The 71,701-nt window shown below is 38.4% G+C and overlaps 4 protein-coding genes across 12 annotated transcripts in view; 3 read left to right on the top strand and 1 right to left on the bottom strand.

Annotated features, from left to right (window-relative positions):
• The window catches only part of LOC148854998 (uncharacterized), a 6,855-nt gene extending 523 nt beyond the window's left edge, over positions 1-6,332 (top strand). Inside the window, exons 2-9 of the mRNA XM_088941495.1 lie at positions 269-453; positions 1,663-1,841; positions 2,969-3,253; positions 3,346-3,404; positions 3,537-3,573; positions 3,668-3,739; positions 4,584-4,908; positions 5,649-6,332. Coding sequence (XP_088797621.1) covers positions 269-453; positions 1,663-1,841; positions 2,969-3,253; positions 3,346-3,404; positions 3,537-3,573; positions 3,668-3,739; positions 4,584-4,908; positions 5,649-6,014 — 1,508 coding nt within the window. The 3' untranslated portion in view covers positions 6,015-6,332. The remainder of the gene's footprint in view (positions 1-268; positions 454-1,662; positions 1,842-2,968; positions 3,254-3,345; positions 3,405-3,536; positions 3,574-3,667; positions 3,740-4,583; positions 4,909-5,648) is intronic.
• Positions 6,333-15,405: 9,073 nt separating this feature from the next.
• LOC148854997 (uncharacterized) lies at positions 15,406-20,694 on the top strand. 4 transcript variants are annotated; one of them, XM_088986589.1, is made up of 9 exons: positions 15,721-16,090; positions 16,751-16,868; positions 16,974-17,173; positions 18,078-18,149; positions 18,386-18,453; positions 18,565-18,715; positions 19,507-19,587; positions 19,694-19,783; positions 20,187-20,694. In XM_088986589.1, the coding sequence occupies exons 3-9, from the start codon at positions 17,033-17,035 to the stop codon at positions 20,271-20,273; spliced, it is 690 nt and encodes a 229-aa protein (XP_088842715.1). In that variant the 5' UTR covers positions 15,721-16,090; positions 16,751-16,868; positions 16,974-17,032; the 3' UTR covers positions 20,274-20,694. The 4 variants fall into 4 exon arrangements, with proteins under 4 accessions (XP_088842712.1, XP_088842715.1, XP_088842714.1 ...); XM_088986590.1 differs by lacking the exon at positions 15,721-16,090 and adding an exon at positions 16,531-16,658; XM_088986586.1 differs by having other exon boundaries at positions 15,406-16,090; positions 16,751-17,173.
• A 3,813-nt stretch (positions 20,695-24,507) lies between these two features.
• LOC148854996 (sulfhydryl oxidase 2-like) lies at positions 24,508-63,809 on the bottom strand. 2 transcript variants are annotated; one of them, XM_088985271.1, is made up of 12 exons: positions 63,277-63,809; positions 50,810-50,834; positions 50,634-50,726; positions 50,274-50,452; positions 35,889-35,958; positions 35,708-35,776; positions 35,553-35,626; positions 35,316-35,472; positions 32,146-32,186; positions 25,667-25,813; positions 25,131-25,577; positions 24,508-24,956 (listed from the first exon to the last, which is right to left on the bottom strand). In XM_088985271.1, the coding sequence occupies exons 1-12, from the start codon at positions 63,477-63,479 to the stop codon at positions 24,941-24,943; spliced, it is 1,521 nt and encodes a 506-aa protein (XP_088841397.1). In that variant the 5' UTR covers positions 63,480-63,809; the 3' UTR covers positions 24,508-24,940. The 2 variants fall into 2 exon arrangements, with proteins under 2 accessions (XP_088841397.1, XP_088841396.1); XM_088985270.1 differs by lacking the exon at positions 24,508-24,956 and having other exon boundaries at positions 25,079-25,577.
• Positions 63,810-68,861: 5,052 nt separating this feature from the next.
• LOC148854995 (uncharacterized) overlaps positions 68,862-71,701 on the top strand; it is a 7,656-nt gene continuing 4,816 nt past the window's right edge. For 2 of the 5 annotated variants that reach the window (XM_088982490.1, XM_088982488.1), the window contains exons 1-2: positions 68,993-69,300; positions 71,421-71,529. In XM_088982490.1, the coding sequence (XP_088838616.1) occupies positions 71,461-71,529 (69 nt within the window). In that variant the 5' untranslated portion in view covers positions 68,993-69,300; positions 71,421-71,460. Of the gene's footprint in view, positions 69,301-71,420; positions 71,530-71,701 lie in introns of all 5 variants that reach the window. The other 3 variants (XM_088982487.1, XM_088982486.1, XM_088982489.1) reach the window with 3 other exon arrangements.

The following is a 71,701-nucleotide window of genomic DNA, read 5'->3' as shown; positions in this document are numbered from 1 at the left end:
GTTTGGGTTCCGGGGGCCAGAAAAAGTATTTCCATTTTTGGAGTAATCGTGGCTGCATTTGTTTCGGATGTTTTCAGGATCTTTTGTGTTCTTTCGTCTTTGTTTAATTTTAGATTCTGTTATACATGAATGTGATTGCAGATTTACAATGACTTCTCGTTTTCGTTTAGTGGCTAAGTCTTGAAGGGAATGCTTTGCCTTTAACACTTATCACACTTTTGTTTCTACGAGTTGAATTCTTGTTGATTTTTTTTTTTTCTCACTGCAGGAGAAGAGAATTTGGGGCCCTGGGCGACTGGGCTCTTGCAGTTCGCGCAAGCGCCAGGGCCTTCGTACCGTGCGCCTCCTGATACACTTGTTTTGGCCGCAAAAAGAACCAACAGGCCTGACATACTTCGTGGTTTCAAGCGTTATCGAGGTGGTTGGGACATTTCTAACAAGCATTACTGGGCAGTAAGTCATCTGTTGCTTGTTATTTTATATATTTCCTTCTCTCCTTTTCTTGGGTTTATTTAATTGGTTTGTTTAAACGTGATTGCAATGGAGATAATTTCTTACTTTTCTTCTCAACGCCTATTTTTATTTCATGGATCAGTGGACACTAGTTCGTCTGTGCTCCATTGTATATTATTCTTAAGTTGGACCCATTTCGGATTTTATTGATACGTGTACATATATTTGAAAAGCTAAGGTCCTTTCATTTATTTTTCAAGGAAGTAGTGCACATTGTACACAAGAAAGAAAAAAAAAAAAGGAGGCATTCTGGGAGCACAACTGCTGATGATCCCTTTATGATTATTCCTACAAATGTTGGTGATGGTCCTGGTCCTTTCGTTTTATTAACTACTTGAGCAACTACAAAGATCAATGGGAGTTTTGGACGCTTACTTGACATCATATCGCAGATTCTTCCCCAAAAGAAGGGGGAGGAAGAAAAAATTTACTAGGATGTTGACAAATAATCAGATATTCAGTTCTTGTTATATCATTCCCGAGCCATAAATACCTTTTATCTACCCCAAAGATTGGAAAATTCATGACTGGCTCATATGATTAATTGAAGTTCTTCACAGGGTCATAGTGGAAGAATAGGTTGGGATAAATTATTTATATCATCTCAAGAAGAATTAGTGAGCATCTGTCGGTTCACCCAAGAGAACAACTGTATATGAATATGGGAATTGAGAAAGCCAGTATGAAACCAAGTTGAGATACTACATGATGGCCGGTTTCCTTTTTGGTTGTTTATGTAGGATGATTGAATCCATTAGGGAGATATTCTCGAATACTGAAGAGAAAAACTAGACAGATAAAAGAATGGAAAAGAATTACTCTTCTAACAAGGGGAGAAATTTACTGGTTTATTGGATGAACAGTAGCATGATATTTGGTTTGTTTTACTCAAAGATAGGAAGGCCCCTAAAGATACACTTTGCATGGTAGAGTAGTAAAATTCTCTACAAGTGTATATGGTATACCTTGTCTGAATCAGATCTGAAGTGTTTGTATGCATTTACTTCTCAATTATTTTACCATTTGATTTTTTAGAATCTTAAATCATGCATAATTCTGTGTCTTTTTTGGTTTTTCTTTCTTTCCATGTTTTTTCTAATGTACATGATTTAGATTTTTTTTCTGTATTTTGACTAATTATATCTGCAGTCTGTAGGGTTCACAGGTGCTGCTGGGTTTCTTCTTGCTGCCCTATGGTTTGTTTCTTTTGGCTTTGGTCTCGTGGTACATTATTGCTGTAAATGCAGAATAAGCATCACAGACAAGGGAACCCGCAATTCACATAGGATTTGCTTTATTCTGCTACTTGTCTTCACGTGTGCTGCAGCGTAATAATCCAGACTTGAAATCTTTCATTTATACTTTTTTAGATTCTGCATGCCTGCTGGTGCTTTCCCTGGTTTTGTTTAGTGGTACTTTTCCCCCAAGAATCAATAAGTGCACCCCTGAAGCTGAAATGTAGCCGAATTCAGTTACATGGGAGAGGTGGGGGTGGGGGCGGGGGGTATCCAGATAGTTGATCAGAGTCATCAGACATGGAACCTTCTGGATCTAGATCTTTACCAATATAATGGACATTTTGCTAAGTATTACTAGCTTCCAATGTCTTGACTTTTAATTTGAGAAATTCCAAGAAAAAGACCATGTTTCAGTAAATCACAACTCACAAGGACCTACTAGTGAAGATTTTGGGTGAATGGAGAGCATATGTCAAACACATAGAGCCCTTTGGAGGCACTATCTGTGCTGCCACAACATAGACTCCTTGGTCATTAAGTCAAACAACTCGGATGCTATGATATGTGCAATAGCAGAAGTCAATATCAGTCTCCTTGGTATTCTTGAAACATTTGTAAAAACCATGGGTCCCCATATCTGTTTCAAGACATGATGCCATTGAATGTGAACACTGGACAGCCCTACTTGTATGCCTCAATAAGCTATTGGTGGAATCTTCTTTGTAAATGCTCCACATAAGAAGTATGCCACCTTGGAGGATGTTAGTGCATCCTGAATCTGATATCTGAGGAAAGGAACATGGTAGAGTTTCTACCTTAAGTTTTTATAGAAAAGTTAGAAGGTGATGGCATTCAAAATTATATGACATGTAAAGTGTGTAGGAAGGGACTGACTATGACTTTAGGATTTCAGGAAAGATCCAAATTTTGGTGGATAATCTAAAGCCAGTTTCTTTTATGACATTTTGTTTTGAATTTATCTGCTCCATTTATGATTTGATCTTTCTTTAGGGAGGAAGAGGGGAGGGGGTAGTGTTATTGGAATGAAATTTATAATTTGTTTTTAAGTGAATAGTTCTATTTCAAAATCTTGTTTAAGAATTGCACTTATAAGATTCCAAATTTTTCTTTTTTTATTTTTTTTAGTTGAAATTTATTTTTATCTTTCCTTTCAATGGTTTTGTTGACACCTTGTATTTCTTTTTTCTGTCATCCAGGGTTGGATGTATTCTTTTATCTGTGGGGCAAGATAAATTTCATGATGAAGCATTGCATACTCTACATTATGTTCTAAACCAGTCAGACTACACTGTGCAGACACTTAGAAATGTCACGGCATTTCTATCACTTGCCAAGACTATAAATGTGAACGAGGTTATCCTCCCATCAGATGTTAAGGATGAAATTGACAAGTTGAACTGGGATTTAAATGCAGCAGCAAACACACTGATGGAGAAATCTGCTGAAAGTTCTGGCAAAATAAGAAAAGTCTTCAATGCTGTGTATGAGTTCTTAATTCTGGTGTCATATCTAACTTCACACTTGAGTTGTTACTTTCAATGCTAATTTTCCTCCATTTGGTGTTCTCTTGCAGACGATCGACATTGATTACCGTAGCTGCAGTGATGCTTCTCCTTTCTGTTATTGGCCTTTGTATGTATATTTTACATTCCACTGGAGAATCTGAAGTTTTTAACGACTTCAGCATCTCACCTCATGATTTTTTTTTCCAGTATGTTTCTCTACTTATTTTTTCCCCTAACTTATTGATATGTTTCTCTGCAGTGCTCTCTGTCCTTGGGCACCAACATGCAATTTTGATGTAAGTCTTGTGTTTAGATCTGAATGTGAATATTATCCTTAGAATGTCTAATTATTTGGTGGCTTTTGTTGACTCTTCTGTCATACTATTGTAGATTCATCTTGAGTGGCTGGTTGCTTGTAGCAATTACATTCATCCTTTGTGGTATTTTTGTAATCCTCAACCAGTAAGTTTCTAACTTTAGACTGTCCTAAGGAAATTTTTTTCCCCTTGTTGGCTTTTCTTTATGGAGTGAAAACTTTGTTGTCCTTAATTTCTCTTGAATCTCTGAGTATTTTCCAGTTTAAACTTCACTTCTAACTGATGTTGAACTACTTTTGTTGCATAGTCAATAGTAGTTGTTGGCTATATTTTAGGTGTTCCCATCCCTTTTCAATTGACCATGGTTTAGAGTTTGTTCTACTAATCACTGATTAAGGGAGGAAAATTGCTATTTTCTAAACATATTTATGCTATTGTTTTCTTTGCCATGAATGAAATCATCATTATTATATTTCTGCTTGCTATCAATGAATTCACCAGTCTATTCTTCAAAATGATCTGAGCAGTTATGGATGTTGCTCTTTGTTTGATAGCTGCATATTGAGCATATACATATTCTTTTTATATGTAGAGCATCCCCACAGCCTTTTATGCGGGTATTCTGTATATTATTTTTTCCTTTTTCTTCCTAAGATTGTCCATGAACCCTTTCCATGCATGGCATACATGTTTCCTATTCTTGTTACTCAAAGCTGTCTATTGTGGTGGGCATTTGGCACTTGTTTGAATGTTATTGCTGCTTATATATTTGCTTTCCTTGTTGGCAGAAATGTGACATTCGCAACTAGTTATTTGTCTTACCAATGTTTTTTCCCTCAACAGCCTTCATAAACAAGAAACGAGTGCTGCTTTTATTGTCGTACTTATCTGTTAACTAGCTCTTTTGAACCAGTAAAGGAAGTGCATAATGTAATTGAGTTTGACCTATAATCCTGACAATCTTTTCCCCCTCTCCTGGTGCATCTCAGTGCAATTTCAGACACTTGTGTGGCCATGGAAGAATGGGTGGACAATCCCCGAGCAGAGACAGCACTTAGCAGCATCCTCCCATGTGTTGATCAGGAAACTACTAACAAGACCCTCTTCCAGAGTAAACAAGTCATCCTTCAGATTGTGAATGTTGTCAACACAGCAATATACACTTTTGTTGATACAGATCCTCCTCCTGAGAGCACCTTTAATTACCGCAATCAATCTGGGCCTCTGATGCCACCTCTTTGTTCTCCATTTGATTCTGAGATGCATGATCGCCCATGTCAACCCCAGGAGGTTTCCATTGCGAATGCATCCTCGGTAAGTCTACAGCATTGACAAGAACTTTTTTTTCAATGATTAACTGATGGATTGACATCAATATTTTCAAACCTGCAACCATGATTTAGAAACATCTCAAACCGATTTAACGATAAATGCCCAATACTCTACTGACAAGGAATAATTTGGGACCAAGAAAATAATTCAAAGTCATGAACATCAACCTCTATGGTGACCCGATAGTGAAGGACGGAAGAAAGAAAAAGAAAACCTATATGGTAATCTAAAGTTTATCAAAAATGTTTGGACGGCATTCTATTCTCCTAAGGCTCAGTTTGGAAAGAGTACAAATACAAATTTGTAGAGTGCAAAACCTTGTATTTTGTACTTTTTTGTATGTATTTGCACGGTGCATACTTGTATTCGTACTCCTAAACTGAGCCCAAAGGAGTTCCGTTTTTAAGAACTAACAGGTGCATTTATTGAATAAGAAAATTGGGGGAAACACCAACTAGGCATCAACTAAAAACTGTAGGTTGACGGCTCCATGATGTTGAAGCAATGTCCATGAAACCATTTACATGATCTTGGAAGTGGTTCCTCTTTCTTCTGGAAGGGAGAAAAGAATCATGATATTTAATTATTAATTTGTTTGCCTTGGACCCCGTCAAATAAAAGGCACAATTAGATAGTTTATTCATTTATTTATTCATATTTTGTGAACTCATGAATGAGAAGCTTGATTATCTCCTTTCATCTGCTTGTGTAAAAAATTTCAGGTGTGGCAGAAGTACACTTGCACAGTCTCAGCATCTGGTTTATGTACTAGCGTGGGGAGGGTGACCCCTGAACTGTATGCAAAATTGGTAGCAGCCGTAAATGTGAGTTATGCCCTTGATCACTACGCCCCACCCTTGCTAAGCTTCCAGAATTGCAATTTCGTCCGGGAGACATTCAGGAACATCACTTCCAACTACTGCTCTCCATTGGAGCATCACGTCCAGATGGTGAATGCAGGACTGGGGCTAATTGCAGTGGGAGTCATGCTGTGTCTCATGCTCTGGATACTCTATGCAAGCCGCCCCCAAAGGGAGGCAGTGTTTGTGAAATTTTACCTGCCAATAAGGTCTCGATGTTGTGGTTGAGGACGAGGCCGAATCAGCAAGAATAACAACAGTAACAATGACAGCCATAATAGTAGAAATGTCCCTTCACCCTCAGAAGGGGTCCTTGTATAAACCACACATATTACAACAGCAACAGATACAAGTATAGGATTAGCTTCTAGGTTTACCCCTTTTAGCAGATCAAACCCAGGTGGGGCGAAGCACCATTTTTTGGGGTTTGGGGGTTACGAGTCATTTCTTGTATAGTTGGTTACAGAGTAATGTGATAAGAGATGTTAACAGAAATCTTCTGTTACCATACCATAATAAAAGCAAATCAAAAGCTTTGGTTCTCTATTTGGATCTGTTCCAGCTCTGGATCACTGAGTAGGCATGGGTCAGGACTGAGGAGTTGAATGAAACCCCAGCAAATAATGGTTCTGTTTCTGATTCGATCATTTGATCATCTCCTTTGTCATCACATGATCTCTCATGTATCTTTACCAGGGAAAGATCTCTCAGGTCTCCTTTGTGTTCTTAATTTAGACCATTCGGTTAGAATTAGATTTCGTAATATATATATATATATATATATATATATATATATATATATATATATATATATATATACTAAAATGGGAGATGATTCAGTATCAGCTAACTTGATCAGCATTTCTCAGATGACGAGAGAGTGTCTGACCCTGTTAATGTCTAGAGACCTCCTATTTAGCTTGGAACGGTAGCCAACTAAACCAATTAATGGTTTGAGGGGGATGAATATGAACGGTCAAAGCCTTGAATCAATCACTTTCTGGCCATACACAACGCATGGCTCACATGAAAATGTTCTGCAAAATCCCCTTTCAAAGAGTCCAGTAGTCCACCCACCTAACTTGATTTTGTGACTCGTTTTCAAGCGCCCCAATCTTGAATTATTTTATCTACTTTGACTCGCTGAATAAATACGTGCACTAAAGATGGACTGATAATCCCATTGTTGCCTTTATGCCCGTTGAAGCAGAAGTCGATGGATGTCGATCTGATCCGGGAATCGATCTTACCTTGAATTTTGATTTTTTTTTGTTTTTTGAAAGCTAAATTGATTCTTCGCTGCAGACCCTACTTGTGGGGTCTGTAATCCCATCCCGTCCAGTGTTAGTCCATTAGAGACCAATCCAATATTGAATACTTGAACCATTCTGGACTGGTCAAATTCATTGTATGAACTGTCCAAATTGTTCAAATTGGTTTTAATTTAGATTGGATCCAACACAAACCTGGTCCATTGACACCTGTATTAATGTTATGTCAATGTATCGGATATCGGTTCAATCCAACCCAATCCAATATATATCCATTACAAATGGATCAGGTTGAATCCAATCCAATAAATACTATGACCATTAAGTCTGGACTGATTCAATTTAATGTCTTATTGTACCATCCAATCCATTTAAATTGATTTTGATTTGGACAGGGTCCAACCCAAACCTGGTCCATTGACAATACTGGGCCAATCATATTGAACCACATTCAGCTCCATGCACATGGGTACTTGGGCTGTAGCCTGACGTGACTTGTGATTGGCCCAGTATAGTCCGGCCAGTTTGGGTCCAAGAGGGCAAGGGCGTGTTTGTTGTATCCCTCTCCAAGCCAACCTTACAAAGACTTTGTTCCGCAAGTTAAATTAACTTGTAGAGCTGTCAATGGGTCATGAATTATTAATTGGACCTATAAAATAGAGCCCAATTAACATACCAACTGAGCCACCTCTCAGGATTCAGCTAACATACCAACCGGCTAACATACAAATTGGAACTTCAGTTGCACATAGTATAGCGAAATCTGCTTGTACAATCCAAAGCAAGCAGACTTGGTCTATTGCTCCTAACTTCATTTGTGATGTTGATTCTGATTCTTCCACGAATGAATGGAGTTGCCTTGAATTGCTTAAAAAAAAAAAAAGAAACTTCATTTTTAATAATATAACCTTAATAAAAACAACAGTAATTAATAAAATATTTATATGTTGATAAAACGAGTCTTTTAACCAACAATATCTTACGTACTATCTAATTTATCCTTTCCGACATAATATGTAACAAAAATTACAACAAAAACCAGGAGAGCGTACATTATCAATTCGGATTTTAATTAGTTTGGAACAGCAAGAACCAGTCCCAATCCAATTATAATCAGAACCGGTATAAGCAGTTCAGTTGGTTCCGTTCTATCAAGTAGACCCAACCCATTGACAGCTCTTAACTTAATGGAGTCTGACATTAATACCCATCTTAGGAATTCCTAATTCAAAAATTTCTCGGTTTTTTTCCTGTATAAATACCCAACTTCTAAACAAGATAGTCTTAAAGAGATTTCCCATTAAATACCCAACTTCTAAACAAGATTTCTCCCTTAGAAAAAAATGAATGAATAAATTGTTTGAGAAAAAAAAGAACATAGCTACCTTCTGTCTGTAATCTGCGAGGTCTAAATCCTTACTAATAACCATTTTATTAATTGTTTGGTGCTAGTAGTTTACTAGTTTTCATTGTCACTGCTGTCTTGTCATTTGTTTAGAATATCAGTTTTGTACTTTTGTAGATAAAGCACTCAAACTAATCATCCAATATAAATGATAATATAGAGGATAACTGTAGATTATTTTATGTTGTGCCTGTCCAAACGGACCCTTTGATACTTATCCCAAATTAATGGCCAATCCCATGAGACGATGAAAAGCGAAATCATTTGTTCTTTGTCATTTCAATAGTTATTGATTATTTAGACTAAATCCACAGATTTGACATATTTGTCTGAAGTTCCACAAAGAACAATATACTTTGTCCAATAACTTTAAGCATTGGTGAATGGTGATAAAAGAAAAAGTGTGTTTTAAAGAGATACAGAAGCCTAGAGCCCCTAGACTAATTAACCGGTAAACCCTAATTCAATTAATCGGAATTAACCATTTAATGAATTATGCTCCAACTAGTAGAATGATTTCAAATCAATGGTTTAAAATAGAAAAAAAAAAAGGGGGAAAAATGGAGAAACCATCAAAGCAACAACCATTATATCCATCATAAACTGTGAAGGCCAAAAAAAAAAGGGTTTTATTTATTACATACATTTTTCCTGGTTTCTGGATGAAGAGCCAACTCGAAATGAATTGAATGGTTGAAATGGTCAAATTAAGTTGATTTTAGTGGAAAATAAGATAAAATTGAAAACTTTTAGAATATTAATAAATAAATATAATATACATTTTTAATCCTAGTTTTTTATTCTTGAAAAGATCCTTCTCACATACTTGTTACAAGGTTGGAGTAAAGGGAAGCTCTAAACAGTGGATACCTAATGAAGAAGCATTCATATATAGTGCCTTTATGTAAGAAATATGCAAATAACAAATAATATATTTTTAATACATGAAATAATAAATAGTTTTAGAAAAATAAAAAGGAAAACTTTAGCGAGGCTCAAAGTACTGATACTTTACTGTATCTATCGATTTTCGCAAATCTACTGATTCAAGGGGGTGATATTCCCTGATTCTCAGTCTTCCACACATCAACCTATTCCAAAAAAAAACTCTAATGATATTAAACTTTAAATATTTACATAGTTCTTAATTCTTAGTATTTCGCCATTGCGATGATTTGAACTTTGATTTATTATATTGTAAAATGGACATGAAAAAGGTTTATGAGTATGACCAGTCATTAAGACGATTTGTCCATCTCTCAATATAAATATTGACAATTTCTGTAGATTTTTATATACCCTTTAAAGCATGGTTTTCAAAATTGGACCGGACTGGATGGTTGAACAGAAAAAATTGGAAACTGGTCACTTGATTGATTCCGTTTTTCTTAAAATCGTTGATTTTGATCAGTAAACCGCTGAACCAGCCAGTTAATCGTACGAACCGTTTAAACGGTTTTGATCGTTTTTTAATTTTTAAAAATTTTAAAAATTCTTTTATTTTTTTGTTTGAACGGACCAACTGTTCGAACCAATAACCGGACCCCTGACCAGTTCAGTCACCGATTCAGTTTTAAAAACCATGCTTTAAAGGAGAAAAAGGAAAAAAAAAAAACAATACCTTTTGTTGATTTAAAGGTTCAATCAATGACTTCAATGGGGCAAAGTTATCTTTGGTAGATACTTTGACTTGTTACGATAAGGGGCGGGGGAAAGGGTTAACAAAGAGCTAAAAATTTGGACCTAAAGACCATTGAATTATTGAATCACTGTTCAAATTAACCTCAAACAGTTCCCCCACTTTGAGGAAGTTTTGGGTTAAAATTGAAAGATTTTAAATTTTTACAACATTCTTTAGATGCTCAAATATCAACAAAAGGCAAAATTTTGAAAACGAAGAATAGGCACCCCAAAAGAAGTTTATACAAGAGTAGAGCTGTCAAATAATGGATGGATCGGGTCTGCCTACTGGATAGGGCGAGCCAGTCTCGAACCAATTACTAATCGACTTTCTGTAGGACAGACCCAGAACCAAATTAATTATTAATTGGATATTCGGGTCTTAAAATCCATAATTACCTATAATAATAATAATTTAGAACTTGATTTCTGATAATATAAAATAAACTGTTTATATGTTGATAAATAAGTGTTTCTGACCAAAATTAACTTATATACCATCTGAAGAATTAAAATATAACAAAATTTACAAAGAAACCAAAAGACTTCTATATATTATTAACCATATAATTGATTCCGGTCTTGATTAATTTGGAAGAATAAGAATCAGTTCTGACCCAATTATTAATCGGGATAAAACCATATACCAGAAATGATATAAACAGATAATTAAGATTAATAATTTGAACAGATAGCTCCTGTTTATAAACCACAACAATGAATGTGGTAGACCAGATAATTAAGATCTGCCGATATGTATGGCTCGGTTTTTGGTTCGAGAAATTTCAAAAACCAAAGGATTGGTTCAGTTTGAGATAACCAAACCGTGAATACTCCTATTTACATATTCTCTAATATCCTAGTATTCCATGTATCGGTTATGTCAAAAATTAATACGCGTTGTATTGCAATAATTTGAACTGGTTTATCATATTATAAAATGGTCATATCAAAAAAGCTTTATAAGTATAACCAGTTAAAAGGGGATTCCATCCCTCAATATAAAATATTAACAATTTGTATAGATTTTCATACATTCGTCAACAGGGAAAAAATTAAACAAAGAAAAACTTTGAAAATGCAATATATTTTATTGATTTGAAGGCTCAATCAATGACTTCAATGGAGCAAAATTATATTTGGTATACTTGTCCGTACTCATATCGTTCCAATAACCTCTTGCAACCTTGCATCGGGAATGTCTTCTAATGAAATAAAGCACATAACTAGGGGATATGTATTTTCAATGCAAGGCTGTAAAGGTTGCTTGAACGGGCGTCGCTCTGACAGAAGCCGAATTCTCAAACTAGGGGAAGGGAGGAGGAGGGGGTATTGACAAATGACGAGAGAAAATTTTCAACCTCAAGACACGCGAGTTTTGAGATCACTGTTCAAACAGTTTCCCCAAGGAAGATTTAGTTTTGGGTTAAAATTCAAAGATTTTGAACTTTCACCACATTCCTTGGATGGCCAAATATTCAGAAGTGAAAAAAAAATTGAAAAATAAATAATAGGCACCACCAAAGAAGTCTACAATATAGTTGTTAAATAAACGGGTCAGGTTTGGTTCTTAGATAGTGATGATGCGCGTTTTGGCAGTTCCTGGCTAGCAGGTGACTCGGAGGCTTAGTTGAACAATCCTTACCTGAAATGTGGCTCGGATGCCTAACTGAACAGTCCCTACCTAGAATGTGGCTCGGATGTCTAGCTGACTGTCCCTATTTGGAATGTAGCTTGGATGCCTAGTTGAACTGTCCCTACCTAAAATGTGGCTTGGACGCCTAGCTGAATGGTTCCTGCCTGGATTGTGGCAAGTTGTATAGCTTATTGGGGAGACTTGCAAAAGTGCCCGAGTTCCTTTACCTGAGGTGGGCACTCCAATGAGTAAGTCAACAAGCTGGAGATTTTTTTAGAGAACTAAAAGCAAGATAAAAGAAAGTTGTGAGAGCTAAATTGCGCATCTACCTTCTAAGGTAGGAGGTAAGGCCTTTATATAGGCATTGTTTGACGTGGGCATCATACACCGCATCCAAGATCTCTTGGAAGGCGTGCCTAATTATTCCGAAATTCTTGGAGGTAGTCATGCATGTAGGCCAAACTTTGTGCCTTACTCGGTTTCCTCTGAAATATTCGGTGTGAGAGCAAACTTTCAAAAGGCCCGTGAGTGATGGCATGCAAAGTTGGTCGAGGGAGGTCGCTCCTCACGTCGAGATCACTTCGACCGGTACTGATGAGGTACCACAGGTCGGCCCTAGACGAGGTGCTGCTAGCCGTATACGTCAAGGTGCCTGAGTTGTAGATGAGGTCGCCAGGTTGGCAGCAAAGGCAGGTTGCCAAATCGGCGATAGATGTAGGTAGGTCGCCAATGAGACTCCATCATTTTAGGTAAGGCAAATCATCACCTAGGTAATGTAGGGGTGTCATACGACTATTCTGAGATGCCATATGTCATGATGTTAGTGGAGGGCCAAATCTACCTTCATCATATAGGGTTGACCAATCCCAAACCATTTATTAATTGGGATAATTGGGTCTAACCAGATTATACTTGACATCTATAATTACCTATAACAATGATAACAATTTATAACTTCATTATACTATAACTTGAACAAAAATGATAATAAAATAATAAATTGTTTATATGTTGATAAACAAATGTCTTCGATCAAAATTATCTTATATACTATGAAGATATAAAATATGACAATTTATGAAAAAAAAAACAAAAAACTTCTATATATTATTAAACAATATAATTGGTGCGGATGCTGATCATTTGGAATAACAAGAACCAATAACAACTATAAATTGGGACAAAACCACGAACTGACATAATCGATTTGGTTGATTTGGATCTATCGGATACATCCAACCCATTAACAGCTCTAAGTATACAAAGCATATAAATCAAAGGCATTGAATGTGGTTGACCAGATAATTAAGATTAAGGTGTCTTCCAATATGTATGGTTTTGCTTTTTAAAAATAATGTGTTGCATTTACTTTAACATCATTTGCCTCAACTTTATCTCTCAATTTTCTTTTTTCTTTTTTTTTTTTTATATTTCTAGGCATATCTCTCAATAGGAATTGTAGGTGGATGAAGTTTGAATCACAATGCCAATGCATTAACTATCAATGATGAATCGATATGCACAATACACATCTTTTGCGTTTCACACAATTCAAAAGGTTAGAGTTCTTTTTATTTTTTCAACATGGACTTGGTAGGACGAGTTCTATTTAAACATAGGGTTCGACTATAATATGAAAAAGATATGGTATTTGAAAAACTTCTGATCAGTCAACTGGAATCATAAATGATGTAACCGTTCTTGGTTATGTATCAATTTTTTTGTGATGTATCAATTTTTTGGCTAAGTACCTCGTTAGTGACGTCTGTTCCCAAGTGGCCTGTGACTCAGAGGCTGAAGTGGAGTTCCCTAGTGGCGAGTTACCTAGTGGCGAACTGTCTGGTGGTGAGCTACTTGGTGGCGAACTGCCTGGTGGTGAACTACCTTGCTGAGCTGCTTGGTAGTGAGCTACCTGGTGGTGAACTGCCTCGTGGTGAGCTACCTTGATAAGCTACTTGGTGGTGAACTACCTGGTGGCGAGCTGCCTAAGAGGTGTCGAGCTGCCTATGAGGTGTCGGGCAAGTGCCAAACTGACCAGGTGCCAAACTGGGCAGGTTAGGTGACGAGCTTCCTTGCTCTTTAGAGTCCTGGAAGGAACCAAATGTCAGAGGACCCAGGATGGTTAACCCAACGAGATCGCTCTGATGCTTAAGTCAGTACTCTCATAATAGACTGCGAGCTAAAAATCATAAAGTATAAGAGCTAAAATATGCTTACTTGCTTACTTGCTCTCTCCTCTTGCCCTTGGGGTTGGTGCCTTTATATAGGCATTGTTTGGCATGGGCTTCAGGCACCATATCTAAGATTTCTGCGAGGTCGTCTAAGTGGTTCGAGATTCCTAGAGGTAACCGCCATGCACGTTGACCACCCTCAGGATCGTTCGGCACGTGGGCCAACTTCCACGAATTGTGAGAGTGTTAGGATATGCATGCTGAATTTGTCGGTGAGCACATCTCGTAGGTCGTCAAGTCGGCGCTTGTGCCAGGCTACCAAGTCGCACCTGAGCCATGCCGCCAAGTCGCGCCTGGGCCAGGCCATGCCTGTGCCAGGCTGCCAGTTCGCGCCTGTGCCAGGCTGCCAGCTCGCGCCTGTGCTAGGCTACCAGCTCATGCTTGTGCCAGGCTGCCAGCTCGCGCCTGTGCCAAGCTGCCGGCTTGTGCCTGTGCTAGGTTGCCAGGTCACGCCAGGGCCAGGTCACGCTAGGGTCAGGCTGCACCTGGGCCAGGCTGCGCTTGTGCCATGCCACACTTGGCCGGGCTGTGCCTGGGCCAGGCCGTGTCTGTGCCAAGCCGCTAGGTGGAGACACCATCAACTTGACTAAGACAAATTATTGCCAAAGTGGTTTCGGGTGTCACCTGGTTGTTCTGAGGTGCCATGCATCACAATATCATTGGAGGGTCAAATCCACCCTCATCAATAAACATGATATCCAATTAGGTGTTATTTATCAAAATTCATGAGTGGGTTTTGATTGATCAAAACTATTCCTATACCATATCTTTTCCGCATCATAGATTTTACCTTAAACATAAAGAATCTCCTAACTCTCTATATTTGACATTTTTATAAATTAAAAATGTGATACATGTCATATATACAATATGCACCAATACATTGTGATATTTTAAACTTTGTTCAACAACATTCTCCCTTAACAGGATATTTAGGGCGTTGACAAAAAACAATAAACCTTCAATGGATCTCTCTCTCTACCCTCATTTTAGAGGTCTCCAAGGTCAAATATATCCCAATTTTTGTGGGTCAATTGATTTTTATTTTTGAAAACAAAATCATACATATTTACCCATTGGCAACAACCCCTAAAATTGGGATATATTTAATTTGACCTTGGACACCTCTAAACTGGAAGTTGGGAGTTGAAACCCATCAACAGTTTGATTGGCCTATTCATTCAAAAAAATAAGTCTTTTACTGCTCCATCCATCATTGACAGTCATCCCACCACCCCCCACAATTCTTAACTTGAGAGACAAGTGCCTATAATAAATAATAAATCTATAAATAAAGGAAAGAAGTGGATTCATATGATGTGATAATACGTTATTATCGTACTAGTAAAAGATATCTTCCTTGCATTAAAAGTGGATCACTTCCCCCACTATATTTGGGCCACTCTGATCAATTAGAACCACCCATTAAACTGGCTCCACTCAACCAATCATGTCCATTGAATGATATCAATCTCAATAAGCAGCCTACTTCGCGCCAGCAATTAAGTTGATCCTTCTATCCATCAGAAGATTGGGAATTTGGGATCACGGACTTGGCCCTGAAAGTCCTAGAAGATGGTCTTAAAATCAACATGGACCCACCAAATGCAAATGGACCCTCAAGATCAGAACAGTTTTTGTGCTATTGCACCAGTGGATAATGACTTGAGACAAAAGGTGCGGGAAAATGAAGATAAGTTCCACTTCTCTTGTGTTACGACTTACGACCACAAAGGAGGCTTTTAACGGCAAAACCGGTGAAGGAAAAGGAATCGTGGCGGTCGTGGGCAGCGGCCTTGCCGTTAGAATCTCTCTTGATTTCTTTCTTCTCTCTCCGTACAAACTACGAACTACAAAGAAGGAGAAAAGAGAGGGAGAAGAAGGAACAGAGAGCATGAGGTTTAATGCAAAAGTCTCGTAAAATATGTATAGAGAGAGAGAGAGAAAGAGAGTTTGATTGTTTGGGTCGGGTTTGTGTAACGATAACGGCGACACTCAATCTCTTGCTTCGTTGCAGAACAGAGATTTCGAAGAAACCCGTAGGGAGCTTTCTTCCCTTGGAGAAATCCGATTCCCTCCTTGTAAGTCCTTCCTATCTCCTTTACTTTTTTTCTCCCTGGTTTTCTTATGTATTAATATACCTGCTTTGATATTTGTTTCTTTAACGGTTTTGATTGATCAAGGTATCTCCTGTTCTCGCCTTTTCATCTGGGTTTCTTTTGGTTTTTACTTTTTCTCTGTTTCCCGTTATGGGTACTGTATTTTTATTGTTTTGATGCGTTTTCGGGTTTTAAAGGTGTTTTCTGAGTTGGGTTTCAATAGTTTTCTTCTCCTTTTTTGCGTTTGGTTGCTGGGTTTTCTGTTTCAAAGGTTGTTTTAATCAAAGCATTTTATATCGATAAAGGTACCTTTTATTTTTCAGATTTCTCCTTTTGCCTTCGTTCCGACTTTATTTTTCGGTTTCCTTTTTGTTTTGAGGGACACTTTCTGATTGTGGATGCAATTTTGTTTTGTCTTGTATGTTCACCACCTTTTGTTGTTTTCTTCCTCCACAACTCTCCCTTTCCTTTTATTCCTCCCTCCGTTCATGATGGGTTTTCAATGTTCTAATGCAATTTCATTCCCGCTTTTTTTCCTTTACTGTTTCAGGTAACCACTATTCTTTCGCTTTTCATTTATATGCTTCATGAAATTTTGTTTGTTTTGTTCTTCCATTTGTCAAGTTCTTATTCTGGTTGCAGGTTCATCACTGGTTTTGACTAGTAAAGAGGTCCTTTTTCCTTTCTTTCTCGCGTGGTTTGGACGGTATTCAATCTCTGTTTGCAAGAATTTGGTCAAGGAAAGAGGTTGCAGAGAGGGGTTTGTAATTTTTACTTTTTCTCTTCTCATTCCTTGATTGTTATTTGAGGATGGGGGATCATTTCGTGTTACTGGTGGATCGGTTGCTTACTGAATCCACACTAGAAGCTGCGATCGAGAGCAGAAACCGATCTTTGCATTCCACACCCTCAGCAGTTGAAGACATGACAACCCAATTCTCTCCAGATAAGATGGACACAAGTCACGGATCATCTCCTAGGAAATTGGTGGAGTGCAGAATTTGCCAGGATGAGGATGTAGATTCAAATATGGAAGCACCTTGCGCTTGCTGTGGCAGCTTGAAGGTTAGTCAGGCTTCAATTTGCATAATTTGTTTGCCAGTTGGGCTTCATTTGCTTGTTGCTTTTTGTTTTTTATGCTACTTCATTTAGTTCCTAAGCTCATGCTGTTATATCATTGTTGCTTCTTATTTTCACAAGTATTCTTCATTTGAAAGCTTCTAGTTATTCCAATTTGTTCATCTTTGTTTATTTTTGGTGCTAAATTAATCTTGTTTTACTTAGTCAAGGTTGTTTGAATGGTTAAATTTCCTACTAGAGGTCTTTGCCTAAACATTACGATTAAAGCTGAATTATTTCTTATGCGTTTAGCTTTGGTTTAGATGTTTCAATACTGAGGAGTGAGGACCATTTGAAGTTGACAAGTTTTGGGCAAACTTCCAGTCTTCTCTTGGTCAAAGCTTTTACCTATTAGATTATAGATTATTGTTTATAATATGCAAACATTATATTATCCGACTTTTTGGCTTTCATGTTTTCTAATATGATGCGACCAAAATGTATATGCATGTGTTCTTTGTAGCTTAAAATTACAATTTTAAAGTAGTAGCAATGGAACTCAACCTGGAAGATCGGGATAATTAGCCTTTGTTCATCCTATGGGCTAAGATGCAACTTGTCACCTATACGTGTTCTTTGAAGCATCTTCTTTTTTCCATACAAATTTTGTATATGGTCAAGTTGATTAATTCCATTTTCTGGAACGTTTAAATATTGAAATTCAGAATTTATTTGTCTAATCATAATCTTCTGGGCAGTAACATATTAATTAGTTGAGCACTTGAGCTCTTTTCTTTTTCTTTTCCGTGTACTGACATTTATCTTTTTTCTGTTTTACTCTAATCCTAATTTCTCCTTGGGGATTATATTTGAAGCTACTGTAATCTCATCTACCTCTTAATTGTTACAGTATGCTCACCGTCGATGCATCCAAAGGTGGTGTAATGAGAAGGGTGATACCATGTGTGAGATTTGCCACCAGGTGTGTGATTGGCTTCACAGTGATGCCTTCAATCTGTTCAACTTGTTTTCATCCTTCTGTGATTACCAATCTTATTTATTCATATGATTATCTTTTATAAGACTCTTCTTAGTTTGTCTAAGTCGTTAGTTACTTTAACCTCTCTAAGATCAGATTTTAGCAGCAAAGTTTTCCTTAGCAAAATAATAAATGTTTGTATATTGTCTTCTTCCTCATTGTATATTATGAGATTTCAGCAATTCAAACCAGGTTATACAGCACCACCTCAATTGTTTCGGTATGGAGGTATTCCAATGAACTTCAGGTATTGTGAGCTAATATTCTTTTTAGTTACAATTTTCCTATTGCCGACATGGACCTATGTCATATCCTTTTACCAGGACATTTAAAAATGTGCTTCTGATGTTTCTGACAGGGGGAATTGGGAGATTTCCAGAAGGGACCTGCATAATCCTCAATTCATAGCAATGGTTGCAACAGATCGTGATTTCCTTGATCCTGACTATGAAGAGTATACAATTTCCACTTCTAGAAGCTTGATGTGCTGCCGCATAGTGGCTATAATTGTACTCTCTCTCTCCATATATTGATAGATATAGATATATATAGGTTCATGTTAGCAAACAGCTAAGCTACTATTGCAAAACACATGTAACAGAGGGAACAATGTGTCCAATCTTAACTCTCCATCAAATAGAAAATCCTCCGGATCTGCAGTACTTTCAGTTCAGTTGTCCACATCAGCTCTATATCCCAACTTTTACTAGCATATTCCCCACTGGTATTAATCAACAGAAAGTATGAAGTTGCCAGTAAAAAGGATTAATTCTAGATGGGGGCAAGGGTTTTAGATAGAGCCATAGAGGATGGCTAGAGGAACTGGGGGCCCTTTTGGAACCCTGCCATCTTGTAGCATAAAAGATCCCTGTATAGCTTAGACATCACTCAGTGGCACTGTGGCACGACTAGATTACTCACTTCCTTTCAATCCACCGGGTTCTGCCATGTCAAGTGATGAAGCAGCAAATCAAAACTGTCCAGATTGGGGACCCTGTGAATTCACTTTCTCAATCCAAAATTTTGACTTTTTAAATCTAAAACGCAAATAAGAATAGGGCCTCATTGGATATGTGACGGAGGCTTCTTGGAAAATATTTTTACAATCCCCTTATTCCTGAGCAATTGAGAGTTATTGTCTAAGCAACCCAGCTGACATGCCTATTCTCAATCCCATGTATGTGCTGCTACCTGTGTTCATCCTACTTTATCTGACATAGTGGTTCTTGTTCTGATTGGTTCATCCTAATTCTCTAGAGCTGCTACTTGTATTCTCTTCTCATTTCTTTTTCATTTGCAGTTCATGGTCCTTCTGGTTCTACGACATACCCTTCCCATCGTACTAAGTGGGATAGAGGAGTGCTCGTTTCCATTGTTCATGGTAAGGCTGGCTGGTCATCATTTCTATTAGCAGAACTATTGAAAACGATTCCCATATGATGATATAATTCTATCACTCCATCACTTATACTACTTACATCTGACAGTTGTTACTATTGAGAAGTGTGGGAATTCTTCTTCCAATCTATATAATGGTGAGAGCAGTGACTGCTTTACAACGCCGTCGCCAACAACAGGTAGCAAAAATCTTCTCTCTTCCCAGATTAAGGCCCTGTTTGGCATGTCTTTTTGTGTGGTCTTTCGGCTGTTTATAAGCCGGGCAGACTGCGTCACGGTCTTTTTCCGTTTGGTTTGTAACAGATCTAGCCACCAAAAGTTGGTGTGCCAAAAAGATGCGAGAAGCTCATTTTGGGCTGATTTCGGGAAGCAAGCTCCAAATGGAGCTTTTTGCATCTTTCTCACTTTACTCTCGTGCGGTAGCCAAACTAGCTTTAGGCTGCTCAGATCTTGATGCAAAAGCTCAATCCGTCTTTTGACTGTCAGAGCTATCAGAAGATCTTCTCAAAAAAACTTGCCAACCAGCCCCTAAGTAATTTATTGCCACCACACACTAATCAACTTAATTTTTTTGGCTTGTAGGAGATTCCTACCTTGCTTACTACATCTGAAGGAGAAAATCAGCAGCCACAACTGCAGCCTCATGCGCATCTCATTCGTGTGCACTAAACTTTTTCATTGGTAGAACTTCAAACAAACTGATGACAAGTGGTAATGGATAGTATCTGATGATCTTCAGCTACTCAGGAAAGCTCCTGCTTAGTTGGCCTCATTAATTATTTGAGAAGGGACAACAATTGTCATCAGCTACTACCAATTATCTGATGAGAAAAGGAGAATTGTGGGTAGATGCCTTGTAAAAAATGCATACCATGATAAAGAAAGCATCTTGCGTGGTGTCTGAGATCAAACCAGTCGGCAATCCCTAAGCAAATGAGTTTCAGTTATAATGCAACTAGCTTTTTAGATGAATGATGTCTTCAGATGACACCATCTGAAAAATACATGTATAGAAAGGAATTGTATATATTAATATTGCTTAAAAAATGTTAATCAAGCAATCAAAGATGAAAATATAGTTGGGTATGGATATTCTGTGATGTTAATATCAGAACAATACTTATAACCTATGGAGATATTAGTGTGGATATTAGATCGACTTTGGTTCAAAGTTAAATGTTTAGCAAGGTCCACAAAATTAGGTGAAACAGAATGCCCATCTAATTGTCTATGTTGACTACTTCATCTATCACTCTAAGATCAATTGTTGATTTAATTTGGGTAAAACTTCAATTGTTGATTAATTGTTTGTTTTGAAAATGGATTAGATTGAATTAGACCACAATCTTATCTTTCAGTAAATAAGTATATATGATTAAAATCTATCATACTGGGTTTAATATTTTAGTTAAATGATAAGTATCCAACCAGATTAACATCTTAGAAAAATGGAAATTTGTTAATTGCTTGATGTTCTTGACAATGGGTTCCTGTAATTCAGCCACATTATAAATGGCATGAATGAAAATGAAAGCAAAGCTTGGGATATACCAAGCCACTATTGCTTAACTTTTAAATGTTCCCTTCTTTTTGTCGTTTTTCCTTTTTTCTGTTATTGTTCTTTAGGTGGGGAAACGAAAAAAAAAAAACATATTGAATTCTTACCATTAATGTGTTTCTTCCTTAATGGATGCCTAGTCACCGTGGAGCTCTAACCTTTCTTTCTATACCCAGTGGCGTAAAAACAAGGGAAAGTGACCAGACCCGGTAGCTAATTTTAGTTGTTTTGAAAACACAGTGGTGGGTGATCAAATGCCACTTACGTCACTGACGTGATAAATCTTTGGGTGCTTCGGACCATGACAGAGATGATGATGTGGACCAATGTCAACTCCTGGCGACTTTAATTAGTGCACGTTACCAGCAGCTAGCAGCAACATGTAAGACCAAGATAATGAAATCTGAACCTTCGACTCAGTTTGTTTTGCCACAGTTTTGCATGAAATATTTAGGATTATCGTGGTCGGCTTTTGAAAAGATGTCCACTAAAATTTGCTCTTTCATGGTAATTTTGGTGCATCCCAAAATATCTTTGTTCATCTGTATCAAATTGCTCCGGTACTGAAGTCTGAACAAATCCATGATAAATGACATTTAACCACCTTCAATTTTATATTCCCAGGTTTTTATAAGGAATATGTAACAATCAAATACCAGATGACGCGATACAATGATTAGAAAAGCATCATCGTTCATCTTCTATGAGATCTCACCTGACCTGGGCTGTCAACCGAAACCTAGATAGGATAGGGATCGAGTGTTCAGCTCTAAACCAAATTCTTATGGTCTTACAGTCTTTTTTGTACCTTCTTCTAGGTGCAGGTGGGGGGACCTAACACTGTTGATTTCAATCTTATTGTCTTCATTGGATGGTTACTCATCCTTGATGAGCTCCTTGCTTTATATATTTTTTAGACACAGTGGCCCAAAACAATCAAGACCGGTAAGAAGCCATCCAGGTTGTGATTTAATTAATTGTGATTTAAAAGGTTACGTCAGTCTTGGAAGATTGAAAATAAGACCGACATGTTGGATTTTAATCTCATAAAAGATTAAATTTAATGGGTTTGATTGGTCAATTACATGAGAAATTGCACCTATACACTTGATTGAAAAAAACAGTTTTCCTCTTACAAAACCCAGTTTTGAACTTATCCCACATTAAAAAATTATAAGTTTTGTTTTCAGTATTTCAATAGGAGCCGATTTACACTCCTTAGAATTAGTAGAGGAGAGTATAGGGATTCGATACCGCGCAACGCGCGTGCGCGCGTGTGTGCGATGCAATGTGGCTCGCGATGGGTGGCTTTGGTTTTGGTGCGTTGATGACTGTTGATCACCGTTGATGAGATCAACGGTCATGATTCGATCGAGTGTGATCAAAAGGCACAGTTCAAAGTTAACAGTCACCAACTGTTAACTACTTTTTAAAGTCACAATATTTGAAATTGTGACTGTTCAAAGTGTCTTCTCTAAACCAGCACCTACCTTTTCTTCATACCTCTTCACAAATTATTTAAGGAGCATGAATAAGACACTAAAACACAATTTCGAAATCCACTCTCTCTCTCTCTCTCAGTCTGGTCTGCTACAGTTTCACAGAAGATTTCTTTGGAATCTCTTCAACTTTGTTGGTTGTAGATTCTCGCCCAAGGCTCTGTTGTATCCTGGGAATGAATTTGCCTGTAACCCAACAGCAAACCCAATGAAACTAAGTGGGGGCAACTAACGTTCTAAAGACAGTGTCTTCAGACACGCTTCAGAGCTTCTCCTCCAAAGTTACAGTGACCCCATCTTCCCCAACACGACATATGACATGAGACCAAGACAACATCATTATTGATTATTCTTTGAATGTTTGTAATCTTGGTCTCTGGTTTTGGATATCCGCCCAAAATTTGTCATATTTGTGTTGCCATCTGCAAACAGTTAAAGCGAAGCATATCATTTGTTAAGTAGTTCTTTGTTTATGTTGGTGCACCGTGCACTAGATTTTGATGTTTACTCGGCTAGCTCCCCAAAAACTCACCGATTATCACAGAGAATCAAAAGTTAAAAGAAGGGTTTTGGCGTCATTGATTGTGTCGCCAACAGATTCTCTCTCTCTCACACGCACATTAAACTACTAAAACAACAAAGTCCAGCAATGAAAGTTGGTAACTGCTCTCGATTTGTAAGGTGACGAGCATCAGAAGCCCATTGAAGTTGCCGAGTTGTAGCAAAGGTTTGGGATCGAATCCCACCTTCACCAGGGGTTTGGGGATTGGCTACCCCGTTGTATAGCCACGTGAACAACACTCCCCTTATCGATATTTTAAACCCTATTTGGAAGGAGACTAAATCAAAATTTACATAAAACCCCACTCCGATTTAGATTTATCGGCATTTGAATGGAGTGGAGTTTTATGTCATAAATTGATATAAAACCTCATCAAAAGTACATTGATAATCAATGTACATACTACATTGATAAAATCGATGTAAAACTGTCTTTTGAATTCACGCTTTTGAAGTTAACAATCACTTTTTTACGGTTCAGTGTAAAACATCATTGATATACTTTTACACTGATGAGGTTCTACATTGATTCCAAACGCAGCCTAATGTATTGTGATCAACAAATACGAACTCGCCTGGTAGATATATAATGCACCATGATTATGCACATGTTTGAGATAAATTACAATACGAACTCGCCTGGTTGAATCTAAAGTTGAATAGCTATAAACAAGGCATAAACATATAACAAATGCACACTTTCATAATTTATATGAAGAGATAAATTACAATAGACAATACTAGGAACCCAGAACAATGTTTGAGTTTTTAATATACTACATTTCATTATAAGAAACATTAATTATTGTTAAATTAATGAATTTGGTAGATCATTGATACATTTTATAATTCTTCCTTACCATGGAAATAAATTAATTTTTCTAATTTTTGAAAATTTCCTAAAAAAATTAAGAAAACTTCATTTTTGACATAAATTATTGTTAGACCATTGTGCCTACTAGATCATCGATGGATTCATCTTCTTTCCTGCAATAAAAATCATTTAAAATATCTAAAAACAAGAATGGACCATTAGAATTTGGATGTCCTCCTCACAGCCCTTGCTGCCACAACTTGTATGTTTTTATTCATGGGAAAATGTTCCCAATGCACGACTGGAAATTCTGCGAGGTGGGTGTGAGGACCAATTCTAAGAGGAAATCAGATTCAATTAGATATATGTTGATAGTCCAAGCTTTCAGGACAGCCTATAAAAACTGTCAAAAAAGTTTAAAGGAATATTAAAAGCAAATTGTTGATCAATGCCAGTGTATCAGCCATATCATATCAATAATTTGAACCTTGATCATAAACTTTAATTCCCATGTTAATGTAACAAGAAGCAAAAATTCATTGTGTGAGGTCTAATAGCTAACAGTAGCAATCTCTCTTACAAGTTACAAGGTTTGCAAAGTTAGATGAAGGCAAGAAATGTATATAAGATAACTAAATGAAAGAGAAAGTTACCACAATCTTAGTTGACTGGCAATTTTGGAATTATGATTATGAAATGCTAACGAGAAAAATCATGGTTACGAAGTGCATATGTACATGCCATTAACTAGTAAAAGAAAAAGGAATAATAAGTCTGTAGGTGGAGCTAGAGCAGGCAGTATGTGGCTTCAGTTAAACCTTATGTGTATTAAGATGAGAACCCAGAGGAACCACGCTATGCACCTTAATGGCAATGCCTGGATTGATCCGGAATAATCCCAGCTTCACTTCCTCCTTGGCCTGAAATGCGGGATGAAGAAAAAGAAAACTATCAAACTTTCAATGAAACTTAACATACCTGAAACCCACTAATTTCAATTTTCTTTTCACTTAAATGGTTTTGAAAAAGATCACTTATATGATTATACTCATACTAATCATATATTCTTTAATAAGTGTGGTTGGTGTAAGTACTTCCGGTTCTTCTGGTGGGAACGCCAGAACCAAGCAAGCGCTCCAAATGCACAACTGGCAACAGCAATTGCCAAAGCAGCTCCAACAGGCACGGCAACTGCATTCGTCGAGGCCACCATATCATCAACTAAAGAATTCTTGCTCCCGTTAAGACCAAGGAGAACCTTGTCTTTGTACGAAGATACAAGCATATTTCCATAATAGCCAACCAAGAACTTGAACACTTCATCTAAGTTCCATTCAGTCTGACTTGTGCCATCATCTTTCTTTCTTATGGGGTGATAGCAAGATGGGCAGAGCTGCTTTGGTGGCCAAATCATCTTTGGGAATTTTGGGTCACCTGTTCCCATAGATGCCTCTTCCTTTTTTAGCCTCTTGTTTACTTTGTTGTGTGCCTCCCATAACCACAGGACAAAATCACTTGTCTTATTGAAGGGACGAGAAACACTGCAAGGGAGTAAAATCCAAATGAGAACCTTCAAGGGATCATGGAGAATGTGAAGGCTACAACTTACAGAGAGTTCAGGCAACCTCACGTTGAACACATGTTGTAGAAATGCTTGCGGCACTCCTCGCAAATGAAAAAGTTGTGAATGAAATCACATATTGCTGTAAATGCCAAGTGGCTTTCTCCATCTTCCAGCCTTACAGAGAGCGAATGTAATAGAATCCATAACCCACAGCTGCACAAAAAAAGGAACACTTGAGCCAAAGATAAACTACAGCATATAATGAAAAAATGTTTATTGTCTCTCAAAGATCATACAATTTCTTTCTTCCAAATAGACCAATCATACAAAATGAAGTGCCACAGGCACAATAATAGGACCTCCACATGTAAAAGCATAAGCCTCAAGGATGAGGCTTAAGCCTCAACACCTCATCTTTTGTAAATAAACATAAATTAAAATGACAAGTGTCAAAATTTTCATAGAATTATATTCTCATGTACAAAAAATATAGAAATAATTTATCTATCACATAAGCAAATAAGATATAAAAATGCATCAGTTAATATCTTTATTTAATTACATGTTAAAAACAGGAAAAAAAAAACTTTTATTCATCCATTTATATAGGGGTGCAACTCAGGCAGGTTGGGTCAGGTTTAAGGTCAACCCAGGCCCAACCATAAAGGTGCAATGCCCGGGCTTGGCCTAGCCCAACCAGAGGTTAAGACCAACCCAGGCCCAACACAACTTGGGTTGGACTCGGGCTCGGACTGGGCCAGGCTGGATTAGTCAGGCTAGGACGGGTTGGTCAGGTTTGAAATAATTTATGTATATATTTTTGCATAATCATTTTTTATTGGGCTTTATGGTCCAATTAAAGAGTAGAATTGATTGGGTCGGGTTTAGGATGGATTGGGCCAGGCTCACGCTACCCAAGGCCTCAACCCAAGCCCAATCCAAGTTTAGGTTGGGCCTGAGTTTTCAGGCCCAAGCCCAGCCCACAACCCAAAACCTTAGGCCCAACCCGTGCAAAAACTCAGGTTGGACCCACCCACATTGCACCCCAACATTTAAATCAAAAGGTCACAGAAGTCACAGATTTCAATTCCAACAAAATGTTACAAAGAAAATGTAGGATAAGGTAGGCTTTTGGGTGAAAGGTGGGTTTTTGGTGATCAATGAGAATAGGGATGGATAAACAAGTAGACAGCTTGCCGTCCATCAAAGAATGAACAAGAGATTAGAAAGAAGAAAACTATGGCTGTCAACGTAAACAGTAAAGTGGTAGAGAACACTTGGAAGAAGAAAAAGGTAAGAAAGAAAAAAATGAGAAAAGTTCATGGCAACAACCAGTATTTACAAGACTAAACTTTATTTCATCAAAAACAATAGTGGCTATTTATTAACTCACCAATTAAGAACTCATGCTTTTTTACAGATTCCAATTGAAAACTGACCCAAAACAACATCCAAGCATTTCAAAAACTAGGGCAAACCATAGATATCCCATAAGCATTAATTTAAACAAGGATTCTACAGCCCTAAATCTACCCCTCTACTTGTACCACCTGGATTTCCACTGCTAGATACTATTGCAGTGATAAAGCCCTTAATCCAATAATAGCTTTCCAGAAGTCCTCAAGAGAAACTGAGAAAGCAAGGAAACAAAGACTCAAAGCCTTCCAATTCCTTGAAGACTCGATTCCGATTGCTTTCCAGAAATCCAATAGACTATTTGCAGTAGAGTAACCAGCTTGTCCCTTCCCCTCCTGAGGTGCCTCGAGTATTACCATGTCTTCCTACAAAGCCTCCCCACTCCTTAGAAGATACCCCACCCTTCCCTACCAGAGCATGACAGCATGATGTTGTCTGTGTTCCTCATTGATTCTACAAGGGCTAAGCAATTAGGTATTTATTCAAGAAAGGGATAGCATGAACTAAGAACTCAAGGAGTTGCCCAACATAAGGAAAAATTAATCACAGCAACATAATTCAACTAGGATAGTTCTCACCACATTGCCAGTTGCATAATTGATGTCCAAATTCAACACAGTCAAGTTTTCTCAAGCCAGATAATAATCTTTATCAAAAGAAAAAAAGCCAGAGAATAATGTTGGAGATCCTAAAAGGCCCCTCAATATGCTGCTGGAAGGTCAAAATAGGGTTTAGAATTATTATTTATCCCTTAATTTTATCTTGTCATTTGTGGGCAGTAAGGGGATTTTGGTCATAGCATAAGTGCAAATATTGGGAAGGATGAATGAAAAAACTAGAAAGGATAAGATCTGAAATGAATGTATCTATAGGAACTTGGGACCAATAGGTGATAAAAAGTGGGAAAGTAGACAGACGGTTTGATCTACACACCAGTGACTCGTGGTTTAAAATGTTGACATATTTCCTAATATTCCCATGACATGTTTTCCATTTTCATAGGTGCCAACACAAAATATTACTGGAATCAACATATTCCCCGATGTAAAGTACAGACTATTTAGAGTATATGAGATGGTATTGTAACATGATGAGTTGGCAACGATATTATAGATAAGTGGAATAGAAGTATTATCACTTGCCTAATGGACATGATGACCACTTTGAGAAATCTAAAAATTCTTTTTGGACATGATGCCATATATTAACTTTTTTTTGTATAATAGATTATTTGGTTGATCTATTAGAAGCATTTGCACTTCCTGTGAGTTTAAGTTTTGTTCCAACTTACTCTATTGCAGTTTAACACTTAAAAAGTCTACAGGACAACACAGACAAGGAACATGGCAACAGATAGACCACAAGGGGAACCAAACAACCAGAAGGCAAATGGTGGTGTCAGAGTCAGACTCTCAGTTGCTTGGATACAGGATACCACGATCAGATGGCAAGATGACACCGAGTGGACGCAAATTCATTTATCAAATTTTTTAATAAAATCAGCTTGCTTACAACATTGCGAACCTTGAGTTATAATGTTGACTGGACTCCTAATAATGGGTTCATGGTCATGACACATGAAAATATTGCAAATGCATGCGCATTATGATTCAAGGCTGTTGAGAACATAAAAATCTAGGGCTGATAAAAAAAAAAGAACATACAAATCTAGTCAATCTAAGAACCTTGATCCTACCATATCACTGCAAGGAGCTAAAAGGCCAACCTGAAGTGAAGAGTTTCACTTCATTGGTGCCTGTAGAGCCTAAAGGTGGAAGGGATGGAACTTTTCATTGGAGGAAGAAGGTTTGATTGCAGATCATAACAAACAAAATATAGAGAATATAAAACTGATAACTGCTTTTAATTTATCAATAGTAGAATATAGAGAAGAGCCAGGCCTTACCAGAAAAGTAGGCTTTGCCAAAAAGTACAAAAGGGACAATAACAAAAATGACAAACAATCGCCTCAAAACCAAAAAACACAAAAATAGAAATTAGTAGCAGTGCAACCAACAATATATGCATACTCTTAGTATGGGAGCTCAGAACCCCAGGTCAGCTCCCTCCTAAGCACTCCATTCTTATTAATAAACCTCCAAGAGAGTTAGCCAACCTAGGAAGCCAGTTGAACAAGGTGTTCAATCAGTAAATTTACTGAATGGCAGCAACTGCAATGGTCGAGCTTATCTATTGGAAAATTTATAATTTTTGACAACAGCAAAAAGTTGGTTTCAGGAAAGCTGGAGAAAAGAAACTAGTGCATTACTAGCCTAAGATGAAAAGAGAAAAATATCTGCTTGACTGTTTGCATCAAATTATAAACCACAGGATTCTATCCACTCTTTTGAAAAAAGAAAAATACTTCTTTGTGAATAATATACATAGCATTTCTCCTGCTCCCTAAAATTTCAAATTTAACCAGAGTAGCGTATCCAAGGTCTTGAGAGTGTCCTTACCAAGAATCCTTTTACAGATTATTAGTGAATATATTATTGAATGTATTCATAATATATATATAGATATAGATTATTGAATGTAATTTGGAGCAATGTTTTCATGAGCGACGCATTTTGTTGAAATAGAACAGGACAACAATAAGGCAAGAGTGGAAGGAAAAGTATTGAAGAAGGCACCAATCACCACAAAGGGATATCGACATTTTGCTTTTTTTTTTCTCTGGGAGAAAGGTAATCAAGGGGATCAGGATGGCAGGTCTTCCAAAAAACTTTTCTGAAGTTTTCAAAATAAGAAAATGGAAATTGCAGCTAGTGGACAGTTTGTCCCATTTTCCACAATGTGGTGGTCCCATAAAACACAGAAAACATAAAAGCAAAAATATCAAGGTTTCTACCCCCCCCCCCACAAGATAGTACGAGGGGGATGTTTATCACATGTACAGAAGGGAAAGTGGTGCAAATACAATTCAGAAGACCACTCCAAAATCAAATAAATATAACAGAAAGACAAAAATGGAAATTTGAACAGGTTTCAATGATAACCAGTTTCAGTTCCATTAAGCCGCCTCTATCTTATCATCCAACAGTTTGGATTGGACTGGATCTTTGATACATGATGGTTCTGTGAGTCTACCTGTGTCTAAAATTTCAGATCAATCAGAGAAACTAAGGCTGTTTTTGGAATTTGGATTGATGGAAAATAAGAGAGAAAAAGAAAGGGAAAGTTCTTAACAAAACATAGCCTAAAGGATTGTTATCTGGCAATTGAAATGAAGTTGATTTCAGCAAACTGCCTGTAATATGTATCCAGCTCAAAGTCAAATTTTGACCTTTGACCAAGGGGCCCCCCTCTGGATTGTGTCTCCCAAGATATTGAAGTCTGTTGGTGTTCTTTTCTTTGATTTAACTTGAGTTTAGTTGGGTGAAAAAAAAAGGTCCAATAAATTTTTGTCTTGGAACTATACAGATTTTTGGAGTCATTTTTGGTATTTACACATGCATATTTTGTATTTAGAAGGTTACTTTTTTTCAAAGAGTAAAAAGGAAATTTCATTAATCATAAGAAAAAATTACAGTCCAAGAGGTGACAAGATGGCACCTCACCATACATAACAGATTTGGAACTACAAACTGAAAACTGAGATGTATTTAGAAGGTTACTCAATTTCAGGTCTTAAATAAAGTGATGTTAACATGAATAGTGATGGAAACTTGTTCTATCTTCGTGTGTGAATTTTGTCCCAGAAGGCCTATTATCTACTGTTCTACTTAGTTTACTCTCTTCTTATTTCTTGATCAATTGTTGCTGCCATTACTACATTTTTTTTTTTGTTTTATGCCTTGACCTTATGTTAGAATGCTACCATAGAAAAGGCCATTACCCAATGGCAAATGCTGGATTCAGCTATGCAGGGTCTTGGGAGAGGTGGACTGGGTATGGACCTAACCTCTGATACCTTTTACATGAAGTAGAAAACTCATCTATTGCTGAATTTAAGTTCTAGAGGATCCATTTGTCTACATGTTCACTTTTTTGTATCTAGTTTACTTTTTTTTGTGAATCCCCATACTCTGTATAGTCACTACTGTATTGGGAGTTTCTCTCAAAAACAGAAAAAGAAAAAAAAAAAGATTTATCTAATCCGAAATTAAATATTAAAAAGGATTTATTAATGTCATTATGATAGCATTCCAGTCTCCATGGACCACTCCTGCTCTCTGACTCCAACTGGACCAAGTACCTCAGCAGCCAATTAAGTGGCGTGTCACTGCTTGAAATTCCAAGCACCAGGAACACTATCTGTGAATTCATTAACTGTCAAACATAAGGATCAGAATGAAACATTAAAGGAAAACCATAAGCAGCTGACTTCTTTAAGAATATATAAGATAGCTCCTAAAGGTTAGATTCCTCTATGAAGGAGGAAGTGGGGCTTCAATGACAGCTACGTTTAGTGCAATGAGATTCATTTGAAGGAAACCTTGTGTGTGTGTGTGTGTGTTGATAAGTAACAGAAATTTCATGAAAGAGATTTTAATGTACTTACATTATGAATTTATGCAGAACTAAGCCTCTCCCAGATTTCAGTTATAACTTTGCCCAAAATATTTGATTCCTCATAACCCTTTGCTTGGCTAGTGTGTTGGCCATAGAATTGGCTGATCTATGAACAGGAAACCCTGTTTATTTGCTAATTGATAATCTGAGAGGAATTTCAATTATCATGAAAACTTCAAAGAATTTGCAAGGATACGTGCTCATTGACGACAGAATCAGCTTCAATTCTTAAAGTATTTAAGTATTTAAGATTATTAGAGTTGTGGAACATTAGTTCTAGTTTTCTTAACATTTGTTCATGTGGATGCATATCTATGGAGAATGTCCCATCCTCTATTCTTGTACACTTCAGTTTTCATACATTTCAATGAAATTTCCGGCTATCAAAAAGAAAATGCCACTAGTTAAAACCAACTGAACTGTGCATCTTGTACTTTCCCTATGGAAAATGCACCAAAAGATATGAATGAATATATGATGTCTAGAACAAATGGATTGACATCTGAATAACTTAAGTAAAAGTTCAAATCAAATGGCATAAGAAGGTTCACAGTGACAGCTCCAAAATATTATTATATGATAAAATGAAAAAAAAAATGGAACATTATTACCTAAAGCCCCTTGTATCATTCTTGCTGCCACGACAAAAGATCTGGTATATAAGACCAATTTGGCTGGAAAGAGTCAGATATTTCTCACTAACCAAAATCAGGCATGAGCTTATAATGAGTAATAAATGTGAAAGAAAACAAGGAAAAATAAGCAACCTCTAAGAAATTGAATTCAAGGCAGATCTGTAACATCTACTAAATCAACTCATTCAGAACTCATCTAAGTGACAAGGTAAGAACAAGCAATGAACTGATCATGCATCATATCCCACAACTATTTAATCAATGTGATGCGGTGGAACTGAAGAAGGAAGACCTAGACCTAGAGCCAAACAAATTGACCAAGGAAAGGAAGTATGGAACTTAATCATTTTTGTCAGTTATTATGAGCAATAGGAGAGGGAAGAAGGCCCTGGATCTTTTACACCTAAAATACAAGTCACCTCTCCCAAATGGAAGTGTACAGCTATGTTGTGACTCCCCCATATCTGTTGGATACCAAAGAGGTTGATGGTACCCATTGGAATTTTAAGATTTTTTTGTTCTCTTTTAGAATTGGTAATGAAAACTTATTGGAAATGAAGAATATACAATTAAGTATAAAGAAAAGAGAGGAGGCAAGGAAAAAATAAAAATGAACCCCAACTAGCAACTACCAAAAGGAGGTTTAAATGCCCCATATATGCACGATAAGCCCAAACTATGCAACTGCCTTAATCCAAGAACAATGACATTAAACAAAAGGAAGATCTGACAGAACCAACATGTCTCTAAACAAACCACCCACCAACTGGGAACCAACCTTAATCAAAAAACTCATAAACCATCCAACCCATGCTTCAACCCTACCATCGAATCTCATACTATTGAATGCAGGATTTCCCCCATTCCAACATGTCTCATCCTCTTGTTGGCCCATGCTTGCCTCTTCCTCTCCCTCTCCACCAATCACCCTTGAGAAAGATATTACACATTTAAAGCTGTTTAAAGGTCAAATGAATTTGGTCGTTAAACACTGAAGAATAGGGTTAACTTGAAGAGTGAAATTTAATGGTATTATCATGATGAAAGACAGGATATGCCCCTAAATACAGTGGAATGACAACAGTATGTGTAGTCGACCCCATCTAGATGTCAGTTGAGTATTAACATGCACATGTTTAGCTCAATATCAAAAGAATTTTTGTTGGAAATTCAGATCAGATGGGTTACAGCATTTCCTGTTTATAATATCCATTTTATCTTTTCTTTAATTAAAACAAAAACGGAACTCGTTTTATTAGCAATAAATCCATCAATGGTAAACCTTCTAACTTGATTTGAAATTCCTGTGTAATGAGCGAGCTTCCTACTATTCGTGATTAATTGTACCAATCTGCAAGCATCCTTTACTTACACAAACAGCTGTTAAATCCTCTACTTTTTTTTGATAAATGAATAATGATTTTATTAATAAGAGAAGGATGTGTACATTCACCCTAAGAGAAGGCACAAGATGTTACCTCCCCTTAGAGATGAGAGCAGAACCACAATTTTAACAGGATACAATCATAAGGTCCAAAATAATTCAACCCTTGATACTCCTTGTTTAGCCAAAGAATCATCCATAGCATAATTGGTTCTTTCAGAGATCATGCTGCTTCCATTCTCTTGAGTTCTTTGAGGTCCATTGGAGAAGGGAAACTTCTCAGATCAGAGCTTCTAGTTGTCCTGCAAGACTTAAAATTGGAATACTTCTAAGGTTGGAGTAGTAACTAAGGGGCTGCAAGGTATTGATTGAGTCAATGGTTTCAGCTAGAGATGTCCTTGCTCTCTCTGATTTTCCTTAAAAGAGGAAAAATTATAGTTTCTCTCTTTAAAATCCCATTCAAGTAAATGCTAGATCTGCAAATGATTTGGCAGAACTTCTGGCCAAATTTGGGGTTGGGGATCTCAATCTTGTTTCAGGGGCTCTGTCCTAGGGGATGAGCAGCTATCCTAATTATACTTGATTGCATTTTTGTTTTCGTTCAGTATCAAGCTGTTTTGTACTGCAGACTGTGTCTCTGGGGATGAGCAGCTATCCTAATTATACTGATTGCATTTTTGTTTTCGTTCAGTATCAAGCTGTTTTGTACTGCAGACTGTGTCTCTGGGGATGAGCAGCTATCCTAATTATACTGATTGCATTTTTGTTTTCGTTCAGTATCAAGCTGTTTTGTACTGCAGACTGTGTCTCTGCTGTTTGGTTCCCCTAGCAGCAGGATTTGTCCACTTATCTTCGTTCAATAAAATCAAATCATTTCTGTTTTTCTTCTTTTCTTCCTTTTTTTTTTTTTTTTTTTTGCTACTGATAAGAAAAGAAGATTGTGGGCATTGCCAGCATTAAACCATCCCCAAATGTAATTGATCCTCCCATGACAGAGGTTTTTACTACTTGCAACATACACCCTTCTAACTTCATGATGACATATGTTCACCACCAGCATTATATGACACATCACTTGCCAACTATTCCAATCCCTACCATACATCTAGGGCATGTTCCCTGCAAATGCTACCTCAGAACTATATGAATACTCAATCAGAAGAATCAGAACCACCAAAGATCACTCTTCAAGATCCACTTAAAAGATTTCAACAATGTCAAAACAGCTGGCTACTCTAAATTCCTAATGGGATCAATTCCAATTTAACAGAACCAGGAATTGAAAATCCCACCTACTCCATTCTCCACAGTGGTTGGCAATGCACATGAAACTCAGACCTGTTCTTTAATAGAAAGGTATCTTAGTTAAAATGGAAACAATAGAAATAATATTCATGTAGAGTAGAAACTGTTACAAAATATCAGCACTCTAAATCTCATTCACAATAGCAGACCAGCACATTCATGTTAATATATCCACAGAGAGAGAGAGAGAGAGAGAGAGAGAGAGAGAAATTTTGACATTGTAAAAAACTCTATTATGGGGGGGAAATGATTTTAGTGATCCCACTAAGTAAACTAGACAACTTAACATGTAACTAGTTAGCACTTAATGCTGACCATCCAAAAGTTAGAACCCTAAGGTGTTAACAGATTTTCTTAGACCTGCATTAATTAAAATAACAATTATCAACTAAAAGTACAGTGATTAGTTTAGAACACAATATAAAAAGCATAAATTCCAACACTTATTTCTACTCACCCAATATCCACGAGGAACTTCTTTTCCACAAATATGGAAACTCTTAAGTGCATTATTTTCATGAGAAAGGGCACTCTTTTCTGAATAGGGAGACCACAGATCCGAAGGCCATAAGTCATCAAAATTCATAAGAATTTCTGCACTTCCCTTTCGGCACCTGATACACAAAATACTGGGTATAAGACCAAAGAAAAACTGAGTATATCAAAGAATCATAAATACAAATCTGATTTTAACCTCCTAGAAGGATGATGAGCCGCCAAGAGTTGAAGGAGCCTTATAAGTGGGGCCCGAGTCTCTGACTTAATCATCTGCAGAACAAGAAGAGGTTGATGCGTTCATAAATCTCAAGCTAGAGAACAATCTAATCTAACTGGACAATTGTGGCATACCTTGTGTTCAAAGATGATATCAAAGGAACTCCAAGTTGCCTCCTCAACATCATACAAAGCTCGTAAAATCTTTCACAGGACATGGATTGTAGAAGTTAAATAATATGCTTGAATTTAAATAATACACCACTAAACTAGCATGGGAGAGAAATCATTGGAAAAAATAATTAATCTGGAATACCTGTCCAGGGTCTGATGCATTTAGTGGAAGATGCTCATTTTCATATTTCTCATCATCCAAACCATATGAACTGTAATGAATAGTAACAAAATTGTACTTATCATAATACCTAACTTGAAGCCAACAGTTATCACATCCACATAAAGGAATATATAATACCAGAAATTCATTTCAAACAAATAATATCACCAGACCACAAACAACAACTAAAAAGCAACATAAGCTTTTCTGAGAGTACAAATACAAGAAGGCTTCATCTTATTAACACTTTCTTTGTTGACACAAGCATCTGGCAGAATTGAACATACTATAATGAGGAACTCCAAATCATCTTACCCTCTTTTGATCAGTAACAAACATGAGTTTTTTTATTTATATGAAAAAGGAATGATATACAGAAATTGAAAACAGGAATGTGCCTGGCACTCCTTTTGGATAGGTTAACCCGGGCCAGCTAACCTGATTTTTTTTTATTTTACAATTAAACATATTGTTACAATTATCTCCCTTGGGAGACTGCCCCCCAATACAATGGATTTCTGTCCATCCCCCGTATTGCCAATGCATCAGCCATATTGTTCACTGATCTTTGAACCCAGTTAAACATGGCACTCAACCCCATAGCCAACAATTTGACCTCCCTCATTATGTATCTATATTTCCAAGAACCTATAATATTATTATGTTTTTTATCAATGACAAAGGATTTCATTAATCAATAAAAAGAGTAAAAGGTGTATAAAGGGAGGAGATAACCTCTCGGACCTCTCTTATCTCCTCCAAACAAGAAAAAACAGAAAGATTACAATTGAGCCCAAACCACTTTAACTTCCATGTCTTTTACCAGCCTTTGGAATTTCTTCTTTTCATTGCTGTACATCCACAAATCATTTGCATCTCCTTTCAGTCATTCTACCACCAGCTTGGACTCTCTTTCGATAATCAGCTTCCTCAACTTTAAGTCCTTAGCTCTCTGAACACCTTCTATAGCCGCCAGAATCTCAGCTCTAAGAGAATTACCCTCTTCAATTAGACCTGAGAACATAGCAATTATAATCACATTCTCATCCCTAAAAATACCGCCAATACCCAAAGGCCCTAGGTTGCCAATACTACTCCCACCAAAATTCGTTTTTTTTATCAGCAAAAGAGAACTTTATTTGAATTTAGGGTTGGATTAAAGTTTTACAGCTTTGTGTATGGGATTAATGCTCCCACACTAGTATATGTTTCTGTCCCACTTTACATTGCAGTCCAAAACAATTGTTGCCTCAAAGCCCCTTGGTTAGCAAGATAATCAGCTAGCCCATTTGCACTCCTAACCCATTTGAATTCAGCCTCTAACTTCTTTGCAACGTTTTCCACTTCCCTTATCACTTGTACGGAGTACTTCTATTGTTTTTAGCCCAAGAGATGATCACCTTGGAATCCCCTTCAACCTCAATATGCCTTAGTCCGAGCTGCTTAGCTATCTTCAGCCCTTGTAGCAATGCCATTAACTCAGTTTTTAGAGAGTTGCCAATGCCAATCGGTCCAGAGAACAAAGCTAATATTCTCCTTTCAGAATTTCTGATTACTACTCCGATACCTGACAGTCCCGGATTTCCAAGAGAGCTTCCATCAAAATTCAGTTTAATCCTGTTGCCATCTAGAGGTTTCCGTTTCATCCTCACTTTCTCTTTCACTCTTGAGGATTGTGCTACTTCTGTCCAAGATCTTATCATGTCTGTGATTGAGAAGTCTTGAAAGATATGCAAAGATTTTACCCAATGAGCTACTTTAACTTTAATGGTGTCAATCACCTTCTCCATTGTTCAACTCTTCTCCAAGAATATCCTGTTACTCCTTTCTTCCCAAATCACCCAACAAATAGTTGCCTTCATGGCTTTCCACATAACCTTCCCACTTTTCTTTGGTTGACTCAAGAAGTCTCGGTTGAAAAGTCCTGCCACATCTTGAGGGGAAACCCACCTGCAACCAGCATTTTAAAAGGCATGGGAGGTGTACGCCTGGAGGTGCACCTCCAAGCGAGGCACTCCCAAAATGCCCTAAGGCGTATGCCAGAGACACTAACACGTCTTTATTCTTCTTAATATAAAAGATTTTTATTAAAAATAAAGAAAAAAAATGAGATCCCCCTTCCTCTTCATCCTCCTCCTAACCCCCTCCTCTTAAGGAGGCTTATGCCTCCTTGTGTTTGGGAGGCTTATGCCTCTTGAGTTCTGAACTACGCCTCATGCCTCTAGATAGTAGAATGCCTCGCATCACGCCTTCGTGTTTTAAAACATTGCCTGCAACCAAAGAGAGTACAAAAAAAATTCCCAAATGTGATGCGCAAAGGAACAAGATAATAATAGATGTAGCAAGGACTCACCACTTTCCTTACAAAGGAAGCACATGTGAGGAGAAAGGCAAGCAAAAGGCCTTCTTCTCTGCAACATATCACAGGTATTTACCTTGCCAAGAAAAATTTCCCAACGGAAAGCTTGAATTTTTGGAGGGATAGGCTTACTCCAAATTTCTTTCACAGGGAAATCCCCAACAGGGATGCTAGGTGAAGCGAAAACATTAAAAAAGGAAGAACACGAGAAGAGGCCATCTGAAGAGCCTTTCCAAATTTTGGAATCTTCCAAGGATGGGTCCAAGTGAACTTGTCCTATTAGATCCAGCAACTGAACTAAAGAGTCACATTCATTTTCCCTAAGGACCCTTCTGAAACCCAGATTCCAATTGACCCCATTTGGACTAGGAGTTCCCAAATTACATACAATTTCCCCTTTAAAATTTGACAAAGTATAGAGATCAGGAAAAAGATCTTTAAGTGGGCTTTCTCCCACTCAAAGGTCTTCACAGAAATGAACTCCATTGCCCTAACCCACATCAAGTCGAATGGAATTAAGGAAGGTAGGGTAGATTTCATAAATTGCTTTCCAAGGAGAAGTTGAAGAAACGTGAGGGGCAACTTTTGCATCCCAACCATTTCCATATAAACTATGAATACTCTCAATGACTTTGTGCCACAACCTGTCGCTCTCAAAAGGGAATCTCCACAGCCACTTTCCTAACAGAGATGAGTTCCTGAGTGAAAGGTTTCCTATTCCCAAACCCCCTTGATCCTTGGGTTTTCTAACTTGATCCCAATTAATCAGGTGAACCTTCCTCTCCTCTCCTGGGTCCCAAAGGAAATCTCTCATGTCTTTCGCCAAAGTGGCTCTAATATATGTTATCCTCCCACTTAGAGAGATATAATTCCTCTTCCACAGAATTAGCTTCCTAGCAAATCTTTCAATGACTGGCTTCTAGAACCCTTCTGATCTAGGGTTTCCTCCTAAAGGTAAACCCAAGTAGCTAATTAGCCAACTTCTAATCTCACACTCCAAAATCTCTATGAATCTATGGAGTTCCCCTTCCTCCAAATTAACCCCTACAATGCCAGTTTTGCACCAATTTATCCTTAGACCTGTCACCCCCACAAAGTTATCCAATAGTAACTTTAGGTTTACCACTCCTTCCTCATTACCTCCCTCACAAAAAAATATTATGTCATCTGCAAATTGGAGATGGGTAACAACCACTTGATTCCTATCAATCCTCCACCCTCTAATCAGTCCTTGGAAATCAACTTTCACCACCATTCTGCTCAACACTTCAGCCACTAAAATGAAGAGAAAAGGGGATAAGGGGTCTCCTTGCCTAATTCCTCTCTCAGCCGGAAAGAAATCCTTCGCTACACCATTAATAAGAATTGAATAATGAACAGAACTTAAACATCCTCTAATCCAAGACCTCCATTTGGTTCCAAAACCCAACCTTTCTAATGTTTGAAGGAGAACTTCCCAATTAACCATGTCATAGGCTTTCTCTAGGTCCACTTTACACACCAACCCTTTTCCTCTACCCTTTCTTTTTTCTACAACACACTCACTGAATACTAAAATTTGATCCGCAATTTGCCTTCCTTCCACAAAGGCACCTTGGAAAGGTGATTTGATCGAGGGTAGCACTTTCTTGATCATTTGTTAGAGAACCTTTGGAATAATTTTGTATACACTCCCAACAAGGATAATTGACCTATAATCTTTAGGAGTTTTGGCCTCCCTCCTCTTCGGGATTAAAGTGATAAAAGTGGCATTCACCCCTCGAGATACCTCTCCTTTGAGAAAGAATTCATTAAACACTAATAGAATATCAGTTTTCAGCCAATCCCAGCATTCTTGAGAGAAGGCCATTGAAAGTCCATCCGGTCTGGAGACTTTAGATCTTTCCATGGAGAAGATTGCATCCTTGATTTCTTCCAAAGTAAAATTCCTTTCAAAAAAAGAGAATGCTCTTCTAAAAAACTATCCCCTTCCATTTCCAGTAGCTCTAATGTCGCCCCACTTGAATTTGTGAAAATTTCCTTGAAGTGGTTTGCAAAGAACCTTGTGATCGGCTATCTCTTATTTCCTGACCCCCCTCCTCAACACTAAGGATTAAATTTTTCTTTCTCCTTCCATTTGCAATTGCGTGGAAAAACTTAGTGTTGCCATCTCCTTCAACAATCCATTGACACCTTGGTTTTTGTCTCCAACAGATTTCCTCCTTCCTTAACATCTCTTCCAATTCTTGCTTGGTTTTCCATTGATCCTCTCTCTTTCCTTCTGATAAATTTCTGATAGCCTCTTTCTTGTCTAGCTCCTCAATCTTCCTCACTATGTTATCTTTTATTTCCTCTACCCTCCCAAAATGCTCTTTATTCCATTCTTTTATTTTCCCTTTTAGCCTCTTTAATTTCCTAGCAAAGCTTAACATTTTCAAACTTCCCAAGGGTCTGAATTCCTGCCACCAATCCTTCAATCTGGTCTTAAATGTACAATCCTCAAACCACATTTTCAAATCTGAATGGAGTAAGGCCGCCCCTTGGAATTTCCTTTTCAATGGAAATGGGGCAATGATCTGAAGTAACCCTAGGTAGCCCTTTCACAACTATTGAGCCCCACGATTCTTCCCAATCAGGAGTAATGAGAAATCTATCCAGTTTGGAACAGGTTGGGGGATTAAAAAATTTGACCAGGTATAGTCCACCCGTAGAATCGAAGGTTCACTCAATTCAAGGGAATCAATTAAGCTATTAAACTTCCTCATGTTGGTAGTGATTCCTTGGTTCAGATTGTTTGTTTCCCACAAAAATCTGGTGACATTGAAATCACCTCCCGCACACCATGGCCCCTCCCAAATTCCCCTAATAGCACATAACTCCTCCCAAAAAGCCTCCTCGTCTCTATAGGAGTTAGGGCCATATATGTTGGTTACCACCCATTCTCTCCCATTCGATGATCTTCTAATTTTTAAGGAGACTGAATATTTGCCAATCAATTCCTCCACACATTCCATTTCCTCATTCCTCCAAATGGTCAAAACCCCTCCTGAGGCTCCCCATGATGGGGCATATGACCAGCTTAGGCCCCTGGCCCCCCAAATACTTCTTATCCATCTTCTATTCAGCTCTGATAGTTTGGTTTCTTGAATCAAAACCAGATCTGGTCTTTCTTTTCTGACAGTATTCCTGATTGTCCTCTTTTTGGCACTTCCTAGACCTCTTACACTCCAGTTGATTATCTTCATTTCAACCTGCTTGTGACCCCTTATCAATACTCCTGAGGCTCCCCATGATGGGGCATACAACTAGCTTAGGCCCCTGGCTCCCCAAATACTTCTTATCCAGCTTCTATTCAGCTCTGATAGTTTGGTTTCTTGAATCAAAATCAGATCTGGTCTTTCTTTTCTGACAGTATTCCTAATTTTCCTCCTCTTTTTGGCACTTCCTAGACCTCTTACACTCCAGTTGATTATCTTCATTCCAACCTGCTTGTGACCCCTTCTCAAGCCCAAATCCCAACCAAATCCAGAGCCAAAATTGGAGGGAACCAGGAAAGTAGAAATAGGCTCATTTTTGTAACGAGACAAGACAAACAAAGAGGGAAATTTATTCTTCAAAGGAAAGTTCCCCACCCATATTTGTTCCCAAAATTTAATACAGTTCCCAAAGTGCAAATCATACCTGATCCAAGGCAAGAATAAAGGATGGCTTGGATGGCTTTCCACGGGGATGCTCTTGTAGTCCTTGCTCTAATTCCAGTGTCCCAGCCGTTTGTCGTTGTCCCAGCCGTTTGTCGTTGTCCCATGAATACTCACCACTACCTTAGCCCGCAATTTTCTTTCTCATCAGGAAATCTCCAAAGCCACTTACCTATAATATTATTATGTTACTCTTAATTGGCCCACAACCACCATTGAATCCCCTTCCACTGAAACATCCGTGTGCTTTAGACTTTTTCCTTTTATTTCCTTTTTAGATAAAGGCATATATTAAATATCATTTGCCTGAAAATTCTTTGTCAAGCTTCTGATGAGGCATTAGGAACTGACAGTATACTCCCTTTTAGACAGCTACGAACTGTAGGCGACTCATTAGTCGACAAGCTAATATGGGAATTCCCTTGCCCCATCAAAGATTTTCATTTGTGGTGGCGATTTCAACTTTGGGCAAAAGCCTTAGAAGAGTGATTGACGAGATACCTCATGCATCATGTGCAAAGACAAGTGAAGAGAAGACAGAAAATCAACTATTCATATATTGCAGATTTAGCACACCACTTCGAACCCATTTCATTGGAACATCATGGATAGGTGCTTCCAAGGGACTATAAAGGAGGCACCGAGGCATTGCAACAATAATGTACAAAAGAAAAAAGATTATTGATGAGACACCTCATGCACCATGTGCAAACACAAATGAAGAGAAGACAAAATCAACTATTCATATATTGCAGATTTAGCACACATCTTTGAGTCCATTTCATTGGAATATCATGGATAATTGGTACTTCCAATTCCAAGGGATTATAAAGGAGACACTGAGGCATTGCATGCCTGCACCGTGCATAAAAGATACAACCTCTAGTATCTCTAAATCCTACACATCACTTAACAAGCTATAATTATCATGACAAAAGATGCTGCTATACCAATTGTAGCAAAAGTATTTTGAAATTAAGATCTCCAAAGCAGTATTGCATTGGAAACAGACAAGAGAGTCAAAATCCAACACATGTCCAAGAGTCTGACTCGGCAAGATAAGAAAGCATGGATTTTCTGACACATCTATGGTAAAGAATATGCTAGTAAAATAGTTGATTCAAAAAGATCATAAGGAAGGTGGAGGTCACCCAAAAGAAAAGAGAAAAATTTCCAACCCCTCCCTGTCAATAGACATTCAAACCGGAAACAATAAAGCTCTCCTCCCAAAACAAACACCCACATATAACCAAACTAACCATGAAATAGAAAGCCTCAGGAAATTTCAACAAGCCACCCAACCCCAATGTTAGAGAATACCAAAATTCAAATGACTAAAACAAACCAAATAACAGGTGAACCACCAACCACCCATAGTTGTCAAGGCAACGCCTAGGCGACAAGGCGCCCTTGGAGGCTCGCCTCGCCCAGTTGACAAGCAGTTTTTCATACTGTGTAATAAAATACTTTTATATTGTTATTATTTTGAGATCATAATTATAAAATAGACATTATTAAAGAAAAATATTCAATTTTTGTGTTTATAAACTAATTTCTTTTTATTATTTTCTTATTTGTTAGGGTTTAATCAACACAAACATTGCTAACTGCTGTATTGAACCCTCAATGACTGCAAAATCTGAACTAACAAGTAAGGGAAGAACTTAAAATTGTCTAATCAACATATTTCTTCTTCCACCTTTTCTTTTCTTCTTTTCCTATAACAAAAATAGGGGTTCAGCCCTTATATTTTAATTTTCTTTCCTTTCTTATTTCTCTTCTCATAAATATGTTGATTCTCTAGACTTAAACATGAAGTTCATAATTTTCTTATGAAAATTATGGATAGTTATTAAAGAAACTTGGTTATGAAACCTAGGGAACTACCCTAGGATATGTGATTTTTACTTAAAAAAAATTCATTGCCTAGGCAACAAGGCACCGCCCTGTCACCTAGCCTTGCCTTGGTGCCTTGAAAACTATGCAACCAGGGATTGGGGGTGAAATTGCAAACTGCACACAGACCAAGTCAGTGATGAGTGTGGCTTGGACCCCCCCACCTAGTGGATTCTTGAAATTAAACTTTGATGGGTGTAGTAGGGGAAATCCAGGACCATTAGGGATTGGGGGTATTTTTAGGGATGAAAATGGGGTCATCTCTGCCATGTTCTCAGGCCCAATTGGAGTGGGTGACTCCCTTAGAGCTGAGACTTTGCAGTTATGGAAGGAGTCCGGAAAGCTAAGGAATTGAACATCAAGAAACTCATAATTGAAGGGGATTCAGAGGTGGTGATAGAGTGGCTGACTAAAGATCAAAATGGTTTATGGAAGTACATTAATGAGAGGAGGAAGTTCAAGTGGCTATTGCGGGAGATGGAAGTTAAGACATATTGGATTAAAAGATCGGCTAATTCCCTAGCTGACGGTTTAGCTAAACAAGGGGCAGAAAGGGATTCACTGTTTTGGGCTAAGCTGCAACGTTAGTGTCCTTTTTTTCCTTTTTTCCTTTCTTGAAGCTCTTTGTGGCTCTTGGAAGATAAGTGAGTTTGTCTTCCACTTGTAAATTTTCTACTGATGATTTAATGAAAGTGTTATTGATCAAAAAAAAAAAAAAGAAAACTATGCAACCACCCAAAAAAGGTCAACGAGGGGCTTTCTACTTCTTTACAATCCTTGAAGGCTTCAAAAGCTTCTTGTTTGGCCCAAACCCAATCCCAAATAAACCTCCTTTCAATCTAGCAAAGACACTTGAAACCAATACGTCTCAGTATTTCCTCTTCCTTCTAAATCTGTTGACTGTTAGAGAGGTCTCCCTAAGTTTCCCTGCAACCTTAACTTCCTAATTGATTCTTTCCAACTTTAATACTGAGTTTTTCTTAAACAGTTGACTTGCCTTTGAAGCCTCAATCTTTTTCTTAACAACTTCATTCAAACCAAATGATCTCTGAGTATGAAGACTTTCTTTCTGACGTTGAGACATTTTCTTTAGGGCCTAACTCACTATCTTTAACTGGCATGGGACATTTCTCTTCCTATTCTTTGAACATCTTCCTAGCGCAATCCTCACCCCCTAGGACAATTACACCCAAAGCTTTGCAAACTTCAGCTTCTACATGCACAACCTTTTCCAAATCAACCTATTATTCAAGTTCATGGGTTTCATCCAAAGCAATCTCTTCGTCACTTGTTTCACCATCATTTTCTTCCTCCTCCCCCTTTCCTCCTTCCTCTTCTAATTCTGCAATCTCACTCCTCTCTAAAACTGGAAAAGTTGAGTAATTTCTTTTTCTGTTTTCTTTTAAAAGTTTTTGAACAAGACTCTATTATGTTCTTTTCTTCTCCCCCTAACTTCCCACTTTCAATTCCTTCAAACTTACCCCCTTGCTTTTCCCCTTGAAACATGTCTGTATTTTCCTTGTTTCCAAAGTTACGTTTTCCATTTATCATCACAGAAGCTCCACCATCTTTCTGCAAACACAGTTTTCCAAATTCACTAAAGTGACTGAACCCTCCTTTGATGTTAGCAGCCTGACTCACTCCAGATGAAGTCCTGCCAATACCACCTCCAATTTCTCCTGTAACTTCAACTACTGTCACTTTAACTTCAGAATCTGCACCAAAGGAATTAATGTTTACATCCTTTTGAGTATCCACCTCTAGCAATAACGATTGACAGGCCCAAACTTCAGACTCCGAATTCTCCTCCTTTTCCTCTTCTTTGTCTTCTGAACTCATAAAATCCTTTTCTAACATCATATACTTGCAAAAATATGTTGCCTTTGTTACTAAGTAATGTTCGGTAAGAAAAATGGCAATCGTCTGGTACATCAACTGTTTATTTACATCAAATAAACTAGGAGATAAAAGGGAAATGTTGCATAGAAGTGTCCTCAAGAATCTGTAGTATCAGACCCCTATATGGGCACGCCATCCATTTAGGAGAATCCATGCATCACTGATCCAAGCTCCAACAGAATCCATGACCAAACATATATCAGTCTTTCCATCTTCCCAATCACTGGATGGTCTCGACTTCATTGGCCATATCAAAACAAACCTGGCCCAGAAGGACTGTAAATTTCTGGACAGGACATAGACTTGAAGTCTCTAGTCTGAGTAACCCAACCAGGCCTGGAATCCAAGCGTCGGGAAGTTCAGTTTCCATCAACAGAAAAATGGAGAAGAGAAGTGGATATTGAAGCTAAGAAGTTCAGTTTGGAAGAAGGTAGAAACAAGGGTAGGTGATCATTAAAGATAAGAGAAGAAAAAAGAACCACCATTACCAAATAGGGGGTTCTCTCTTGAAGCTTCAGTGAGCAAGCGAACCAGAGCGGAGTAGAACCCCCTATTTGGCACAAGGGTCCGGGGGCGGAGCCCCCAGCCTAGCCACTAGACACAAAAAAAAAAAGCAAAAGCGTCAAATTTTCAAAAGGTACACGCCTGGGCCGAGGCACAAGGCACACCAAGCACACACCTAAGCGCACCAAGCGTGCGCCTTTTGAAAGGGCTGCGCCTAAGACCTGGGCAAGGCGCCTACCCTAAAATACACCTCACCTGTGCACCTAGGTGCGCCTTTTAAATCACTGGATGGTAAGGCAAGGATGGAATGTTGGCATATGTCTAGTAATCAGATTCCAATTTCGGAAAAAGTCCTTGTGCTTCAACTAGTGGAACTTCCCTTTAACCTCTAGAATGTGAAATACCCTTGAAAAGATTATCCAAACCAAGGGTGCAACACTAATAGCATATAACCTCCAAGATCTCCACACAACGAGAATTAGAACTATGGAGCTGAAGCCTGAAGAAGTTCCCAGATGCATTAACTTGTTTGCAGAAGGTGTCTAGCTTAAGGACTGGATTCTAATGGAAGTTGAAGCATCTCTGTGGGTGAAGCATACCAAGCAAGAAGACAATGGTGATTTCGAAGGATGGATTACACGTGGAAAGGAGAAGGCCGGCCAAGGGTCAAGGACTATCTACCAAACGTCAAAGGAAAATGAAGAGGTTGCACGCAAGTTAGATTGGAAATCAAAATCTCTCGAAAGCAGTGATCGAGGGACAGATGAGAAGTCTTATGTGGATGACATTCTCTGTGGGGCCACCTCATCTAGGACATCGGGACCACTAGCTAATACTAACTCAAGTTGGAAATGGACCAAACCGGTTCGAGGCCAATAGATGGAACTGGCTTTAGGTCTGGGGAGGGTGAGTAAAACCGAGCCAATTATTTCCTTAATCATTATGGCACTCGAGCAAAGGGGTCATCACCTACCTCAGACCAGCATGCCCGTCCGAAGAGTTGGGCTTTCCCAGAAGGAATCTCGAACGAAGATCAAGATTGTAGTGGCATCAGGCACAACAGAAGCTAGGAAAATCGAGTTAGGAAAAGAAAATTTGGCAAGAGAAGGTTCCTAGGGATTAATAGACCAACTTTTAAAAGAAGTGAAACAACAAGATTGAGTGTTTTGACGGAGGTTAGAGCTAGAAAGGGAGAAAGATGGATAATGGTGACCGCTAAATTCGATAAAAGTGGGAAGAAGAGGATTGTTGGCGAAATAGGAGCAAGCTTCGTTGATGGTATGTCTTCTTTGGCGACGAATATGGAGATTGTTCTCTCAGACCATGGGCTTTCAAATATGGCAACACAAGGCCTCATATTTGGATCTTAAAAACCAATTTCAATGATTCTAGATAAGAATATCACAGCTGGTTCTGAGAGGATGGAAGGGTGGTAGAGGAAGGTGGAAATAGGAACATTAGTGACGGTGTTGGAGTTGAGAGTGATGGAGAGATTGGAGGTGTAGTGGAGATCCATCCTTCGTAGGGTTGGTGCACTATGCTAGGAAATAGCTCTAGAAAGAATTAATACTTGTGATCAAATTCAAAGAAAGAAGCCTTTTTGGTGCTTGTCCCCGCATTGTGTACCCTTTGTAAAGCCAATGGTGAATCTTGTTTTCACTTACTAATATCCTACCACTTTGCTTCTTCTGTTTGGGAGTGGTTTCTCTCTTATTTGGTTGCAGGTGGACTCCCCCTTCAAGCACTCAAAGCTTCTTCGTCTATTTAGTTGGTAGTTGGATCAATAAAAGGGGAAGAATCATGTGGAGGTGCACCAGGGCAGCGGTTTGTTGGACAATTTGGGAGGAAAGGAACCAAAGAATATTTACCAAAAAAGAAAGAAGAAGAGAGACAATTATAGAAGTGATTACTCGGTGGCATAGTGGGTAAAGATAATGAGCTTATTTGATGATATTCCTCTAGAGACCATTGTGAACAACTGGCAGGAAATAGCAGCCTCAGCTCCAAGTAGAATTCTTGTTCATCCTTCATGGCATCCCCCAATGGAGGGCGTTATCAAGATCAACTTTGATGGGAGTAATGAAGGAAATCCAGGGCCGTCTGGGGTTGGTGGTGTTTTCAGAACAGAGTCAGGGTCAGTAATAGCTCTTTTTTCAGTTCCAATTGGGTTCGGGGATTCTTTGACAGCAGAAATTCTGGCTTTGTTAGAAGGGGTGAAAAGAGCTAAAGAGCTAAATATAAACAGGTTGATCATTGAAGGGGATTCACAAGTACTAATTGGCTGGATAGAGAAGGCAAATGATGGGTTATGGTCATACATTAATGAACGAAGACAATACAAGCTGTTAACACAAGGAATGAAAGTGCATCTCCAGTGGATTAAAAGATGTGCCAATTCATTTGCAGGCACGTTGGCCAAACAGGGGGTGGGAAGAAGCCAATTGTTTTGGGCTACATTGTAATTTTCTTTTGGGGGAGAGTTAATAGAGTTTACCTCCCCCCCCCAACCATTGTATTTAACCATTTTACTAATTTAATTAATGAGAATCCTCTGTTACTGATAAAAAAAAAAAAAAAAGATTGGAAGTGAGGAAATTTCAGGGTATAGTGAAGTGACCGGAAACCAGATTGAAAGCTACGCCGAGGAAGCTTTGCATTATGAGGTGAAGATCGAAAGGTTGGGCGTTGACTGTTGACTTGGGTCGAAGGAACAATCCTAAAAGGAAGGGGAACAAATTAATGAGATCATTAGCAAGAAATCGCGTAGTCTGAGAAATCATGACAAAGATTTTCTCTAGGTTGAAGCTCAGCCAGGCAGGAACATGCCCTACAAAAAAATACATATGACTTTGCAGGAGGAAAAGAACGAGAGGCAACGGGACATGTGGCATTGATTAGAGGGGGGCATCAGTGCAAGTTCAGTCATCAATCACCCTTCTGCCGAAGAAGCAATAGGAAAACAAAGTGAGTGGTGTTGACTCTGAATCTGATGCGAGACAGAAGCCGCAAAATAATGATGGTGAACCAGGTGAGGTGACCCACCAGAAAATAATGGATAGAGAGGTCACAATTGGGAAAAGCTTGGGTCTGTTTTTCTTTTTTTGGGTGGTGAGGAGTTTGCTAGAAGGGCTTTTGTGGATTTTGAGAGGAGAAGAAAAGAAGATAAAATGAGCAAAAAAGTTCCTAGGGAAGGAGGCAAGGTTTGGGATGAGGATGAGTCAACTTAGCAGAAAGGGGTTTGTGTTAATGGTCAATTAATGGGCTGATGGTCTATGTTTAACAGGGATTTGTATGGAACTATGGGGTCTTTTCCTTGTTCTTTGCTTGGAATTGATTGGGTGTTTTTTTGTTAATGGTGTGGTTGGTGGGTCTACAAGGGGTTGTTAAGGTTGCTCTTCTTCTCTCGGTGATATCTTATCACTTGTTTGTTGTATCTCTTTTTTTATTTTGATAAAATTTTATCTTTATTCTTCAAAAAACAATTTGACTCTTCTATCATGACCAAAAATTCCAACAAATAGAAAAAGGAGTTAAACTCCAAAAGGATATGGCACTCAATGGAAATCCTTGAGAATCGCCCATTCTTTCCCAAAAAAACTTAATAAAGTGTAGCCAAAAGTTCAAAAAGAATGGGAAATGTAATGAATAAGAGAAACCAAGTCCTAACCCATCTGGAACAAGCACAAAAGTTTTGGATATCCCAATTTATTGGGAATTGGGTTAAGTGATCATTAGTGAGTATCTTCTCTAAGAAAACTTTCAACATAAAGAATTATCCATTAATTAGGATGTTTGAAGCCTAAAACCAAACAAATGTTTGGATAGGGCCCAAAAGTTAAGAATAATTATAATGTGACTTGGATTGGGCCCATAATTTAAGAATAACAAAATATTATAACATCTAGAAACCACAGAAAAAAAATACTTATATATCACAGTAACGGCATGCTAGTTCCAGCCAGAATCCCACATTATTAGTTAAAGATACAAAAGATACACACAATATTATTTCAATTAAAAAAGTAATACCTTCCAATTTTCTTATTAATCCAAGAAAGCAAGCGCTCAGAAGTGCGTCCATCATCTATGGCATGTATTTCACTTTCCTTGTTGGATTCCCAACCACCAGAAGAAAATTTAGAAGGGGGCCCCCAAAGTAGCATAGGATAATGACCAACTGAAAACCTGTCGCAGAGCTTTGTATTTATCTGTGCTGCCACACATTTAAAAAGAGGAGGGACAAATCATCAAACTACATCTATTTTTTTATCAGTAACAGACTTTTATTAGGGAGGATAGACACATTCCAAAATATGAATGAACTCAAATTAGAGTTCTAAGAACAGGGGATCATAGATTTACATGATTACCAAATCCATGAAAGTATACCTTCAATGCACAATCTACTCTTGCCATGAGTACAATACCCGGATGTGCAGCATCAGGTCCATTAAAAACCCTCGCAACCCTTTCATAATGAGGCTGCACAATTTTTGCTTATTAAGTAAAATGTTAATCAATAATATGCATTAGGATGTAAACCTGAAAGTTATAGAAAATTTTACCTTGTAATTTCTGCAAGCAGGACACCTGGAAGACCAATAGTAGTACAGGGTTATAACTTCAAATTACAGTATGAAACAGTATAAAGTGAGGCATCTAAAGTAATCATAAACAACAGACTTATTCAAAACTATTATAGGAAATTAAACCTAATAATTTTCTCTCCACTAAGTTCAGCCCACAGTCTAACCAAAATCATTGTGCAGAACAAAGTCATTTACCCTATAACCGAACATTCTGGAGAAAAACCCAAATCTTTCATTAATGAGAAGGAAAAACTCCCTCAACAGATTTTTCAAGTACACAAAATCTGTACAAAAAGAGGATGAAACATACAGATTACAGAACTATCTCAAATTCAAGACATCACAATTTTCATAAAATATAATCATATCTCACTTTGAGCAAAAGTATTGGAATTTGAAATGGTTAAAGCTCTTAAGACAGCAGACCCACGAAAATATGGTTCTTTCAGTTTTCCCTATAAGAGCTTCCACCAGCTGAGCAGTATTCTTGAACACCCTACTTCTGTAGACCAGAAAATAGAAAGAGGAGTCAGCTTCCACAGAATTTTGCCTCTTGAGCTAAAACCAGGGAGAGACAAAGAGGATACTAAGCTCTGCACATCACCAGGTATCACCCAAACACTTTTTAACAACTGCAAGAACTGAGTCCAAGCTCTGTAGGAGAGTGGGCACAGCAGGAGTAGGTGTTCCTTATTCAGCAGATTCTAAGGTTGAGTCACTTGTGCCGCAAGAATAGTCCATCTGCATCCCTCTTGCAATCAGCTAAACTCTAGTGGGAACTTACGGTGATCATCCAAATAAAGAAGGTTAACTTAACAGGTGCTTTTGAAGGCCAGATCCACTATCAAATAACTAGGTCTCCATTGTGGACTGTAACAGATTTGTAGAAGAATCTGACAGAATATTCCATAAGGCCAGACTCTAAAAAATGCTGGTAGATACAGATTTCCCCCTCCTCGGGGGTCCACGGCCTATCGTCCACATCGGGGACCCTCAGGCTTTAAGACCGACGTATATGGAACCTCTTCGCCAGGGATTTGACCTGGCACACATCCAAGGAGCTATCAAACTCCAAACGTAGGACACCAGCATCAGCCACCCTTCGAGCAGCACTCCCCTCTATTGGTACGGCGACGAGTTCCATGGCATCACCCTCGGAGAGAGGAGATCCCTCAAGCTCCCTCGGCAACGCTGAGGCAGCGCTTTCATGGGGAGAGCCATTTACCCGGTGACTGCCCTCAGAACTCCCCACCCCCTCTCCCTTGTCTTCTCTAAGTTCTTTAGCTGTAGTCCCCCATCAACGAGAGATGGCCGTTTTGAGGGAGAGCTCCCTCCCGAGATGTTCGGGAGTTCATTGCACTCACCATCCCCATTTGTTTAAGTCTCGACAAAGTTTCATCAAAGTTATCAAACCCTGATGGTCCAAAATGGTGACAGATGGCCTCTGTAAATTCCGTCCACCCAATCTGAGGGTTAGAACGTCGATACCACTAAAGCCATTGGATGGCCTCCCCCTCCAAATGAAGGTTGAGAAGTAATGAGAAGTAAAGGTATAAGGGGTCCCCTTGCCTTATATCCAAGGCTCCCTGCTTCTTAGGAATCAAGGAATGAAGGTTGAGTTTGCAGCCATTGTAAGGGTAGCATTTGCATGAAAATCCTTTATCACCTCCATAAAATCGGCACCTATTATATGGCAACATCTCTTTTAGAAATCCACTAGAAATTTATTACGACCCGGGGCTGTCTCCTTTCATTTCTTTGACACAAGAAGTGCTTCTTCCTAGGACAGCAGCATTCAAGTTCGATTTGCCTTAGGTCTTGGGGTTAATAAAAAAGAAGAAGAAAAAGGGAAAGAAATAAGGAGAAGGATAACAATAAGGAAGTTGCTTCTGTCATGTATTTACCCATAGAAAACTGCTGGTAAAGATAATTCACACTATTAGTGTTTGGTCTGCTTGTTAAACTGATAACAGTCAAGAAAGAGAAAAGAGAGGAGAGAAAGAGAGAAAGGAGAAGAGCAGAAGGGAAACAAGGAAAAAAGATTCTGGTTCGAATGAGAGAAAAAAAAGTTCACTCTCCCATTCGGCCAGATGTATTTTATATTACTAAAATAATGTGGAAAAGTCACATATGCCCCTACTTAAGTTAGGGACATTAAATCTAATATAAACTTACACATCAACACCTAAACACAAGCACAAAGACAAAATTACCCCTACATACTTGACACTAACACTCCCCCTCAAGCTGGTGAGTATATATCATATAATCTCAACTTGTTACATATGTAGTCCACTCTCCCCCGACTCAACCCTTTAGTAAACAAATCTGCCCACTAGTTCCCTGTGTTGACTTATGCAATGTCTATCACTCCACTCAACACCTTCTCTCTAACAAAGTGGCAATCAACCTCTATGTGTTTAGTTCTCTCATGAAACACCGAATTAGAGGAAATGTGAACTGCAGCCTGATTGTCACAGTAGAGCTTCATTGGAGTATCAACGGTGTACCCCATCTCCTGTAGAAGGTTCCTTAGCCACACTAATTCGCAAGTAGTATGTGTCATAGCTCTATATTCTGCCTATGCGCTGCTTCTTGCCACCACTATCTACTTCTTGCTTTTCCATGTCACTAGATTACCCCCAAGAAAAGTGCAATTGCCTGTGGCAGATCTCCTATTAGATACAAAACCGGCCCAATCAGCACCAATATATCCTTCTATTTCAAGTTTTCCACCACTTCTGCATATCAAACTGTGATTAGGAACCCCCTTTAAATACCTTACAATCCTTATAACCGCATCCCAATGTGGAAACAAAGGTTTCTGCATGAACTGACTTACCACACTAAGCTTGGGTTCAGTTTACCTACCAGCCGCCGGTATTTGCTAGGGTCTTCAAACACTACACCCATATCACTACCTTACAATCCTTATAACCGCATCCCAATGTGAAAACAAAAGTTTCTGCATGAACTGACTTACCACACTAAGTTTAGGTGGTTCAGTTTACCTACCAGCCGTCGGTATCTGCTAGGGTCTTCAAACACTACACCCATATCACTACTCAGCTTAGTGTTTGTTTCCATAGGAGTTTTAGCTGGTTTAGCACCTAACAAACCTGTTTCTTCAAGCAAATCAAGAGCATATTTCCTCTTACACAAGTTAATACCATGCTTGGACCTTGCTATTTCTATCCCTAATAAATACTTCAATTTACCAAGGTCCTTTGTCTAAAAATGTTCCTGCAGAAAGATCTTCAACCTGTCAATGCCCATTTTATCATTTTTGGTAATGACAATATCATCTACATATATCACTAATAGGATCATCCCTGCCTGAGAGTCATGACTGAAGACGGAATGGTCAACTTGACACTGTTTCATACCAAACTTCTTTACTACCTCGCTAAATCTACCAAACCATGCAAGAAGGCATTCTTGATATCAAGCTGATAGAGGGGCCAATCATACATCGTAGTAAGAGAAATCACAACATGGACTGAACCAATCTTAGTAACTGAGGAGAAAGTCTCTGTGTAATCAATACCATAGGTTTGGGAATACCCTTTGGCAACCGATCTAGCTTTCAGCCGCTCTACCATCAGGTAAGTACTTAACCATATAAAACCACTTACAGCCAACAGCCTGCTTACCAGGAGGAAGAGTGGTAAGTTCCCGTGTATAATTATGAGCCAAAGCTGAGAGTTCTTCCATTGCACGGCACCATCCTAGAGAGGCAAGGGCTTCCTGGACATCCTTAGGCATAACAACAGAGGATAATAAAGAGATAAACTGGCAATGGGAAGTGAAAAGGTGAGTCAGTGAAACATAATTAGAAATAGGATGAAGGGTACAACTACGCTTACCTTTCCGCAAGGCAATGAGAAGATCAAGATCAGATACTGGGGTCGGGGCTGGTGTGGTAACAGCTGCCGGATCTGTCAACGATGATGAAACTGGAGGAGGTGTCTGTACGTGTGGGCGATGTGTATACATGTGATGGATTGGTGGTCGTTCAACAGGTGGTGGCACCAGAGCAAAGACTTGGTCACTGTGGGAACAAGAGGAACAAAAACCACAACTGGAAGAGGAAAGGGAGGAGGTGATGAAGAGGAAGAAACACCACCGGACCCCAAGAAGAATGGTGTAAACTCAAAGAAAGTAACATCAGCACATACAAAGGAATATCGAGAGATAGGGTGATAACACTTATACCCTTTCCAAGTCCAAGAATAGCCAAGGAAGATGCACTTAATAGACCATGCATCTAACTTCTCCATTCTTGGCCCCAGATTATGAACAAAACAAACACATCCAAAATCTCGAGGAGAGAGGAAACGGAGACAAGGTAGGAAACAATGTGGTGAATGGGGAATGACCATCAAGGATAGACGTGGGCATCCAATTAACCAAGAAGTATGAGGTAAGCATTGCACCACTCCAAAAGGTTTTGGGAACATTCATGTGATGCACGAGGGACCGAGCTGTTTCCAAGAGGTGACAATTCTTTCTCTCAGCCACCCCGTTTTGTTGTGGGGTGTAGGTACATGAAGTCTAATGGATAATGCCATGTTGGTCTAGATAGTCCTGAAATGATGAGAGATTCACGGCCATTATCAGAACGAAAAATTTTAATGTGAACACCAAATAGGTTGCAAATCTCAGCATAAAACTTTTGGAAAATGGTAAACGATTCACTTCTTGCTTTCATTAAATAGAACCACATCATCCTTGAATAATCATCAACAAAAATGACAAAATATTTATATCCATTGTATGGCATCACTTTATATGGACCCCAAACATCTGAATGAACCAAAGAAAAAGGACTCAATACACGATTATCAACTCTAGGACTAAAGGGAACACGATGATGTTTCCCCAACTGACATGACCCACAATCCAAAACAAAAAGATGACTCAATGAAGGAACCAAAGACTTCAAAATTTTCAGTAAAGGATGACCAAATCAACAGTGCCACTGGAGAGTTGTTGACGTACTTCCATCAGCATCAAGATAATACAATCCACCAGCTTCATGCCCTCTACCAATCTTCACCCCGTCTTGAAATCCTAAAAAACACACGAAGATGAGTAAAAGGTAATAGAGCAAATAAGAGACTTGGTCAACTTACTAACAGACATAAGATTAAAAGAAAATTTAGGGACATACAAAACTGAGGATAAGGACACAGGGTCCAAGTCAACATTACCAACACCACAAATGGAGGATGTGGAACCATTAGCAAGGGTAACAAATTGTGATATTGACCAATGAGAGAAGGAAGAAAACACACCTGAAGTTCCAGTCATGTGATAGGAGGCTCCAAAACCAATAATCCAGGGATGGGGTGTGGATGTCAGACAAGCCATAGATGTGGCCTATACTAGCCTCTCATACTCATCACAGGGAATACTCATCATCTCCTTCCCAGCAACATCTGTGGATGTTGAAGGTACCTGATCAACTAAATGGCTCTCCTGTTTGAAGCTATTGTCACTGGTTACGGCATGATTGGCCCAAGTTGAAGGTGGACCATGCAAGTCATAGTAATAATTGATTGTATGTCCATCCATACCACAGCGTGTACACCTCCTTGGACCTGAACTACGTCCTCTGCCACGGGCTCCCCCTGAATCTTGACCTCCAGTACGACCACCACCACGGTTATATGTAGGTTCAGTACCACCACTTCGGCCATATGTCGGTCCACTACTACCACTACAACCAGACTGAGCTCCCCGAGCTCCACCTCTAACACCACGGCCTTTAGATACTACTAGGGCTGATCTATCGAAAATATTAGGGTTCTCGGTAGATCCAATGGAAATCCTCGTAAGTCAAGCAAACACCTCTTCTAAGGAAGGGAGAGCTGACCCTCCTAGTATCTGAGCACGCAGTGGTTCATATTCAGATTTCAGCCCCACCAAAAACCGAGTGACATCAAGTTGTTCTCTTTGTTGTTGCTGAATTTTGACATCATAAGTGAGGAGGTGATAAACATTCAAATCATTAAGAATGTTTCTCATACTAACATAGTACTCCTCAAGACTCTGATTACCCTGTTGTAGATTAAACTATTCCTGATACAACTGATATACTTTGTGTTGTCTTGACCAGAATACAGTTTCTTAGCATGGTCCCACACTTCTTTGGCAGTATCAAGGAACATGAAATTTATACTAATCTTGGGTTCCATACTATTCCATAACCATGTGATGATTTGTGCATCTGCATGCTCCCAATCATCATACTCAAAAGAGTCAGCAAAAGGTTTTTCATCCCTTATGTGCTTCACCTTCTTCTTTGCCTTAAGAAAGACTTCTACAAATTTGGCCCAAGGTACATAATTTTCTCCATTCAGCTTAATGGAGGTCATTTGAACATTCAGGTAGTCAGTAGGGACCAATCACACTAATCTTGTTATCACTGTTGTCTCCCATTGTTGAATTCAGCAAACTACATACTAGATCACACTACACCCTGATTTCAGCACTTACTACTGCTGCAAATTGCACTCTTTACACCACAAACCCAACTCCACGATTGCTTGAAACTTCCCAACACTGTTTGAGGAACACCCCCCCCTTTGAATCACACTAAAGGGTGCACAAACCCTAGCCCTCTACAAACTGAAATCCCACCATACAGTCTGAAATAGACTTCTCATTTGATTTACACCAAAAAAAAATGCATAAAACCTCTTACCCGATCACTGAGAATCAGACCACACAAGACACTCATTGCACCACATGAATCAGCCCTCTTCTCTTCATCGTATAGGGGAGGGCTTCTTAGAAACTGCAGCAACCGACCACAAACACCACAACTGGAGGAATAGAAACCTCCAAGGGAAGAGGGCGATCACTCCTTTTCAGCCCTGTCCCTTATCTCTAGCTAATGGCAAAGAAAATAAGAGAAAACCCTAGGCTGGGTGCACAGATAACAGAATTTTGGGCAGATCCGATTTGCTCAATTTAGCTTTGATACCATGTTAGTGTTCGGTCTGCCTGTTAGACTGATAACAGTCAAGGAAGAGAGAGAAGAGAGAAGGAGAGAGAGAAAAAGAGAAACAAGGAGAAAAGATTCTGGTTCGAATGAGAGAAAAAAAGTTCACTCTCCCATTCGGCCAGATGTATTTTATATTACTAAAATAATGTGGAAAAATCACATATGCCCCTACTTAAGTTAGGGACATTAATCTAACATAAACTTACACATCAGCACCTAAACACAAGCACAAAGACAGAACTACCCCTAAATACTCGACACTAACACACACAATCTGAAGCACGAAAGGGCTATAGTAGCTTGTATCACATTTTGAACATTGACACTCCCCCAGATCTGGATGTTTGTCCCTATATGTGTGTAAACTTTGGGATCCTCAGACGATTTTATCTTCATGTATGATCTCTTTAATAAATATGACAGAAGCATGATCTAAAAGAATTTTGATGTGGACGCGTATTGGGAGCAACAGCAACAATGATCCGGTGTTCTCATCCTATCCAATTCGACAGCAACAGTCTTATCCATTCAGCAAATTAGATTAGACTATCTTGTTATTCTTATCTTATTAAGTTAGTAGATTAGGTTATCTTATCTTATTAGATTAGGATTAAGAGAGATTATCTTATCTTATTAGATTAGGATTAAGAGAGACTTATCTTATCTTATCAGTCTTATCTTATCAAGATAGAGTTGGAGGTCTCCCTATTTAGCAAGGAGTCTCCCTAAGAGCAGGACTCTTGTAATCTCCTATTTAAGGAGCCACTATTATTGAATAAAGGCATCCAAAATTTCAGTCAAGAGAAGAGTAAAGGAGAGTTAGGGTGACCTCTTGAACAAATCACCTTTAGGGCAGCAAGATAGGTTCTTCAAGGAAAGGGAGGAACAAGGGAAAACAGGAGGTTTTCCCCGTGGACCGACCCGTGACAAGATCCTATTTGCGGGCCCATAACAATTTGGTATCAGAGCAAGACGTCATGGGTGATCTGGAGTAGCTGTCGTCCAGGGTCCACAAACTCAAGCACCGACTCATGGAGACCAGCTCGGAAGTACGGGAAATCAAGGACGAAGTCAGGGAGCTACGGCGTCTGATGGAGTTATTCCTTTCTAGCAAAGAGAGGAACACAAAAGGGGTGACAGCCACTAGCAGCCGCCAACCAGATCTGGCGGAGTCTTTCGGCGAACAACAGTTCGGCAACCAAGGGGCTGCAATCATCCCCAAGTACAGCAGGTTAGAATTCCCGTCGTACAACGGCAATGGAGATCGCTTGGGCTGGCTGTACCAGTGCGAGCAGTTTTTTTGAAATCAACGGACAGACGACCGGGATAAGGTAAGCCTAGCCGCCTTTCACTTAACAGAGGAGGCGCAACTCTAGTTCTATCGATTAGAACAGGAATACCAAACCCAATTCAAGTCCTACTGCCTTCTTAGATTTGGGCCCCCACTGACAAGCAACCCCTTAGGCGAGCTGATTAACCTTAAACAAACCAGCACGGTGGTAGAATACCAGTGCCAGTTCAAGACCCTCCTCGCGAGGGCATCTTCAGTGTAACCGGACCAACAGGTAGACATGTTCACCGCTAGGTTAGCAGAACCCCTACAGGTGGACGTGGAAATGCAGAGTCCCCACAACCTGGTTACAACCATGAACATAGCTCGCGCCTTCGAACGCAAACTACAAATCAACCGCAGAACCTTCACTATGGGGCGGCCTCCATCAGCATGGGCATCCCCAGAACCACTCGTAATGGCTCCATATTCAGCAGCCAGCCAAGAACGGAAGCCACAGATGAGCAACAATTCTAGATCAACATCCAGTGTGGGGAGAAGCGTCGTTGCACTCCCTATTAAGCACTTGTCCAGGGCTGAGATGGCAGAACGCAGGGCAAGGGGACAATGTTTTGATTGCGATGAACTCTACTCAAAAGGGCACAAGTGCAAGAGACTTTTCTGCCTCCTAGTGAAACAAGAGGAAGATGAGGATAAACCCTCTTCATTGGAACCCAATCCAGGAGGGCAAAGTCATTCCACCTATCCGGGATTCCTTTGACGGTGTTTCCCGACACCCATCCTGAATTCGAGCTTGAGGACAAGCTCGTAGTCCAAGAGGGGAGTAATGATGCGGATGTGTATTGGGAGCAGCAGCAACAATGATCTGGTGTTCTCATCCTATCCAATTCAGCAGCAACAGTCTTATCCATTCAGCATATTAGATTAGACTATCTTGTAATTCTTATCTTATTAAGTTAGTAGATTAGATTATCTTATCTTATTAGATTAGGATTAAGAGTGATTATCTTATCTTATTAGATTAGGATTAAGAGTGATTATCTTATCTTATTAGATTAGGATTAAGAAAGACTTATCTTATCTTATCAGTCTTATCTTATCGAGATAGAGTTATCTTATTATATTAGGATTAAGAGAGATTATCTAATCTCCCTATTTAGCAAGGAGTCTCCCTAAGAGCAGGACTCTTGCAATCTCCTATTTAAGGAGCCACTATTATTGAATAAAGGCATCCAAAATTTCAGTCAAAGAGAAGAGTAAAGGAGAGTTAGGGTGATCTCTTGAACAAATCACCTTTAGGGCAACAAGATAGGTTCTTCAAGGAAAGGGAGGAACAAGGGAAAACAGGAGGTTTTCCCCGTGGACCGACCCGTGACGAGATCCTATTCGTGGGCCCATAACAAATTTCCTCTTGTGATTCATCATAAGTATTATTATTATCATGATATTGACAAAAGGTAATCTGTGCCAACACTAGATTTTTCTCCAGCAATATGGTTTAGGTGTTACCAATGAGATCTAGGACCCTGCCAACTGCATCATGTTGAAATGAGAAATACTCGTAATTCACTTCCAAGGTTTCCCCCAGTTCAAAGTTGCTTAGATAAAGGAAACTATTTCTTATTGGATTGTGACTTAATATGACCACCCAACAGCCATGCATAAGGTAATGCACTAGTCTTTAACAATAGAATGGAAGCCACTAATCACCGCCACCCACCTTGTATCAAGAAGGCCATTTGCCCAATGCCGGTCCCAACCATCAGGGGTCTTGAGAGTCCATCCTGGGATAGAAAATGCTTCGTTTATTGTACACTACACTTTATGCTTGAAGAATAGCCATTATGGCTTTTCCCATGCCCATCCTTGTTGGGGAAATGGAAATTGTGCTACTCGTATCCTTTATGTAAGGGGAGAGAGAGAGAGAGAGAGGGGGGGGCCATTACTAGGAATAATGGTAAAATACTAGGCTGACAAACATGAGAGGTGACTGGTGAGAATGCAAATCCAAGTCTAAGAGAAGCCATTTTGTGCCCAAAAAAAATTACCAAAAGAGGTTAGGTCTGCATCCAGTCCACCCCTCCCAAGACCCTAGATAGCTTGGACCAACATTGGGTAATGGACATTTTTAAAAAAGAGGGGGAGGGAGGGAGAGAATTATGCAGCATTCATTTCCTTTTCTTTTTACTTTTCTTTTAATTTAACAACAGTGCAACATGTATGAGATTATGCTATAAGAAAAGTAGTAAGATGTACAAGATAGACATTAAGAGTAAAGCCACTCCCAAGCTGCATAAACTGTACGGCCATGTAAATATATATATATATATATATATCGAACTTCCAGACCTAGAACATGAACATGCTTGGTCCAGGCCCAGTCTGAATTACGTGCTGGTTTGACGTGAGTCCGGAATGGGCCAGGCTGGTCAATGAACTCAATGTAGGCCCAAAATAATCAACCTTAAAGGCTCCCCAGCATCCATCTTGGAGATATGGTTTGGGAGAAAGTAAGTCAAACCTACCTGTGTAAACAGAACAACTCCTGTGAATACCTCCTAATCTGCATGACCAACTACTCATCCTTAGCAAGCAAGGTGCCAACCAGCAGGTTGGTAAGGTCTCCTGTTGGTCGTAGCGGAGACTAGGTATCGAATCCCACTTGCACCTAGGTTGGGAGAGGGACTACCCCCCCCCCCCCCAGTTGTATAGCCCTTCAAAAGAATAAAAAAAAAAAGTAGTCATCCTTAGCACAGAATCCACCGCTGTACCCTTCCTTACACTCACTAATAACCCCAATTTTACCAATCTAAGCAACTTCTTACCCAGTTTTTCCTAGTGGACCACTGATATAACAAAAAAAAACACCCCAGACAAGTTTGCACTGACTCCAGACCTAGTCCACCAATGCTTAGACATAAGGGTGCAAGTCAGATACCCAATCTGAAGAATTTACAATAAATTGGGGCTGGGCCCCTTCAAATCTTAACAAGTGCTCAACCCAAACCTGCCCAAGTTGTCAAGCTGAGCTCGAGTTTGCACTCTTATAAGACCAAAATCTTGTTCCAACTGTTGTTGAGCTTAAAACTCATGATCCATTTGATCATCTTTTCTAATATCTGGCATTATTCTTCATCCTATGCATAACAAACTGAACTCCATATACATCTTTAAGTATATAAGAACTTCTCAAAAATGATTGCATACTAATGCTCCCTTGATCTATCTTAGATGTCAGATCCCCAGTGAGAAAAAGCCCTTATTTTAAGCACTGAACCTGTTCCAAACAAATAACAAACCATTTTTAAGGACACCAACCATGAACTGAATTTGACCCGCTTCATTCATTTTTACCTGAGCATCCTGATCAAGCTATCAAAACGTTTCACACTTCACAGCATTCACATTCTCCAGATTGTTCCTCCTCAACCATATCATTGATCTTATCTTGCTTGTACCCCTCCAGTGACTCAATATCTTTTCACCATAAGCGAGCGAGTAGCCCATGGAATCATTACAATGTTAATTCTCAGTCTGTTGCTGCCTAGCTAACTGGGTGAGGCACCAAAGAAATTCCAATTGATCGAATACATTTTTTTTTTCTTATTTTTTACTCCAATGCTTTGTTTGTATATTTGCCCTTGTTTATAGATCTCTAAATATTACTCACTAAGTTAACAAAGATAAATTAGTAAATAAAGATCTCGTGTGGTTTATCATATCTTGTCGACACAAGTAAGCAGCCCATGGTGCAAGTGCCAACTCGCAGTCTGCTGGCTATCTAGCTAACCTGGTCAGGCAGCAAAGAAGTTCCAACCGATTGAATACAATCTTTTCTCTCTCATTTTTTATTCTAAAATTGCCTTTGCACACCTTCCCTCGTTTATAGGCAGTTAATAGAAGCTAGATAGTTCAGTAATTTTTATATGCGTTGTTAAGTAAATTAAGAAAAATAATAAAAATAGTATTTTTCCAATTCAAACTCGAGATAGGTGAAAGATAAGATCTTCAATGATACATGGACGATAAAGTTCATATGAAGGCCAAAAAAATTAAAACATAATATTCCCACTGCTTCAAAATCCATAGTGAATTCTATTTATGATGAACAACATATGAAATGGATCAGGATATACACACCAATGAGCGAAGAATTCAACGACGGCGAACGAAGCCGGAGAGTCCCTGAGAACTTTATCGAAATTAGTGATATTCAAATCTACCGCGGCATCGGGAGGATCAGGATCACCAAGAGAGCGAAGAATCGACCGAGATCCGATAGAAATAGATGATACTCCGAAGCTGAAATAAAGTAGAAGCAAAAGCAAAAGAATTGAAGACATAGTAAAAATCCGGTCGATAATAGACTGGTACACAAAGAAGCTTTGCTAGTGGCTTAGAGGAAAACTTTTGATGGAATTAGGGTTTTGAGTAACGCCGTTGACGGAAGAGAACTGAAGATTCAAATATAAGCTTCTATGGAATTTTTAGCCTGATTTCTTTTAGGTCGAAAAACTGACAAACGCCTGCGTAAGTTTTGAAGGTTGAAGGTTGAAACTTCAAAGGGGGATCCGTTGTTTTCCATTTTCGGGTTGCATGAACATGAGTAATAATCACCCGGGAAAATTAAAAAATAAAATATAAAATATAAAATAACCAACAGCAAGAAGTGCGTATTACGCATCCCTTCTGCATTCTTTATAAAATCTAGTGAACATCTGTTAAGGACTTGAGGGCGTCTCAGCATATGAACCGTCCAAATGTGCCTTGTGATTGTTGGTACGAGTCATATCAGTCCTGGGTCAAGCTTTAAACGGATCCGATAGTCAGGATCAGGCATAAGTAATGGTCCTCGAGACAACTTAGCAAAACTGATGGATGGGCCACTTTCACCCAAAGTCCAACTACTTTTTATTCCCCTCTGAAGCAGTTGCGAGTTGATGGCCCACCAATAAGTGATGTGAGACCGGATCGAGGCCTTTGAGTCTTCATGGCCTACAGACGGCCCATCACACCAACCAGCACAGCAGGTTTAGTGTCAATCAAACCTGCATGACTTCACCAAAGTCCTGATTTTCATGGTTTTCAAAACCGGATCGGACAGGAAGGTCGGACCGGAAAACCGGAATCAATCATTTCTGTTTTTCCTCAAAACCATTGATTTTGGTCAATAAATCGTTGAGCTGACTGGTTAACTGTTTGAATGGTTTTGACCGTTTTCTAATTTTTTTATTTTTTTTATTTTTTTTCTCTGAATGGGCCAATCATTCGGGTTAAATGATTGGACCATTCAAACTGATAACCGGATCCTAACCGATTCAGTCACTAATTCGCTTTTTAAAACCATGCTGATTTCTGCCAAGTTATCTGAATCTGATTAATTGACACAACTGATCCAAGCAGATTGGTACATCTTATGGGAGGCATGACTTTCCTCTGATGTTTTGGGCAGTCCTTTGTTCTCATTTCTTCCGCTGTGGTTACTGGTAACCTGTGTTTTAAAACCCGATTTGGAGGCTGATTCATTTTTTCCAGTAGTTCAGCTGTCCGGGTCGAATGGGTAAACCTGTAATATTATAAATTATATATAATATCGATATTTGCCTTGGCTTTATGTTTAGGTCATAAAGTTAAATAATAATATTTTAATACATTATATAACGCTAATGTTTGTTAATAGTAGTTTAAATATTTTGATCCTTAAATCTAATTAGTAAATTAACCCTACTGTTTTATCATATTTGACCAAGTGTAATAAAAGAATCTTTCAAATTTGAAGGTTCGTTGCTCTAAATTTCATTTTTTAATTCTTATTTATTTTGAGTGAGAATAGGCAAAAATGAATAACATTAAAATGTTTGGTTACAAAATATTGTCATGGGCCTCATTATTTTCATAACGAATAAATCATCCTATAGCACAAAATTTGAGATAGGTTGCAACATGAAAAATAATCAGCCCCGTCTTCTTAGTTTTTATTCTTTAAAGGAACTCTATTCTAGTGGTCATAAACTACTGGCCTAGGTCTACAAACCCACCACCATGAATGTTTTGGCGGACTGCTGTGGAAACTTATGCCGGGCATTGACTGCTGGCCATCCTATGTCAATGATTTTGGAGACTTAGACCGGAGATTTATGACTAATGCATTTTTTTTTTAAGAATTATTTGACTCATAGCAATATTTTCTCATTCCACACATTCTTATCCATTTTAGAATTTTATCTTAAGTAAGAATAAAAAAGAATGAGACTTGAGCCAAACATGGCCTAAATATCCTTTCATCTTTTTACTCATTCATTTTTTTATTTGCAGACATACATGGTGCATGGTCTTTTTGTGATTATGGGAAGGATTATTAGGATTATAGGAGCTAATCATAAATGAGATATTTGAACCTGGTGGACAACATGTTGAAGTATCATGAATGATAGAGTCCTTAGCACTCCCTTTCAAGCAAAGTGTTAGTTCGATCTTTGCTTGCTTGAAAAAAAAAATGCAAACTAACCAGAACAAGAAAGGATTTTAGTGTCAGAACCACTTAATCATATATATAATTTGGAGAACTATCATAAAACCCTTGATCGTCTGTTCCCAAACAAAATGAAAATCGATTTTAATGTGTTTGATGTGAATATGGAAAATGAGTATAACTAATTGCAGCCAAATTACTTACATGATATCATTATTGGGTAAAGAATTTTATGTTCCAACCGTGTGAGCCAACCACTACCACTAGATGGTTAGACAATAAAAAGGGTAAATTTCTTAAACTACTCCTACTACTTGCGAAATTGATTAAGTATAGCCTAATTGTTTGACTATTGTCTGCTGATATCCCTCTGTTGCTGATAATTGATTAGCTTTACCCCTATCCTTAGCACCCCACGTATCCTATAGAATTTTTTCAAAATCCAATATTACCCTCCTCCCCTTCATCTCAACACCGGCATCCCTTGGAAAAACCTGCTCCAGCAGCACCCGTTGAACATTGATCATCAATGTCAGGAAAACCCAAAGGCACGTTAAATTTCTGGTATAAAATCAGCAATTTGGGTGTTAGATCCAAATCATCGCTTGAGGTGAGCTGTGGGTTGAAGAAGAAGAAAAAAGAAGGGGAACGACCGTTCTTATTCAGGGATGTGACGATTCTGTCAGTTGAGGTTTAACAGCATATTGGGCAGATTCAGCAACGATTTCATCCTCGGGAACGGCCGTTGCAAAGCCGTGCGCATAGACGGCACCAAATGCCTCTGCCACTTCTGTGGTTGGAACCGGCGTGCTCGATCTCCTCTCTTCCCCGTACCTAAAACACCACCACCTGGATTAGGTCTCGAATGTGTGAGGCGATACACCTTGATTTGAATGTCAGCAGGGCCGGTCCACTCGCCAAAGTTCTTCTTCTTCGATCCTTGTCGATGACGTTTCAAGTCATCCTCTACCTCTGCTTCCCGGTTACAGAAGAGAACCAGTCCAGCTAGGGGAGAGAGTAAGCAAAGGGAGTGATATAGAGGAAATAAGAGGGAAGAGAATGAGGAAGAGGGGAGAGAGCGATGGTTCGCTGATACCGTAAGTCGCAGTGGCTGCGGTGGACTTTCAGAACGAGTGAGCAAAACAGAGGAGTAGGAAAGATGGCAAAACCACAATACAATTAACTTTTCCCCAACCATCTCAGATGATTCAAAAAATGATCCTGATGTACTTCTTTTTTACCAAAATGGCTCAGCTGATTCTGTGGTTCTAACAAAAAAAAATGCGAGTTTTTAAATCTTTCCACGCTTCCGTTAGTCTTTTCTGATCTTCCATTCTGAAAGAGATTCACTTGCAGAAATATCCCCATGTTGATCAACTTTCTCTATAGTTAGCAGGGTGTCACCATTTTGTTCTATATTTCGATTATCAGGACTTGCTTCTCCTTGTTCAGTGATGGAACTGGATTTAGTTCCCATACTACTGACAATGGCAAACATTTAGGCTAGTTATGTAAGGTGGCGCGCTGTCTGTCTCTTTCATTGGCTAGTGCACGCAAAGAGAGCATTATCGTGCTAAGATGGGCTGGTTGGGAATCCGTCTGAATCATCTTGTCTCATAGGGAACTGACTGGTTGTGCCAGTCAAAATTTCCCTACCGTTCTTTCTCTAAGATTTTAAGGCCCTTCGCTTCGCCGAGCTGACCACCCCTCGCTTGTTCATAGCCGCTCCAGGTCGGTGGAGTGTTAACTATTTTGTTCTTGGGCTGCCAACGTTGATTTTTGCAGAAATCATGGTCGCCGACGTAGTTCTAGGAACCGATCATTGTTTTCCATCAGGAAAATCCCAGAAAAAAGGTACCCTGTTTCACTACTCTGGTCGCTGTGTCGAACGACAACTATAGAAAAAACGGGTTAAGAAGACAATGAATCCGGGTCAGATTCTAGAAATTTTGTTAAAGTGAAGGGAGTAAGATGCTCCCTTGTTTTAGAGAAAAAGGGCGGTTTTGACTGCGAAAAATCAGGTCCATTGCCGGAACAGTGTCGGAGGTTATTGTTTATAGACAATTCGACGCATTTGGTCACCAATGGCCAATGGTTTTTAAAGAACAAAGAGTCTAGGAGTGGGATGATCCTTTGTTTCAGAAAACACATTAAGTTCAAAACAAACGACGAGTTTTAGTGAACGCCCCTAGGCGCTTCATCGGAAAATGACTGTTTCACCATCTTCCGGTGGCGAAACACACAGTTTACCGGAAAAAGAGATCGGGCATCATCATCGAAATTGTTCATCAGTTGGGTTTTATCACTTACGGGTGATGTCAATTTTTAGAAAGAGCAAACAGTAGGGATAGTTTTAGAAATTTTCCCAAAAAAACATCACTTAACTTTACTTAAACACTATAGGGGTAGTTTAAGAATTTTTTATCAAAAAATTCTACTGCAAGTTGAGAGGAATGCTAAACATTTATCTTGAATGTTTTTGAATTTAATTGGTTTCATTTATATTTGGATCAAATATGAACTGACCTGATTTGGTCGCATTGATTGATATTTCAATCTAAACGAACCCAAAGTCAAAAATGAAAATTGGCTTGGCATTTTTCAAACCCAACACGACCTAGGGGTGAGAGCAAGAAAAACCAAATTCATCCGACAAGACTGAATCGAAAATTCCAGTTAAAGCAAATTGGTTGATTCAGTATTTTAAAATATCGAAGGTACCAATTCTGATTCAATTAACTAATATAAAAAATTGACGGTTAATGGAATACACTAATATACATATATTTTTATATATTATATATATTTTATATTTTATATTATTTATATATTATAAATTAATAAATATGTAATATATAAAATACTATTATTTACAATATAATATTTTATATGTATTTTTAATTTTTATTATATATTTATATAATTTTTTATAATATATATTATAAATATAAAAACAAAAAACCTATGAACCGAACAACAATTAATCAAACCAATCAATTGGTTAACCGATCGACTTTGATTCGATTTCGGTTACCGATTCTCCAACGAAAGTTTCAAAAATAAGCGCTTGGTTCGATTAACCGAACCGTGAGCAGCTGGGCTAAGGCAGCCCAAGTTCATTTTGCTGAAGCAATAGCCCAGCCCAACCCAAGTTGCACATACGTGCTGCAATATCCCGTTGTGTTCCAAAAAATCCAAAACAATAGGATATTAAGAATTTATTTCCATAAGTACCCCTATAAATTTTGTTAATTCTACAATGTAGTTCCGGTTGCGAAGTCTTCCGTCTTCGACTACCTTACCAGGACAAAATTGGCAAATTCCGAAATTCAAACACGTTTTTTTTTTTTTTTTTTCCTGAAGCCGGAGATTCCAAGGAAAAGAGAAACAATCCGTACGCTTTCTCATATTCTCAAGTCTTGTTCATCAATTCATTTTCTACTCTGATTCTTGTTCTTCGTCGTCGACTGATCTATTTTCTATCAGGCTCCAATTAAAAGCCAGAAATTCCGTTAAGATTTTAATATCTTTTTCTCTGCAATTTCTATCTTCCATTTGTTTGATTTATGATTGCACGGAATCATGAAAACAATTCAAGGGTGCTCTTTTGTTTTTTAGAAATAGATCACAAGTCAGCATGCAATGTCCTTATTTTCATTCTTATTGTGGTGATTATTTTCTGTATATTTTCTGTAAGTTCTTGTTCATAATTCTGTTTGATTTATTAATTTTCTCGCCTCATTGACTGTCTTTTGTTTCGAAATGTAGTTTCGGACTGTGTTTTGGATTTTTGTTTTTTCGCTTTCTTTATCAATACGCTTTTGTGATATGAGTTGACTGTTGAATATATGAAAGGGGACGTGGAGTTGGCACTGGTCATTTAATGTGTGAATAGAGAATAAAACCATAAGTTCAGAAACAGCAAAAGCTTGAATTAGGAATCATGCTAATAAAACCATAAGTTGGTGGATTTTCAGTATTAGCATTTCCCCTGCGTTTATTAAAATGGGACAATTAATTACTGTGTGCAAATTTTGGGTAACTGGATTCATAATATTGTCAGAGGATAGAACATCTAAGTTTTCTCATCCACGATTATTAACACATTCTACTTTTTCCAAAATTTCAGTTGCACATCTTGCTTTTGAACGAAACCTATTTGCAAGTACTTAAGAAACCTGAATTGTTCTTCAGAAGAGAAGAAAGTTTCTGAGGCTTTTCTATAGGTTAAGCCACAATATGGTTTAGATTTATTAATTGAATTGGCATCTTCTAGTTCCTGCTTTGCTTCATGTTGCCAGTTGATGAAATGCCTGAGAAGTATTTCATTCAATGATTATCAATCGAGTTATCAGTTGTCAGAGTTAATTTTCAACTTTCAAAACTTGGGCGGTCTTAGATGGTAGAAATCCACTGTTCAACTGCTTTGTTAACCATATTACTGCAATTCAAGCGAATTTATTTATCCGCAAACTTAGAAATTGATTTGTTTTGAATATCTTTGGTTTTTGTTCAATTTTCTACATTTGAAACATCTCATGTGCAAGGGTTTGAGGAAATGCTTTCCTCTTTTTCTTTACATCTTTCTATTTTTCACCATACCTTGGATATTCAATACAATGCAAGTAATGAGGGGGTGTCCATGGTGTATTGTCAAACAAGGTTCAAAATATTGCTACACCCCAATACGCTGGAAGGAGTGTACCGATACTTCGAGCCTCGTGCTTTTTTTTGCATTTTTTTTTTCAAAATTTCAGAGGAGATGGAAATAATATTATTACTTAACATTTAAAATCAAGACATTTTAAAAATGCCTTAAAAACATAAAAACAGCATATCAGTGATCTGCTGATATGTTGTGATATTTTGATCCTTGTTGTTAAACACACAAACAGTGCTCCACAAAAACATATTAGTTATTTTGAACTTAGAAATTTGATTTCTGATGGCCTAGATATCATCTTAAGACCGAAGTGACTTGGTGCCTCCTGTTGCTTTGGCTTCACTTTAACCATCTATTTTTCAGTTCCATCTGAGTTGTTTTGATGAACAGTTAGTAGTACTACTTCAGATGCACTTGGATCAATTTCTTCTGTTGAAGGCTTTGGAATCATTGACATAGGATTCAACGTAGTTGCAGAAGAAAATTGTCTTGTGGACCCCTCATAGTTTTAGACATAAAAGATAGAAACTTTCTGTTTCCAACTATCAATTTTGCTGCCCTTTGAAATTAAGTTGACAAGTTGAGATTTTTTTATCCCTATATCATTTTATTTGGAACACACACACTTTTTCATGCCACTCAGCTAGATAAGAAACTTTCAGTTTTCATGCGGAACAGAGAAATTAGGATCTAGTCAGAGTTTCAAATCCCTTATTAACCCTTTTTTGGAAGCATTTAGTTGGCAACTTGTCATCCTTTCTCTGTTGACCACATGCAGTGTTAGCTGTCCATTTTTCTTCTTTACCTATTTAGTTACAATTCAGAGAACAGTCATACTATTTCTTGGTTGGGATGCTAGTAACTTGACCTCTTTAGTATCATATATACTCTTTTAAGGAAATGCATTTCCAGTTAAGTTGAACTCTTGAATCAAATTAAGTAATCCATGGTTAGTTAAGGATATCATTCTGGGATTAAGAAGCCTTATCCTGATATGCACCTGCCTACTAGGCTAATTTAATATTTTTCTTACTTTTTGTCAGTGACAGGTTTTCATTTACAAGTATATTAGTTTTTATTAAATTTTCTGCTCGAATTGGTTGATTATGTATTGGTAGTTATTGTTGAACACTTGAAATGTAATTGCAGCTGCTATACCATAAGGTGGTGCAAGAAAAATATTTTAGGAATGGAGGGTGACAAAGCACATCAACAGGAAGGGGAACCTGAACCATCCATGCCTTCACCCCAGGAGGAGGTAGTATATATTATTTTGCCCTTACATACATGCACAACTTGCCAAAAACTTGTAGTATTTAGTTTTACAAGAAAAGGAATCTTATACTTGCGTTTTTACATATTTATACATACTGTTATGTTTTAAAGTCTTGTATACTTATTTCCATTTGCTCAAGTTTAGATCCAACAAT

Source organism: Nelumbo lutea, chromosome 4, assembly GCF_056320005.1.
Source record: "Nelumbo lutea isolate HS-2025 chromosome 4, American lotus-T2T, whole genome shotgun sequence".
NCBI lineage: Eukaryota > Viridiplantae > Streptophyta > Magnoliopsida > Proteales > Nelumbonaceae > Nelumbo > Nelumbo lutea.
This window is presented reverse-complemented; position numbering and strand designations above follow the sequence as displayed.

Excerpts from the sequence above, each read along its gene's own strand:
- LOC148854996 (XM_088985270.1), bottom strand. The coding sequence starts at position 63,479 with ATGTCTTCAATTCTTTTGCTTTTGCTTCTACTTTATTTCAGCTTCGGA. Across the intron at positions 35,473-35,552 it reads GCTCATCATCCTTCTAGGAG|GTGCCGAAAGGGAAGTGCAG; the intron begins GTTAAAATCAGA and ends TTTGTGTATCAG. Across the intron at positions 25,814-32,145 it reads AATGATACAAGGGGCTTTAG|CTGTGGGTTATGGATTCTAT; the intron begins GTAATAATGTTC and ends TTTTTTGTGCAG.
- LOC148854997 (XM_088986586.1), top strand. The coding sequence starts at position 16,919 with ATGGGGGATCATTTCGTGTTACTGGTGGATCGGTTGCTTACTGAATCC. Across the intron at positions 18,150-18,385 it reads TGTGTGAGATTTGCCACCAG|CAATTCAAACCAGGTTATAC; the intron begins GTGTGTGATTGG and ends ATGAGATTTCAG. Across the intron at positions 19,784-20,186 it reads AACGCCGTCGCCAACAACAG|GAGATTCCTACCTTGCTTAC; the intron begins GTAGCAAAAATC and ends TTTGGCTTGTAG.